The sequence below is a fragment of the Nicotiana tabacum genome, chromosome 11 (assembly GCF_000715075.1).
Source record: "Nicotiana tabacum cultivar K326 chromosome 11, ASM71507v2, whole genome shotgun sequence".
Taxonomy (NCBI): domain Eukaryota; kingdom Viridiplantae; phylum Streptophyta; class Magnoliopsida; order Solanales; family Solanaceae; genus Nicotiana; species Nicotiana tabacum.
In genome coordinates, this window is record NC_134090.1 from 114,751,876 (window position 1) to 114,823,964 (window position 72,089).

Below are 72,089 nucleotides of genomic sequence, written 5' to 3' on the forward strand. Positions count from 1 at the left end.
GGCTGGTCTTTCAACATTATGAGGACAGTCTAGTTTCAGAGTAATATAGGGTTAGGATTGTGCTGGAATTGGAGCATAACAATCAGAGGATACTGTTTTCTAGCATCTGTTTCCCTCCCTGCTTTGCCTGCATTTGTTTGGTATCATTGGGTTGCAAACTGGATTTTCTTGCCTGGGTTATAAAGATCTGTGGCTGGGTTTTGTTGCTGTTGTTTGCTGGTTTCTGTTTGTTGCTGCTGCTATGTATGCTACTGCCTCCACTGATCATTCCTTTTCTTCTGTGCTTTTCTCAATACCAGGTACACCACTGATACATTGTCAATGTGAATTGAAAGTTGAGCATGAATACAAAAGAGAAGAGTTGAAGTTGTTTATTTTCATATGTAACCTGTATATTGAACATTAGGTGGTGTATAATAGTTTACATCTTCTGCTTGGATAGTGGAGGTAGCCCTCATGCATAGTGAACGTCAATGTATGGCAACTTGATATCACATTGTGTATATAGGCCGGTAGATAAAAAGGGTTGACAGTATAGTAAGCTATATCTTAGACTTTAGTTATGTTTGTGGTTAGCATATCCTTTAATGCATGTTAAGTATGAGCTATCCATTGTTAGTTAATCTCATTACCTTTGATAAGCTGCCTCGTTAAAACTTGCAAACCATACCTTTAGAGCAAATAGCACAAGTTTACTTTTCAACCTTATGAATGTCGAACCCAAATCGAATGAACTAACCAGGTCTTCATCGGAAAGGCATTGGCTCGGGTCCAGCCAATACTGTGTGTGCTGGGCTTGGGCCCATAATATCCAAATGGTTGCCCATGTATGCGGTCAGGCTTCGGATTTTGCGAAAGCATTCGGGACCCCACTATAAATAACTTGTAAGTATGTAATTAAGTAGGATCATTTTTTGCTTTCATTAGTAGAGACAAACGCAACAAGAAACGTAGCCACTATAGGATATCCTTTTAAAATAAAAATGAGACGAGCATCTCCAAATAAAGCGCACAAGCTGCGGGGCCCTCGTTAAATGTATATATTAAAATACTTAGTTTGCGTGACGGGCCGTTTAGTGAATTTCACGGCCTTCCCAAAATAACAACGCGATAGTCTCTTTAGGCGCGTGTTTAATAGTTTACCTTCTTAAGCTTGGGTGTGCATTTCATGCGACCCGAATTCAAATCTCAAAACATCAAATAAAATTTGTTCCGGATTGTGGGTGCATTTCATGTGACGCAGTCCAAAGACGTGTTTTAAGCGATGTTCACATTCTTTTAAAAATCATAATAATAAAGTGGTAAAAAGTTAAAATTGGCACATTGGTTCATAATTGTATTAAAATCAGATAAATAAGCTGAATATAACAGTTGAGCGACCGTGCTAGAACCACGGAACTCGGGAATGCCTAACACCTTCTCCCGGGTTACCAGAATTCCTTATCCAGATTTCTGGTACGCAGACTGTAATATGGAGTCATTCTTTTCCTCGATTCGGGATTAAAATTAGTGACTTGGGACACCCTAAATCTCCCAAGTGGCGACTCTGAAATAAATAAATAAATCCCGCTTCGATTGTCCTTTAATTGGAAAAAACTCCCTTGTCCTCTCGTGGGGTACGGAAAAAGGAGGTGTGACAGCTCTGGCAACTCCGCTGGGGACTATTTACTTACCCAGAACCACTGGTTCAGGGTTAAGAATTCGAGCCGCAAAACCTGCATGTTGAACCACTTCATGGCATGTGAGCATGGCAAGTGATAGATTGATCATTTCTCACACGAGCATAATCTTCTGGATTCATTGACCGTGTGTGTATTATTCTCGTGGTTTTGATGCAGACCAGTGCGAACTTCAAAAATATTTCGCTCCCTGCAATACTGCAAAAATGTACGCCATTCTACTCGCTTCTATATTTCCCAAATCGTTTCATTGGTTGTGGCATAAATTCAACACCCCATTCCATCAATGACGATGCACTTCTAGATCTTTCAACAAACATCTATGACATATGCTTGAATGATATCCCCAATATGGCACTAACAGGCAATCCACGTGCAGACTTCAACAGCCCGTTGAAAGACTTTGATACATTTGTAGTCAAAATTCTCCACCTTCTTACCATCCTTATGCAAAGTCCACTTGTCAAGCTCATCTCTCATCAACCAGCGATAGGCTTCTGGGTCTTCCTGCCCAATCAATTCCATTCACTTCCTGAATTTACACTCTTGGCGATCTATTGCAACCATCCATATTAAATCATGCAAGTCCTTGTTCGGGTGAGCCCTCTGGAAGTTGTCCTTCAAGTACCTAACATAGTAACGGTGGTAGGTATACGGTTCCTACCATGCACACAAATTACGTGCAGAACTTAAAAAATCGCCATGGCGATAAGATATTAGACAAATACATGAACGATGTCTGACAACGTGCTCCTACAAGTGATTCAAAAATAATATCCACGTCTCTTGGCTTTCATTGGCACAAATAGAAAATGCTAGGGGAAATATGCTTCCATTAGCATCTACTGCAACAGCGATCAACAACTTAATAGCATACTTTCCATAGACATAAGTGCCGTCTATGGATATTATCGGTTGACAATGTACAAAACCATCAATGGCTGATTTAAATTCCCAAAACACATATCTGAATATGGATTCTGGTATTTCCGGACTCCGCTCAAGCTTCTATTCAACAATAGTTCCGAGGTTAATGTGTTGCAATGGAGCCATTACCTGGGTAGAGCGGCAAAGGACTTATCTCAGTTACCTTAAACAATCTCAAACACACGTTTACGCCCGAGAAATGCCTTTATTTTGGTAATAGTACATTCATATACCTGGTGGACAGATGTTATACACTCTTTAATCCTATACCTTATGGACGTTTCAATGTGTGGAATCAAGACAAGAGAAATCAAGTCAATATTCAAGTTAAAATGATTCCCATTGAATGTTTCCATTTCACAAGTGTGGGTGCTAATGTATTTCCCCACAATCCACAAATTTATTTTCAACTTTCGCGCACGCAGCATCCATTTACAACCTTGAAACCATCTACGACAAATAACTTTGTATACTTTCGGAGATGACTCATGAACCACGATCTCACGACACTCTTTTATGATATACATTCGCACTGCCATGCTTAAACATGCTTTATTAGCAAAAACATATTCTTTGACAGCACCGCTGGTCTAGATTCATCCCATATTTCTGTCCAAATGTCGTTAAGATCCCTTGTGAAGGCATCCACATCCGGCATACTTGACAACTGATCAAAGTGGGGAATCTCCCGTGAATAAAATGACAGATGGGACTCGTACAGTCTCGGTCTAACGGGAGGTGGAGCATGCTTCCTCGTCAAATCAGGTTCATCATTCTGATCCTCATTATCATCACCCTCATCATGGAGGGTGTGTCATCTCCAGACTTATCAACATTGCTGTCATAATCACTATCATCTTCCTGACTCTGCGCATCTGCCAGATCTCGACACACTAAAACTAGGCATATTTCAACTGTCCATTGGTTCATAACTTGTAAAATTCATATCTGGCAGGGGAACGAATATATGAGTGTTAATACAAATACAATACATAAAAAAATATCGTAATACAAAAAAAAATTGAAGTTTACCACTCGGCTTGTGGATTATGTAAACTTGGGGAGAAATTATGCCATCGCTCCTCATTCGCCCGTGGAGATAAGTTTAGATCTGTCCAAACTCTTTCAAATGGAACCTGTTCGGATAAAACTGCTCCAAAAAAACCACCCGATGATTGAGGGTTATCTCTATTTTGCGGAACCTCAATATTAAGAACGTCTTCAGCCTTGACGTATATTTCCAACATTTTTATCACAAGAAGTTCCTGGTGTTCAACCGGAGTTCTCAAAAAACCTATCAGAGTTTCATTGTCTTCGATATTGAACTCAGTATAACAAGCAACCCCTTGCGGAGTAACAGAATACAGATATCTTGTGATTATTTTAATATTAATCGAATGTTTTCTCACACTCATTTTTTTACATAACAACGATATCAATCTATCGTACTCCATTGTAAGTGGCAACTTAACATGACACTGCGGAGAACAACTATAGCGTACTGAGTTATTCTCCACCACAACCTCGCCCCTTCTTCCCTACTCCCCCAATATAATGAAACCCTAATTTGTCGCTCTTCGGACATTATGACAAAATGCAAAATAAATTAAGAAAACAAATACTTTAGAAGACCTGAAGGAACATGAATGAATTTTTACTAAAATTCTGAAACTCCTTAAATAAGCAAAAAATAATAGTCCGGCGTACAATAATTGAAGGTATAACATGCATAAGAGGCGCTATATATAAGGCGTATTATGCATGTACTATACCTTCAATTATTGGTGGGTCAGCAAAGTTCAGATGAATTATTGATAGGTCAGTAAATTTCAAATTTAGCGCATGTAACCCATGCGTTATACCTTAAAGAACAAACGTGTCGTTAAGGTATAGCGCAGTGAAGAAATGTATTATATAAAATAATTCTTAATTGTTTGAATACACCTATTTTTGTGTTTTGAGTCCAAAAAGACAGCACTTTGGTTCGGGACTCCCTCCACCACCACCACCACCCCATACACACACACTCACACAATGTTAGAGTTTGCCCTGATTTTCTATCATAATTTGAATTACTTTTCTTGATTGAAAATATTTTTTTGGTGGAATCCATAAATTGAGAATTTTTTCTTCTCACACAATAATCCAATAGCATCCACAATGTAATATTTTAGGTTTTGAGAGTTTTTTTAAATTTATTTAAGGAGAGTTTTATTTTTATTGAATCGTTCATATGTAAGTTACTTGACCAAATCATATTAAAGTATTATGCCTCTTTTTGTTTTTGTTAATTTTCCCATGACGCCTTGTTAGTTCAACCCAATACACACAATTGTATGCAACCAAAGAAAGGTTGGAATTCTTATTAGTTTCCAAACCATGCCTTTCACTTGCTTGAGCCGGACTCAATCGCTCTATTAGTTTGGAGGATTAATCATCATTCACTCTCTATCTATTACAAACAGGGAGCGCAGCAGTTTGTGCACTAAGCTCTCAGTTGAGGTCCAGTGAAGGATCAAACCATGTTGGATTAGACCTTTGTTTTTTTTTTGTTTTTTTTGCAAGGGGTTGAATTCATGGCTTAAGTTTCTATCCTCTTGATTATTTTCTAGTAGTTAATGGATTGATTAAATCAAAAGCAATCATTTGATTTACGTAAACTTGCATGTGCTCCTAATTCGCAGGATATAAAATTTGTTGGGCGTGCTTCTAGTTCATACGGGATGGAGATTGTCCCTTGGTAACATGCCCAGTGAAACAATTTTACTTGCACTCCATACATGTGTATTGGTTTGGTGTCTGTATTGGATAAATAGGCTTAATGATTGTCGTTAGAGATTGTATTGCTTCCCTACTCCAAAGAAAAACATGAAAACTCAGAATTAACTAGAAGATCAACATTTTCAATATATCAAGCAAGAGAAAATATATGGAACTTTTATTTAAGATGTCACCAAAATTCTTTAAAAATCAAAATATGGTTCAGATTTTTGTTTAAATTCCTTAAATAGAAGAATGTGCGGAGTAACAATATGAAATTTTTCTAACACTGCTCCTCTGATGAAATTTTACATAAAATTTTATGGATGGGTCACGGTGAATAAGGGTCAGTCTCATTTCTTCAACCAACTCCAACTCATGTACCTTAAAAGTGTTTTCATGGTTAAAACAGCATCACCCTATTCTGATAGCCAATTTGCCGGATTTGGGAAATTTATGTTATTACCCGACTGCGTGGTTTCAGAAGAATTGCATAGGAGACCGTGACAAAGAAGCTGACACACCTGCTAAAAAGTTGTGGTTATAGCTGGCGCTACTAGAAGTTATAGAGAAGCAAGAAATGCTACCTTTGTGAAGGACCACAACAACCCTCCCTCACAAGCCCTTTCCTGTGGTCTTTAGTTAAGCCGTTTGCCTCTTCCTTTAGAAGCTTCATCATAAAGTGCAGACTTCGAAAAAATAGGGACATTATCAAACAGAATTCTCCCAGCATACCCCATATATAAAGGACAAAGGGGAAGACAACAAAAGAATCTATACTGCTTTTGGTGCCAGGGGAGGGGGGGGGAGGGGAATCAGTACAAACAGAAAAAGGTAGTCCAAACTTCCTCTATGTGTGAGGCCCAGAAAGGGCCAGACCACATGACCACATTGATCTACTTCGACCAGACTTGATTTGACATCCACATTTAATGAACTCTTTCGGATCAACTATCACCTGCTACTTAGTAATCAAATCGGGCGGCAAAGTTTTCCATCACGATTTTGTCGTTTTGTAGTTCTAAAGAGTGCCACAAATCTATTACTCGCAGAGCCACAATATGCAAAGACTTGACAGATCTTTTTGGCAAAGAAAATAAAATAAAATAAAGCAGAAAATCAATGAATTTGTGAAACAAATGGAGGTCATAGGATCAGTGGTATACAATAAAATGCACGACTTCATTGCTAACACTAAAATAGTATGTATATCAGCTATTTACACTTATCAACTTGAAATATTAAGAAACCTGATTAAGACACCAATTCCACAAAATCAAACTAGAGATTAAAGAATATGAACAATTGCATTACAAATGACGGGGTTGTACAGAGTAGTCCATTGGGGAGTAACACCGTACCAGGAAACAAGTGCCAGAATATTGTTTGCAGATAGATCTATACACACTCTGCATATGGCGACCAGTTTCCGATATATCAAAGAACCATCCGATTGGCGCATAAAAGGAGCTTCATGATGATAAATTGTCCAATCAGTCAACAGCCTTTGCACTCTTGGGCACCTGTCCCCCAGCATAAGAATGCCATCAGGTAAGTGTGAGAATCGCTTTACTGGTTCATGTTTCTATTTATTATCATGAATCATGAGGGCCTTGGATCAGCACAGTAATACACTTAGAACTGTCTGCACGCATGATATCTCCTTTAGATCCAATCTGGGATGAAAAATCATTTTGAAGATACCTCAAAACTCTTAGCTAACCCAAGTATTCCGAGAAAAACCATTAGAAGTGTAGACAGGCTGATAAAACAGAGAGAATCGGCAGTTTTTAAAGGAAGAGCTACCTCATTTGGTATATCAGGGGAAAACCATCTCAGTAGAACACCAAGGTGCACAACAGCAGGAATTAGCTTGAAAAGCAAAGGTGTTGTAACCTGCAGAAATGGTTTGGAATGAGCACAAAATACCAGCAGTTTTTTTTTTAACAAAGTATAACAGTTAAGTATAATTACTATAGTGAACATTCCAAAAAAAAAATAGATTGGGCCATGTAATGCTGATAATTTGTCTTCCCCAAATTATCAATACAGTTTGCATGAGGCTCATTGGTGGTATTTTGAGGTTACCTGATAAAATTCTGGACCAGGCATAAATGACCAACAGTAACTTGATGAGATTAACTCGAGATAATCTCATCAAGAGGGGATTCCAGTTATGTTACAGATGTTATTTTATGTGGTGTTGAGGCAGAGACAATCAGTCATCTCTTTTACATTGTAGAATGACAGATCAATTATGGAAGTTGTTCATTAACTTGAGGGGAATTAGGTGGATCATGCCAAGGAGAATCCAGGAAGCCCTACCATGCTGGAATAGAGATGGTAACCTGTCAGGACACAAGAAGCGATGGAAGATTGTCCCAGTCTGCATCTGATGGACAATTTGGAACGAGAGAAATCAAAGATGTTTTGAAGACAATAGCAGTTCCATCCAAAAGTTGAAGGCGAACTGCTTAGTCCTTTTTTTATTTTTGGTGTAAACAGGAGTATTTACAAGAAGCTGAGTCCATTTTTGAAGTCTTAGACTATTTATGAGGTAGTCAGGGATAGGAAATCAGATTGTACTTCTGTTTGTAATTATGAAGGATGACACTGCTTTGTGTAGTTCCTGTTTATATATATACAGATACGTTACCTTCTCAAGAAAAGGAATTCCTAAACCCTAAACCTTGAACCCTGTGAAACCCTACCCTGATGACTAGCAGATTAAGCATACTAGGAAAACCTGCCTGGACCATGAAATTTCAATAGAATTAGGCTACTCATTGAAACATAAAGCATCCAAAAGGAGAGTTATATATCGAGGCAGATTAATGCTACGCCCTTCCATTAGCGCCTTTTTAGACTTGTGCTCACAACCTAAGGGTGCACTACGTGAAGTTGTCACCATGAATCTCAAAACAGTCTAAAAGTGCAGTTGGCCAAGGCTAAACGGTACGGGGTTCAACTGAATCCCCTTTATCCGGAAATTACACCGTGCAAGTAGGGTAAAAACAAATATTTTTTGTATATCTATACAATATTGAATCCCCTTAAGATAAGAGAAGCTTTTATATATAGCATTTTTGCATTTTTTTGGAATCCTCTTGTTAGGATTCCTGGCTCCGCCATTGGCAGTGGGTACAGAGCCTGCAGTGCACAGAACCATTTAACTAGATTGCCAACAACAAAAACAGATATGAGAATCTTTAAAAGTCAAAAAAGAGAGACATAAGGCACACTCCTATTTGTGTTAAAAATGGAGAAAGCAACATATTACATACCAGGCTAAGTGCAGTTGTGCCCAGAAGCAGCATATACACTTTACCCTGCAGCAGCGACCAAATTTCATTACTCATCACAAGGTCATCAATCCTTAACATCAACCCAGATTGAAATTACATAAAGGAGTGGCAACACGAGCAGAGTATTTTTTTTACTTGATCAATTTTTTATTTCACGACAGTGCAAACAGATGTTCCTCTTTTGATAAGGTAAGTAAATTTGTGGATGTAAAAAAGGAAAACCCATATAATACTCGTATATCAAAAGGTAGAGAACCTACACCAAAAATACGGTTCTCTACAAAAGACAACCAGTCTTCTATGCAAATAGGGACCTCAAGGGTGCACCAAAAGAAAATTAGAAACAAGAGAGTTTTCCTCAAATTTATAAAATCATTTGCAATTCCAGTCTTAACAGATATTCCTCCCAAGTGCTACTTAAAATAGCACGACATCATATTATCAGACAAATATAAGAACATTTTTTCTAGTTCTGCTAGCAAAGTACTTTAACTGAACCACTACCTCAATTAGATGAACATTTGAGGCGCGACTGAGAAGAACAAATGCAAACTCCCCTATTTGAGCCAGAGACATTCCAACCTGGACATACCATTCAAAAAAGACTTCGTGATGCAAAGCTAGAGGTACAAATACATAGTTTAACCAACTGCTTTATTTAGGACAATGGGACATAAAACAGTTTGGAGTACTTTTTTGATTTGGGAATCCTACCCACCAGAACCCTCCTGCTCAGGGGCCACAGTGGTATTCTCCACTTTTTCCCCTTAGTGACTCTTAACCCCCAACCTCATGGTTGGAGGTGAAGGGATCTCTACCACTAGAGCAACCTTTCTGGTCAAACAATTTGGACTACTTACAAGAAGTGCAGCTTTATTGGTGTAACCGAAACCCTTGACTACTGTGGCAACTACAATAGTTTTTATAATGACGACCAATATAACAGCTGCCAGTAAAATATCGATATGATTCCAGAGAAAATGAACATGGATAAGCATGCCAATGCTGGATAGAAAAAGAGCAGCAAAGAAGTTCCGGATTGGTTCAACCTGCAACGAATGAAAACACAACTAAGAGCCAAGACCAATGATACGTTTTGGAAATGACACTTATCGATCTAAACAAAAGCTAAGAACTAGTTAAGACTTACGGGGATCTTAGTAACTCAGTTAGTTGGCTACCTAACTTTCACCTTGTTGGTGAGGGTTTGATTCCTTACCTTGTTGTTACAACGCATATGCACGTACGTTAGTTCATGCTGTAAGGTAGTCGACGTAAATCCATGAATAGACTATCTTTAAGATGATAAGAAGTTAACTCTATTGGTCTTAAATGATACAAGGGTGGTTAACAAGTATTAGAAGTTAAACAAATCAAGAATGTTGTAACCTGTATTTTCGGGTAAACCTAGAGGTGATTAATATACTCAAAAGGTCGTGTTTTAAGGTATTTGAATCATATAATGTCTGTATCATAAGTCTTGAAGTCAAACGAGTTATGAAACAAAAGTCAACAAAAGTTGTCACAACTTAGGTTCATAATTTTACTTAAACTTTAGGTCAAATGTTACTAAGTTTTTCTCCCAATTTACTAGGAATTAAGGGGTGATCTACCCACCAAATTGAATATCTATGAGTCTAGTTTCCAACTAACCGTTTGTCGATACGATCTCAGAGTAGAGAGATATTCGCGTTTAAGCGAGACTGCGCCAAGCAGCTCTCTATGGGGCCCACACAGGCGGTTTAAGACATATGGGTATATATAAGATGCCTCAAACCCGTTTTAAGTCATTATTTTTCAGTGTATTCAGACCTTAGAACCCTAAAAACATTTCTCTCATGATCCAAGACCCAAACAAAGGGCAAACAACACAAATCAAGTGTCGGGAATCCCGTGGCGCTAGTAAGTTTCTTGTTCTTCTTATTGTTGCTCATTTTTGTGTTGTTCCAGCTCGTGTGGAGGTTGTTTTAGGTGGTTTATGTTCTGTAAATACTCCCTCAAGTTTTAATATAAACACTAGGTGATTTCAAGTCTTCTAAAGTGATTCTAGTGCCGAAAAACCCTAATTGATTACTAGTTTCGCTTCATTGTACTTGTTGCAGGATTGGAGGGATATTTCGTGGACAATTAAGGTCATATTGGAGTTGTTCTTTCTGTTTAAAGGTAAGGAACCTCTTACTCTACATGTATGTAAGATTATCCAAGTTGCGGCTAAGTCATTGAAGCTAGAACTTGTGAAATATATGTCGAAAGGCTTGGTAGTAATGTTGTTGGTTGGTGGACTATTTTGAGAGGCTCAATATGATTATTATTGATGTTGTTTGGGTTGTTTGGTGATTGTTTTGACTTGTGGGAGGCTCAATAGGGGAGGTATTGTCCGTTTTATCGTAAAATAGGTTGCGGTCGATAGATAATAGTTACGACCCTAAAACGGTACCGATAGTGTCATTTCTCCTATTATAGACTAAGGAGTCGTGACATTTACATAGCTTGAAGTTGGGCAGTATATACAAGGTATGTGAGGCTATCCCTTTCCTTCTTTTGCACGACTCCGATTTGTACATAATGTAGTGAACGAGCTTCCAAAGATACTCTACTCTTAGAAGCTAGCAGTACTTACATTCAGTGGCGGAGGCAGGATCTCCAGGAAGGGGGTTCAAAAAAAAAAAATTGTAGCTAGTAGGAATTGAACCTATGACCTTATGAAGGTTTTGAACCCCCTTGACCACTAAACTACACTTTTGGGTTGTTTTAAGGGGGTTCAAAACTTAATATATAGAGTTAAAAAACAGATTTTGCCTTATATATATAGTGTAATTTTTCGGCGAAGGGGGTTCGGGTGAACCCCCTTCTGCCCCCCTAAACCCCGCCACTGCTTACATTGTTTCTATTCTTATGGAGCAATTGATGTTGATGTTGCTTCTCTTATTCTTATGTTATCAATGTTGTTGGTACTTCCTGATTCTTATAAGATTCATGATGAAGAGTTAGTCCTAATAACGTGTACAGAGGACCGACCTTACGTCACTCCGAAAGGTTCAGAATATTTTTCCAATGAGTCTAGCATGCATTATATATATGTATCTATTTTACTCTACCGAGTCACGCTATAGACGGCCGAGTACGGCACTTATTGTGCAACCACTGATCAGTTGGGTTTTACCGAGCTCCACGTAGCCAGGTACGATTCTACCGAGCCTATTATGGCCGGGTACGATATGATGATGATGATGCCCATAGAGGCGAATGCTTTAAAGGTTTATGTATTTATATATATGTATCATGCATTTCATGTAAGTAGCCCTCAGAGGTACTAAGATGTTACAGGTTGTATATTCTCTATCCTTGCTTACATTACTGATCGTATTTATGGTTCCCTGCCTTACATACTCAGTACTTTATTCGTACTGACGTCCTTTTATTTGTGGACGGTGCATGCAGCACTGCAGGTCCTGATAAACGGGTAGATGCAACTCCCACACCACAGTAGGCTGCCCAGTTCAGCGGTTATTGGCGAGATCCCTTCTCCGGACTTGCCGTGATCTTGGTATGCATTTTTGTTATAGACATTATGGGTATATCGGGGCCCTGTTCCGGCAATGTTGTAGCACTTATGTTCCTTTAGAGGCTCATAGACAAGTGTCGACTCAGGTATAGTTTGGTATGCTTTGTCGGCTGATTTTTGTTGTATAGTCTCTCATGGTAGCGTGGTAGCTCGTACCTTATACATAGTTTCTTGATTGTCTGGTCATCCCATGTTATGTATGTCCATGCCCTTATCTTTCATTGTTGGTTGCTCATGATCCATGTCTACCATTTATATTGATCTCGTCAACCTTTAAAGATAATAAGGAAGGTTAGATAAAATGTACGTTGGTGCTCGGCAAATATGGCCCGAGTGCTAGTCATGACCCTCCAATTTGGGTCGTGCCACTCCTTACCCATTAAAAAAAAAGTTAAGGCTTACGACCAAAAAGTTCAGCACATCAGAACTTTTGCAAAAAGTGTTGCAGCAATAATTCGCTCAATTTTAAGGTGAATGCTGAGGATTCAGGGTTCAAGACAAAAGATGATAACTCACCCACTCAACTTCCTCTTGTCCCCAATCAAAACTAGGAAGGAGTTCTCAAAACTATACGACTGTTATCTCATGTCATCCTACTCAATCTCAAACTCTACGGAAAAAATAGAAATGTCAAAGGCAAAAAAATAATGATGGAACAATTGAGTTAAGGTAGAGAAAAGATAATTAAATAAAAAGGAAGGTGCCCAATCCCTGGCCACATTTTTTTCTGGTAGAGTGGGTCTATGTAACGACCCGGCCGGTTGTCTTAAGAATTTACGCCCCGATCCCCTGATAACTGCTTTCCCCGTGTTTGTTTCTGCTATTGTGAGTTGCCGGGAGGAATTATTAGGAGTTTCGAAGAGTTTTGGGACACTTAGTCCCTAAATGAGAGCTTAAGTTCTAGAAATTTGACCGTAGTCGGAACAGTGTGAAGACGGACTCGGGATGGAATTCTGATGGTTTCGTTAGCTCCATTGGGTGATTTCGGATTTAGGAGCGTGTTTGGATTGTGTTTTGGAGATCTGTAGCTAATTTAGGCTTGAAATGCCGAAAGTTGAATTTTTGAAGTTTCCGGTTCGATAGTGAGATTTTGATCCGAGGATCGGAATGGAATTCCGGAAGCTGGAGTAGCTCCGTAGTGTCAAATGTGACGTGTGTGCAAAATTTCAGGTCATTCGGACGATGTTTGATAGACTTTTTGATCGAAAGCGTATTTTGAGAGTTTTTGAAGTTCTTAGGCTTGAATCTGATGCTAAATTGGTGTTTTGATGTTGTTTTGAGCGTTCCGAAGATTGGAACAAGTTTGAATGATGTTTTAGGATTGGTTGGCATGTTTAGTTGAGGTCCCGGGGGCCTCGGATGTGTTTCGGATGCTCAACGGGGCATTTTGGAACTTGTTGAAATTGCAGAAAAATTGCAGCAGCCCAGTTCTAGTTTCCTTCTTCGTGTTCGCGAAGAGGAGCTAGGGCTGGGGGAGAATTAATGCTTCGCGTTCGCGGAGCTGGGAGGTTTCATACCTACGCGTTCGCGATGGTGTTCCCGCGTTCGCGTAGGAGGAGGAGGCTTTGCATCGCGTTCGCGTCCTATGTATCGCGTTCGCGACGAAGGAATCTGGGCCCAAGCGAATTTGTGCTTCGCGAACGCGAGGAGCCTTCCGCGTTCGCGAAGAAGGGATATCTGGGCAGTATTTAAAAAGCTCATCCACGACCCTTCTTCATTTTTCCACCATTTTTGAACGGGATTGAAGCTTTTGAGGATGATTTTTTAGGAAACCAAAGGAGAATCACTTGGAGGTAACATTTTTGACTTCATAGCTCGTTTATATGTGATTAAAGGTCTAATTAGTGGAGAAAAACTTGGAAAAAATGGGTAATTAGGGCTTGAGATTAAGAGATCTTAACATGGGTATTTGAGGGGTCAATTGAACTCCGATTGCAGTGTTCTTGTTATGTATAGATTCGTAAGAGTATGAGGATTCTGAAAATATAAATTTCACCCAATTCTGAGATGTGGGCCCGAGGGGCGTTTTGGTCATTTTACCTAATTTCGCGTATTAGCTTAGAATTTAATTGTAGAATCAGTTACTTGAAGTGTTATTTACATTATGCAATTGAATTGAATAGATTTGGGTCATTTGGAGTCGAGTACTCGTGGCAAGAACGCGGTTTTGGGTTGACTTTTGAGCCGGTTCGAGGTAAGTGGTTTGCCTAACCTTGTGTGGAGGACATTCCCCTTAGGATTTGGTATTGTGGTAATTGAAATGCCTTGTACGTGAGGTGACGAGTGCGTACTTGTGCTAATTGTTGAAAATCTTGTTTTCACTTAAGTAGGTTTAATTGTGTTTTCCTTTCATGCTTACTCTACTTGAAATTTAAATCTGCTTTTAGCTTAGAAAGGCATGTTTAATTGCTTTATTGCTTAAACTGTCGTAATTGTATTATGTGAAGCATGTTAGGTTAGAATTACCTGTTTTACTTGGTACGAAATTCAGCTTAATTGAGTATTCTTTGTGTTGTTGCTGTGCGTTTTACCTTGGGACTACGGGACGGCATCCCGGGAGATCCCCTGTACGTATTGAGGATACCAAGAGATCTCTGGCATGTATTGAGGGTACTAAGAGATCCTCGGGATACCAAGAGATCCCTAGCATATATTGAGGATACCAAGAGATCTCTGGCATGTATTGAGGGTACTAAGAGATCCTCGGGATACTGAGAGATCCCCGGTCATTCTCTTTGAGAAGAGTGGTATTCCTAGTGATTGTTCCTGTTTCTGTTTCAGTTATAGTTATCCTTATTATCCTGTATTGATTCTTATTGTTATCTTTTAAATGTACTGCTTTATCTTATATTGTCGCACATTGTTGTAAATAGCGCTTGCTACAGCTAAAAGCGTGTAGCAATGCAAGGCGAGCATGTGTCGCTACAGATGGGTTGTTGCGTTGCGATTCAATATAGCGTTCGCCTCTCTCTGTGTAGCGTGAGGTGACTGTGTCGCGAGAAGCGACTGTTGCGTCGCTATTTTAAAAATAAAAAAAAAAAAGAGAAAGGGCAATACTTAAGTCGGGATTAGGGCTTTTTGACAAAAGTCTTCGAGCTTTTCACCTGCGAACAAAACAACAGACTTTTAGGGCTCAGTCTTATTCTTCATCCTTCGTCTTCTTCAAGCTTCACGGGTATGCTTCTTCTCCTTTCTCCTTTCTCTCCTTTTTCCTTTCTCCTTTCTATTTTTTTCCTCTGTTTTTCGAAAAGAAACAGAGTCAATAGGGTCTGTTTTTGTGCTGTATTTTTCGAGCAAAAACTGAGTTCTTTCTTACTCTCTTAATTATTTTTTTTTGCTCTGTTTGTCTTCTTCTTTATTTGCTGTTTTTCCAGAGGCAATTTCTTCAGTTTTGTTCTTCTTATTTTGCTGTTTCCAGAGGCAGTAGCCTTTTATTTTTTTGCTCTGTTTTTGTTTTCTTCTTTCTTGATGTTTTTCCAGAGGCAGTAGCCTTTTTTTTGTTTGCTCTGTTTTGTTTGCAATGTTATTTCAAGTATAGAATTATAGTATTATAGAGTAGAATTAATTGCATATTGACTTGATAATTTTTTTTTATAAAACAGCGTTGAAAATTGAAATAGTATTATAGAGTAGAACTATTAGTCTTTAATTTATGAATCTACTATGAATTTATGACTATCTATTGAGTCTTTAATTTTTGATGATATATTTATTAATATATTATTGTTATTGAGTTTTTAGTTATATGTATATAACATTTTATGTTTTTGTATAAATTGTCGCTTCACATCAAAAAGGTGAGTGCTTCGCTGCGCCTCTCTCGCCTCAGTGAAGCGGGCTCTCATCGCTATTTGTCGCCGCACGCTATCTAAAACACTGTTGTCGCACCTTATATTTCATTTAATCTCAGTAGGGCCCTGACCTTCCTCGTCACTACCCGACCGAGGTTAGGCTTGGCACTTACTGAGTACCGTTGTGGTGTACTCATGCCCTTTCTATGCATGTTTTTCATGTGCAGATCCAGATACCTCCACTCAGACTCATCATGCTTGACGAGGCGCTTGTAGAGACTCCAAGGTATATCTGTCGCGTCCGCAGACCGAAGAGTCCCTTTCTACTCCCCCTTTTTAATATTAGCCCTTCTGTATTTTCCTTTCCTTTGTTAGATATTCTGGAGTTAGATACTTGTAGCCATTCAAAGGCTTATGATCATAAGATTCCGGGTTTTGGGAAATGTATTCAGATTTCGAGAGTTGTTATTGTGTATGCCGAACGGCACTTTTAAACACTGTTTTATTTCACTATTTCGTTTTTATTATTTCTTCCACAAATTGGTTTATTTTCCGCATTGTTAGGCTTACTTAGTCGTAGAGACTAGGTGTCGTCACGATGATTCATGGAGGGCGAACCGGGGTCGTGACAAGTTGGTATCAGAGCTCTAGGTTCATAGGAGTCATGAATCACAAGCCGGTTTATTAGAGTCTCGTTGATCGATACGGAGACGTCTGTACTTATCTACAAGAGGCTATGTAACTGTTAGGAAAATTCCACTTCATTTGATTTCCTTGTCGTGCGAGATTTTGATATCACAATTCTAAACTTCTGTCTTCTATTCTCTCACAGATGGTGAGGACATGCGCTACCCGAGATGATCAGGCACCCGCGCCCCCTACTGCAACCGTCAGAGGCCGGGGTCGGGGTAGAGGCCGAGGACGCGCACGTGGTGCAGCCACAGCACCTGCGCGAGTTGCCACCGAGGTACCACCAGCAGTTCCAACCGGAGTCTAGGCACCTAACACGCCTACTGCTACTACTACTCCAGCACTTCAGGAGACTCTGGCACAGTTCATGAGCATGTACACCACTTTGGCTCAGGCAGGGTTGCTTCCCCTTGCTGCAGCTACATCTCAGGCCGGGGGAGGAGCACAAACTCCCGACGCCCGCACTCCCGAGCAGCGAGTGCATGTGGATCAGGTTCCCGAGGTTATTCCTGTACCGCCTGCAGCCCCAAGTCAGCCCGAGGATATGGCAGCGGTTTCAGAGGATGAGCAGCGGAGGCTTGAGAGGTTCAAGAAGTATGATCCTCCTGTATTCAGTGGGCTAGCCTCAGATGACGCCCTGGGATTTCTGGAGGAGTGTCACTGTATCCTCCGCACTATGGGTATATCAGGATCGAGTGGGGTGTCTTTCACTGCCTTCCAGCTTCGAGGAGTCGCCTATGAGTGGTGGCGCACCTATGAGTTAGACAGTCCGAATGAAGCAGCTTCACTGACTTGGACTCGGTTTTCAGGTATGTTCCTGAGGGAGTTTGTTCCTCAGAGCCTCAGGGACGCATGGCGCGTAGAGTTTGAGCATTTGCGCCAGGGTGCTATGACTGTCTCGGAGTATGCTGTCTGTTACACCAGTTTGGCTAGACATGCCCCAGCCTTGGTTTCTACTGTTCGCAAGAGGGTTCGCCGGTTTATTGAGGGGCTTATTCCCAGCATCAGGTCTAGCATGGCTCGTGAGTTGGAGATGGATATTTCTTATCAGCAGGTGGTGAGCATTGCTAGGAGGACTAAGGGTATGCATGCTAAGGAGAGAGAGGAGAGGGAGGCCACGAGGTCTCGAGAGTCGGGCCATTATTCTGGTGCCCGTGCCCCAGCTGCAGGTCGTCATGGTAAGGGTTATATGAGTCGCCCTGTTCATTCAGCTCTTCCAGCAGCCAGTGGTACTCCAACTCCTCCTAGGCCTCAGGAGCCTTATTATGCACCTCCGGTATCTAGCGCGCCTCCTGCGCGGGGTGCTTTCAGAGGTCAGTCCAGCAGACCTGGCCCGAGCCAGTCATAGCCGCCACGTCCTCCCAGAGCTTGTTTTGAGTGTGGTGACACACACCATGTGGTGAGGGATTGCCCTAGACTTGGGAGGAGTGCGCCTCCACAGACTTCTCAACCACAACGTGCCCCGCAGAGTTCTCAGGCTATGGTTACAGCTCTAGTTGCTACCCCACCTGCTCAGCCAGCTAGAGGTGGAGGTCGGGGAGGCAGAGGTCGCCCTAGAGGGGGAGGCCAATCCCGATACTATTCCATTCCCGCCCGTACCGAGGCCGTTACCTCCGATTCTGTCATCACAGGTATTATACTGGTTTGTCACAGAGATGCATCGGTTCTATTCGATCCAAGCTCCACTTACTCTTATGTGTCTTCTTATTTTGCTCCGCATTTGGGTGTACCTCGGGATTCTTTGAGTTCCCCTGTTTATGTTTCTACTCCTGTGGGAGATTCTCTTGTTGTGGACCGCGTTTATCAGTCGTGTTTGGTTGCTCTTAGTGGTTTTGAGACCAGAGCCGATTTATTGTTACTCGGCATGGTAGATTTTGATATTATCTTAGGCATGAACTGGTTGTCGCCCTATTATGCTATTCTTGATTGTCACGCCAAAACTGTGACGTTGGCTATGCCAGGTGTACCGTGTGTTGAGTGGAGGGGTACTTTAGATCACACTCCCAGTAGAGTTATTTCTTTCCTTAAGGCTCAGCGAATGGTTGAGAAGGGGTGCGACGTGTATTTAGCTTATGTGAGAGATGTCAGTATTGATACCCCTTCAGTTGATTCAGTCCCAATAGTACGGGATTTTCCTGATGTGTTTCTAGCTGATCTTCCGGGCATGCCGCCTGATAGAGATATTGATTTTGGCATTGATCTGTTGCCGGGCACTCAGCCCATTTCTATTCCTTCGTATCGTATGGCTTGCCTGAGTTGAAGGAGTTGAAGGATCAGCTGCAGGAATTGCTTGATAAGGGTTTTATTAGGCCCAGTGTATCACCTTAGGTGCTCCTATCTTGTTTGTGAAGAAAAAGGATGGTTCTATGCGTATGTGTATTGATTATCGCCAGTTGAACAAAGTTACAGTGAAGAACCGTTATCCTTTGCCTTGTATTGATGATCTGTTTGACCAGCTTCAGGGCGCACGGGTGTTTTCTAAGATTGACTTGCGCTCAGGTTACCATCAGTTGAAGATTCGGGAACCAGATATCCCGAAGACTGCTTTCAAGACTCGATATGGTCATTATGAGTTCCTTGTTACGTTATTTGGGCTGACCAATGCCCCAACAGTCTTTATGCATTTGATGCACAGTGTGTTCCGGCCGTATCATGACTCGTTCGTCATTGTCTTTATTGATGATATTCTGGTGTATTCCCGGAGTCGGAAAGATCATGAGCAGCACCTGAGGACAGTGCTTCAAACCTTGAGAGAAAAGAAGTTATATGCTAAGTTCTCGAAATGTGAGTTTTGGTTGGATTCCGTGGCATTCTTAGGCCATGTGGTGTCGAGTGAGGGTATTCAGGTGGATCCGAAGAAAGTAGAGGCAGTGCAGAGTTGGCCCACACCATCCTCAGCTACAGAGATTCGCAGTTTTCATGGCTTGGCGAGTTATTACCGTCATTTTGTTGAGGGGTTTTCATCGATTGCAGCCCCTATGACCAGGTTGACCCAGAAGGGTGCTCCGTTCTAGTGGACGGAAGAGTGTGAGGCGAGCTTTCAAAAGCTCAAGTCATCTCTGACTACAGCCCCAATTTTGATATTGCCTACAGGTTCGGGGTCTTACACTGTTTATTGTGATGCCTCGAGGATTGGCCTTGGAGCAGTTTTGATGCAGGACGGTAGGGTGATTGCCTAGGCGTCTAGACAGTTGAAGGTGCATGAGAAGAATTACCATGTTCATGATCTCAAGCTAGCTGCCATTGTTCACGCCATGAAGATCTGGCGCCATTATTTGTACGGTATGCCTTGTGAGATTTATACTGATCATCGGAGCTTGCAACACCTGTTCAAGCAAAAGGATCTAAACTTGCGCCAGAGGAGTTGGTTAGAGTTGCTGAAGGACTATGATATCACTATTTTGTATCACCCGGGCAAGGCCAATGTGGTGGTCGATGCCTTGAGTCGTCGGGCAGAGAGTTTGGGGAGTTTGGCTTATTTACCAGCATCGGAGAGGCCTATGGCGATGGATGCTCAGGCCTTAGCCAGCCAGTTTGTGAGATTGGATCTTTCGGAGCCAAGTCGGGTTCTAGCTTGCGTAGTTTCTCGGTCTTCCTTATTTGATCATATCAGGGAGTGTCAGTATGATGACCCTCATTTGCTTGTCCTAAAGGACAAGGTTCAGCATGGTGATGCCAGAGATGTGACCATTGGTGATGACGGGGTATTGAGGATGCAGGGTCGGATTTGTGTACCTAATGTTGATGGGCTTCGGGAGTTGATTCTAGAGGAGGCCCATAGTTCGCGTTATTCCATTCATCCGGGTGCCGCGAAGATGTATCAGGATTTGAGACAACACTACTGGTGGAGGCGGATGAAGAAAGATATAGTTGGATTTGTAGCTCGGTGCCTCAACTGGTGAAGTATGAGCACCAGAGACCGGGTGGGTTGCTTCAGCAATAGAGATCCCGAAGTGGAAGTGGGAGCGGATCACTATGGACTTTGTAGTTGGGCTCCCACGGACTTTGAGAAAATTCGATGCTATTTGGGTGATTGTGGATCGGCTGACCAAGTCCGCGCACTTCATTCCTGTGTGTACTACTTATTCTTTGGAGCAGTTGGCGAAGATTTATATCCGGGAGATTGTTCGTCTGCATGGTATTCCAGTTTCCATCATTTCCGATAGGGGTACTCAGTTCACATCACGATTCTGGAGGGCCATTCAGCATGAGTTGGGTACTCGGGTGGAGTTGAGTACAGCATTTCACCCTCAGACGGACGGACAGTCCGAGCGCACTATTCAGATTCTTGAGGATATGCTCTGTGCGTGTGTGATTGAGTTTGGAAGGTCTTGGGATCAGTTCTTGCCATTGGCGGAGTTTGCCTACAACAACAGCTATTAGTCTAGCATTCAGATGGCACCGTACGAGGCTTTATATGGTAGGCGATGTAGATCCCCGGTAGGTTGGTTTGAGCCGGGTGAGGCCAGATTATTGGGCACAGACTTGGTTCAAGATGCTTTGGAGAAGGTTAAGGTGATTCAGGATAGACTCCGTACAGCCCATTCCAGACAGAAGAGCTACGCAGACCGAAAGGTTCGTGATGTTTCCTATATGGTTGGAGAGCGGGTTCTGCTTCGGGTTTCGCCTATGAAGGGCGTTATGAGATTTGGGAAGAAAGGGAAGTTGAGTCCGAGGTTTATTGGATATTGAGGCGTGTTGGGGATGTTGCTGATGAGCTTGCCTTACCTCCCGACTTGGCAGGAGTTCATCCGGTATTTCATATTTCTATGCTCCAGAAGTATCACGGGGATCCGTCGCACGTGTTGGATTTCAATTCAGTCCAGCTGGACAAGGATCTATCTTATGCTGAGGAGCCAGTAGCAATATTGGACAAGCAGGTTCGAAAGATAAGGTCAAAGAACATTGCATCAGTGAAGGTTCAGTGGCGGGGCCAGCCGGTTAAGAGGCGACCTGGGAGACCGAGCAGGATATGCACAGTCGTTACCCTCATCTTTTCATTACTTCAGATATGTCTTTATGCTCGTTCGAGGACGAACGAATGTTTAAGTATGGGAGGATGTAACGACCCGACCAGTCGTTTTAAGAATTTATGCCCCGATCCCCCATTAACTGCTTTTTCCGTGTTTGCTTATGCTATTGTGAGTTGCCAGGAGGAATTTTTGGGAGTTTCGGAGAGTTTTGGGACACTTAGTCCCTAAATGAGAGCTTAAGTTCTAGAAATTTGACCGTAGTCAGAACAGTGTGAAGACGGCCTCGGGATGGAATTCTGATGGTTCCGTTAGCTCCGTTGGGTGATTTTGGGTTTAGGAGCGTGTTCAGATTGTGTTTTGGAGGTCCATAGCTAATTTAGGCTTGAAATGCCGAAAGTTGAATTTTTGAAGTTTCCGGTTCGATAGTGAGATTTTGATCCGAGGGTCGGAATAAAATTCCGGAAGCTGGAGTAGCTCTATAGTGTCGAATGTGATGTGTGTGCAAAATGTCAGGTCATTCGGACGATGTTTGATAGACTTTTTGATCGAAAGCGTATTTTGAGAGTTTTTGAAGTTCTTAGGCTTGAATCCGATGCTAAATTGGTGTTTTGATGTTGTTTTGAGCGTTCCGAAGATTGAAACAAGTTTGAATGATGTTTTAGGATTGGTTGGCATGTTTGGTTGAGGTCCCGGGGGCCTCGGGTGTGTTTCGGATGCTCAACGAGGCATTTTGGAACTTGTTGAAATTGTAGAAAAATTGCAGCAGCCCAGTTCTGGTTTCCTTCTTCGCGTTCGCGAGTAGGGTCTCGCGTCCGCGAAGAGGAGCTGGGGCTGGGGGAGAATTAATGCCTCACGTTCGCGAAGGTTCTCCCGCATTTGCGAAGCTGGGAGGTTTCACACCTACCCGTTCGCGATGGTGTTCTCGCGTTCGCGTAGGAGGAGGAGGTTTTGCATCGCGTTCGCGTCCTGTGTATCGCGTTCGTGATGAAGGAATCTGGGCCCAAGCGAATTTGTGCTTCGCGAACGCGAGGGGCCTTCCGCGTTCGCGAAAAAGGGATATCTGGGCAGTATTTAAATAGCCCATCAGCGACCCTTCTTCATTTTTCCACCATTTTTGAACGAGATTGAAGCTTTTGAAAGTGATTTTTGAGGAAACCAAAGGAGAATCACTTGGAGGTAACATTTTTGACTTCATAACTCGTTTATATGTGATTAAAGGTCTAATTAGTGGTAAAAAACTTGGGAAAAACACATCCATAAGGGAAAAAAATGTTCTCTCTACTTTTTCTCTCCGACTTGGGAAACGTGCACCTAACCTTTCTCTCTCTCTGATCTGTCACTCTCACCGGCAAGACCTCTCAACGGTTTTAGCCAATTTTATTATGGGAGAAAAGGTCTTTTTCACCTATGAAGACAAATCCTTTGAAATCACTGATATTAGTGAGGGCTAAAGCAGGTGGTTTCTTTTTATTGAACACAATAGGCGTTTCACCGGTAAGTTAAAAATTGATGAAAGCAACTTGAGATGGGTCTGTCATAACCTGAAGCAGGCATCAAGGGGTCAAGGAGATCTTTACAGAAGATGGGGATGAAGCAACAAGATCTTTTGCATAGAGTACCAGAATTACAATATCCATGGGCGCTTCATCAGAATAGAAAAATGGCTGGGAAATAGAAACTCGGCAATTATAATCTCGGAGGTTGATTACAACGTGGGCTGGTGCGAAATCGCCAACAAAATTCTCAGGTTCTTAGGCAAGCCATCCAGCCCAAACCTCCAAAGATTCACCACTCCTGATTTCTCTTACATTGAAGCCGCGAGCATTCAAAAATGGCCAGAAATAGCAGCTCAAATTCAGGTCTCGTCAGATATCTCGTCAGAGGAAACCAGTTTGAAGCTCATCAAATACCTTTCCTGCTGCCTTGTGGGCTTCTTTAACGACCTCTTCTGCTCAAGCCCTAGTGCAAAGATCATTCAACGTTCCTGAAGAGATGGAGGATGACAGCGGGGTTGATAGTTACACCACTTTCGCCCAACTATTTTCTTTTCCAGTTCCCTTCTAGACAAGAAGCAGAGAGAGTTAAAATTGGTGATTGGTTTGGAATGGGCGAAGACTCACTCTTGATTGGTGGTCTCCGGCTACCAGAGCTAAAGCTACAGTGGCAAAATCAAAATCACCGATGGATTAGGGCTTTCGGTATTCCTTTACATGCATGGTCGGAAAGCACTCTGAAGCACATTGGTGACAAGTGTGGCGGCTATATCGATGCAGATGAGGATACGAAGAAGAGAAATCATTTGTTATGGGCTCGCATATGTGTTAGGAATGGTGCACACGAGATTCCAAACAAGATTGATCTGGTTGTAGGGGAATGGGCTTTCGAAATCTCTATCATCACTGATACCATCGTTAAGCACGTCGATGAAGCCGGCGCCGGAGATGGAAAGATGAAGAAGAAGATTGATCTTCGGTCCTGTGACCTTTGGTCTAAAGAAGCATCCACATCAAACTTCACGCCTCATATGTCATCAGATTATAAAATTCAAAAGGATATTAGGGTTGGGCCTACTAATGTTAAGTTAGTGGCCCAACATAAGGCTAAGGGCCCAAAACCCAATCTGTCTCTGGACCAAACTTATTATTCTAAAAGAAAGAAGGGAAAAGGGTTTAGTGACTCTTCAAAAGGGATGCAAAGGCAGGAATGGAGAGCAACTAGGCCAGTTAATGGCCCAATAAAAGCTGCAGGAGAGAGAAATAAATAAGTTATTAATCCCAAGCCCCCCTCTTCGGTGGCCCCTGTATCTGATTCTGAACTTGTAGCTTCAGGCGTTGGAGAAGATGAAGCCGATGATGAAGCAGACCACATTCAATCTCTTCCTCTTCTCAAACTTCCATCATTGCAACGGGAATTAATTATGGCAAATGCTTCAGACACTGCCTTCTCCGACCTTTCCTCTCCTTCTGGCAGTGACACCCTATTCCTTCCCTGGCATGGCAACACTTCCCATGGGAAACAAACGGTTCATACTCCAGCGGTAATTGAGACATCCCAATGGACCAAGATAGTCATGGCCAAGGCATGCAAGGCTTTCGAGGTAAATTCGGCAGGCTTCGAGCATGAGATATTTGATATGATTCTAAGAATGGAGGAAAAAAGACGATCTCAACTCCAACAACAAAGGGGGAATAAAAATGGGGACAAAAAATCAAAGAAGGGTAAAAGTGAAGCTCAGAAACTGGTATGCACTGTGAACTATGACAAAGGTGGAGGTTCAGACAGGGGCAGGTACCACAAGGCATTCTCTGAATGAAAGTCAAGCTTATCAGTTGGAATATTAGGGGGCTCAATGATATGAGCAAAAGAAATACCATCAAGTCACTTATACAAAAATGGAGGCCGGACATTCTTTGCCTTCAGGAAACAAAGACTGAACTTTTTTCTGTGGCTATAGCTAGAGAATTATGGGGCTCTAGATGGGTAGAATGGGTGGAGTTGAAAGTCAGCGGCACTAGAGGAGGTATAGTTGTCTTATGGGATAGAAGACTTTGGAATTGCGTTGATTCAAAGCAAGGGAAACATTCTATCTCGGCTATGCCAAAAGGAATTCAGGTAGACATTAGACTCTGTTTCACTGGAGTCTATGGGCCTCACTCTAATTGGGAGAGGGTGGATTTCTGGAACGAATTAGCTGCAGTAAGAGGGCTCTGGGATGAAAACTGGATTGTAGGGGGAGACTTTAATGTTTGTAGATTCGAGAGTGAAAGATTCAATTGTATTAGAAGATCAAGGGCTATGAAAAGCTTCTCTGGCTTTATTCAAGATATGGGCTTAGTTGATCTTCCATTGCAGGGAGCCTTTTACACGTGGTCGAGGGGGGAAAACTCTTTGCAGGCCTCCAGAATATATAGGTTCTTGATATCCTCAGAATGAAATGATCTCTTTGGCTCTGTAAAGCAATTAGCCCTCCTTATGGTTGTTTCTGATCACAGGCCAATTGTGTTAGAAAGTGGTGACTGGTCTACTGAACCCTCTTATATCAAATTCGAAAATATGAGGTTACACCAAGAAGGGTTTACTGACATGGTAAAACAATGGTGGCACGGCTATGTGATAAATGGTTCTCCTGATTTTATTCTTTCTCAAAAGCTGAAATTCTTGAAAAGAGACCTAGTCATATGGAACAGGGAAGTCTTTGGCAAAATCAGCACCAGAACAAATAAAGCATTGGAAGAACTTCTGATCCTAGAGCAAGCAACTGAAGGAAGGGTGCAGACTCAAACTGAAAAAGAGTAAGATCCTGCAATTGAAAATGGACATACAGCAGTTAGTTAAATCAGAAGAAACATCATGGAAACAAAAATCAAGATATTTATGGTTGAAAGAGGGTGACAGAAATACTAAATACTTTCAAAGGATAGCTAACTCCCATAGGAGATACAATTGCATTGATAGACTACAGGTGGGGAGGATATCATTGAAGATAAAGCGCAGGTGAAAGAGGTGATTCTTGTTTTTTATCAAGAACTCTACTCAGAGAGTGAAAACTGGAGACCTGGTGCAACATTTGAAGGTCTTGGAAGACTAAATGCAGAGGAAAAGGATAGTCTTGAACATATTTTGAGGAAGAGGAAGTGTGGAATGCTATCAGTTCTTGTGCCCCGGACAAGAGCCCTGGACCCGATGGTTTTACAATGGCTTTTTTTTCAAAAGTGTTGGGACACTATAAAACAGGATCTCATGGGAACCTTCAACCACTTTCACAACAATTGTCACATGGTTAAATCATTCAATGCCTGTTTTATTGGTCTTATTCCTAAAAGAAAAGGGGCAATTGAACTCAAAGATTTTAGGCCCATCAGTCTCATTGGTAGAGTCTACAAGATAATGGCAAAGGTCCTAACTACTCGGCTAAAAAAGGTGATCGGGAGGCTGGTCTCGGGGTACCAAAATGCATTTATCAAAGGTAGGCAAATCACTGATGCCGCCCTCATTGCTAATGAAGTGCTAGATTGGAGACAAAAAAGTGGTGAACCTGGTCTTCTATTCAAGCTGGATATTGAGAAAGCTTTTGACAAACTAAATTAGCAATATCTAATTTCAATCCTAAGACAAATGGGATTTGGAGAGAAATTGATCAAATGGATCAGATATAGCTTCACCACAGTGAAGTACTTTGTGCTCATTAACAGAAGCCCTATAGGCTTCTTCTCTCCTAAAATAGGGATCAGGCAAGGAGACCCCCTATCTTCCTTTCTATTCATCCTAGCCATGGAGGGGCTTAGTAGAATGCTAGAAAAGGCCAAGCAGATGCAATGGTTACAAGGTTTTGATGTGGGTAGCAACTCGGGATTGACAGTTTCTGTATCACACCTATTATTCGCAGATGACACTCTTATTTTTTGTGGGGCAGATAAATCTCAAGTTCAGTTTCTTAACCTCACTCTTATGCTTTTTGAAGCCATGTCAGGCTCCACATTAACATGTCTAAAAGCATTATTTTCCCCGTTAATGTGGTTCCTGAGCTGGAAGAGTTGGCAGATATTATGTATTGCAACACTGGTTCCTTCCCTACCTCATATCTTGGTCTTCCTTTGGGTGCCAGTCAGAGATCAACTGAAATATGGAATGCAGTTGTTGAAAAGTTTGAGAAAAGGTTGACTTCTTGGTAGCAACAGTACCTATCTCTAGGTGGCAGATTAACACTAATCAATAGTGTTTTGGATAGCATACCTACCTATTTCATGTCCCTCTTTCCAATGCCAGTCAAAGTGCAAAAACACCTTGACAAGATTAGGAGACCTTTCCTACGGGAAGGTAATAGCTCCAGCCACAAATTCCACCTAGTCAAATGGGCCAAAGTCACACTTCCTAAAACACTAGGAGGTCTTGGGGTCAAAGACCTAGCACTTCACAACAAGAGCATGTTAATGAAATCGCACTGGAGGTATAACCAAGAAGATGCTGGCCTTTGGAAGGAGATAGTTCAAGCAAAGTATGGGGCTAATAGTCACTGGTGTACCAATGCTGTCAGAACACCTTATGGTAGTGGGTTATGGAAGGGTATCAGGAGACTATGGGATGACTTCTCTTGCAACACATCTCTTCAGGTGGGAAACGGGGCACTCATTCAATTCCGGAAAGACAAATGGCTGGGACACACTACTCTAAAGGAGGCCTTTCCAAGACTATTCCTAGTTGCAACCAACCCAGATTCTACAATTGCTCAAAACAGGGAGGACGACACATGGAGACTGAACCAGAGAAGAGACCTAAATGACTGGGAGATTGAGGACCTATTTGCACTTCTTGAAAGCCTCCAAAACAGCTCTTTCAACACCCAGAGCAGAGACAAACTCAAGTGGGCCAATAGCAGGGAAGGCACTTATTCAGTGAAAGCAAGTTATCTTCAGTTAAGCTCCAACAAAGACTTAATTGATCAATGGCTTTGGAAGCTTGTCTGGAGAGCAAAATTACCACCAAAAGTCACATGCTTCAGCTGGATCACTTTAAAGAGAGCATGCTTAACTCACGATAATCTCATTAGGAGGAATTTTCAACTACCTAACAGATGTTACATGTGTCTTTGCAACCCAGAGACAATTAATCACCTGTTTCTTCATTGCCCAGTTGCGACAAGTATATGGAACATGTTTTTGTCACTTTTTGGACTGCACTGGACTATGCCATGCAATGTCAGGGAGGCTTTCTTGAGTTGGAATGCCTGGAGAGTTGGGAAGTCCATCAAAAGTATATGGTCTATGATTCCTGCTTGTATTTTGCGGTGCATATGGACAGAAAGGAATCATAGATGTTTTGATGGCATTTCAACTGCCAACCATGCACTCAAGGCCAAATGTTTAGTTAATCTTTTTAGTTGGGTTAAATTTAGACCTGTATATAACCCTGACTCTTATTTGGAATTTATCAGCGCCTTAGTCTTACAATAGTTTTTTTTTGTCATTTGGGCTAATATTTCCCTTCTTTTGTAACCTATGCATCCCCTGGATGCTTCTTGTTAATGAAATACAACTTATTTCATCAAAGAAAAACTTGGAAAAAATGGGTAATTAGGGCTTGAGATTAAGAGACCTTAACATGGGTATTTGAGGGGTCAATTGAACTCCGATTTCAGTGTTCTTGTTATGTATAGACTCGTGAGAGTATGAGAATTCTGAAAATGTAAATTTCACCCGATTCCGAGACCTGGGCCCGAGGGGCGTTTTGGTCATTTTACCTAATTTCGCGTATTAGCTTAGAATTTATTTGTAGAATCAGTTACTTGAAGTGTTATTTACATTATGCAGTTGAATTGAATAGATTTGGGCCATTTGGAGTCGAGTACTCGTGGCAAGAACGCGGTTTCGAGTTGACTTTTGAGCCGGTTCGAGGTAAGTTGCTTGCCTAACCTTGTGTGGGGGACATTCCCCTTAGAATTTGGTATTGTGTTAACTGAAATGCTTGTACGTGAGGTGACGAGTGCGTACTTGTGCTAATTGTTGAAAATCATGTTTTCACTTAAGTAGATTTAATTGTGTTTTCCTTTCCTGCTTACTCTACTTGAAAGTTAAATCTGTTGTTAGCTTAAAAAGGCATGTTTAATTTACTTAATTGCTTTATTGCTTAAACTGACGTAATTGTATTATGTGAAGCATGTTAGGTTAGAATTACCTGTTTTACTTGGTACGAAATTCAGCTAAATTGAGTATTCCTTGTGTTGTTGTTGTGTGTTTTACCTTGGGACTACGGGACGGCATCCCGGGAGATCCCCTGTACGTATTTATGATTTGAGTTGAGGTGCGGGATACCGAGAGATCCCTAGCACGTATACTGAGGATACCAAGAGATCCTCGGGATACCAAGAGATCCCTAGCATATAATGAGGATACCAAGAGATCCTCGGGATACCAAGAGATCCCTAGCATGTATTGAGGGTAGACTAAGAGATCATCGGGATACTGAGAGATCCCCGGTTATTATCTTTGAGAAGAGTGGTATTCCTTGTGATTGTTCCTGTTTCTGTTTCAGTTATAGTTATCCTTATTATCCTGTATTGATTCTTATTATTATCTTTCAACTGTACTGCTTTATCTTATACTGTCGCACCTTACATTTCATTTAATCTCAGTAGGGCCCTGACCTTCCTCGTCACTACCCGATCGAGGTTAGGCTTGGCACTTACTGAGTACCGTTGTGGTACACTCATGCCCTTTCTGTGCATGTTTTTCATGTGTAGATCCAGGTACCTCCACTCAGACTCATCATGCTTGACGAGGCGCTTGTAGAGACTCCGAGGTATATCTGTCGCGTCCGCAGACCGAAGAGTCCCTTTTTACTCCCCTTTTTTAGTATTAGCCCTTCTGTATTTTCCTTTCCTTTGTTAGATATTCTGGAGTTAGATACTTGTAGACATTCAAATGCTTGTGATCATGAGATTCCGGGTTTTGGGAAATGTATTCAGATTTCGAGAGTTGTTATTGTGTATGCCGAGCGGCACTTTTAAACACTGTTTTATTTCACTATTTCGGTTTTATTATTTCTTCCGCAATTTTTTTTATTTTCCGCATTGTTAGGCTTACCTAGTCGTAGAGACTAGGTGCCGTCACGATGGTTCACGGAGGGGGAACCGGGGTCGTGACAGTCCATTATTGGAAGTTGGAACTGGACGGACAAAGAATATGGTTATCGGCAAGAGCTAGGGGGGAAAAGTCCTGATCTCTGGGGACTTAACAAAGAGGTATAATTTCCAATGACCGAATCTGAATGAAAGAGGGTCAAGGTGTTTTGCAGGCAGTAACAGTCTCGTGGGTTCAAATGAAGAAAACGTTTAAAACTTGATACTGCAAATATTACAAGAAGTGGTTAGAAGGCACTAAGAGAATCAAGGGAAGTACGATCAGAAAAATAGTTCTGAAACTAGGTGGTCCAAAACAATTGAAAATAATATCTACTATACAAATATTATTATGCACAAGGATTGAGTGGACTACTTACTGCTAAGATAGTCCGGCTTAATTGAAGAACAATGTAGCTCTCTCTTTAATAACAGAGACATATCACAGAAAAAGATATAGGTAATAAAAAGAGGACTAACAACCAAACAACGACGATAATCAGATCTGATCAAAAGACTTAACCAAAGTAACACAATCACAGCCTTAGGAATCTTACAAGATAAGTAGATATAGTATTAACACAGAAAAAGCTAGACTTCCTGAGAGATTTCCAGTTTTCCCAAGCCTAACAATGTACTGTGCCCGACTGGAAGTCAGCTTATGGCTCACCATTGCCTTTAAAAGAAAGGCTTAAACAATAATTTTTAGCGTTAGATGGCAATCATCTGATGGAAGGTAATTTTTTCTTTCCAGGAATAGATGGAGGTTCCTATTTCAAGCAAACAGACATTATTTTGGACGACCCAACAAGAAATGGAGAAATTTATTTTGGTAGAAACGGTTAAAGCACACTGGTCAGTAGGACATCAGTCAAAAGCCTAACATTAGGGCTCTCAGAATTCCTCTTTAACTACCATAATATCAAAAAGAAGTTGGGTATCTTTCAATTTGTCACCAAGTATTGTTCACGGGCACGGTCACAAGTACCAGCAGCAGGAGCGATGAGCCAAGGTGTTTTACTTGTTATGGAGAGAAGCATAAGCCTTAAGGGACTCAAGTCCCATTAATTTTATATTTTAACACATTATTTTAGTCTAAGCAGTTAAAGCATACTGGCTAGTAGGACATCAGTCAAAAGCCTAACATACTCTCAGGATTCCTCCTAACTGCCAAACTACCAAGGAAAGATCCTCCGCAATTTCAAAAAGAAGTTGGGCATCTTTCATTTGTCACCAAGTATAGTTCACGGGCATGGTCACAGGTACCGACAGCAGGAGCAATGAGACAAGGTGTTTTACTTGTCATGGAGAAAAGCATAAGCCTTAAGGGGACTTAAGTCCCACGAATTTTATATTTTAAGCAGACATTATTCTGGTCTAAGCGGTTAAAGCATACTGGCATCAATCAAAAACCTAACATTATGGATCTTAGAATTCCTCCTAACAGCCAAACTTCCAAGAAAGATCCTCTACAATTTCAAAAAGAAGCCGGGTATCTTTCAATTTGTCACCAGGTATTATTCACGGGCATGGTCACAGATACCGACAGCAGAAGCGAGGAGACAAGGTGTTTTACTTGTCAGGAAGAGAAGCATAAGCCTTAAGGGAACTTGAGTCCCATGAATTTTATATTTTAAACAAACATTATTTTGGTAGAAACGGTTAAAGCGTACTGGCCGGTAGGACATCAATCAAAAGTCTAACATTAGGGCTCTTAAAATTCCTGCCAAACTTCCAAATAAAAGATCCTCTACAATTTCAAAAAGAAGTTGGCTATCTTTCAATTTGTCACCAAGTATTGTTCACGGGCATGGTTCACTAGTACCGACAGCAGGAGCGATGAGACAAGGTGTTTTACTTGACATGGAGAGAAGCATAAGCCTTAAGGGGACTTGAGTCCCACGAATTTTATATTTTAAACAAACATTATTCTGGTCTAAGCGATTAAAGCATACTGGCTAGTAAGGCATCAGTAAAAAACCTAACATTATGGCTCTCAGAATTCCTCCTAACTGCCAAACTTCCAAGAAAGATCCTCTACAATTTCAAAAAGAAGTCGGGTATCTTTCAATTTGTCACCAAGTATTATTCACGAGCATGGTCACAGGTACCGACAGCAGGAGCGATGAGAAAAGGTGTTTTACTTGTCATGGAGAGAAGCATAAGCCTTGAGGGGACTTAAGTCCCCACGAATTTTATATTTTAAACAAACATTATTATTGAAATTAAATTAAACAAAAAAAAATTTATATATATATATATATATATATATATATGTAGAGAGAGAGGGAGGAGGAACTCAAAATTTGTAGAAAGTTATATTTAAAAAAAAACATACAAATTAATTTAACAATACATGAAAAACTCTTTATAAGTGAATCATTTCCCCTCAGTTTTTAATTATTGTTATCTCATTTTGTTTACATTAAGTACTACGAAACATCAATAATCTTCGGCCATTAGGGAGCCCACGACCAAAGAAGGCCCATAAATTAATGGCTAGAATTTATCAATCGAAATTACTTTTTGATCTAACCCTAGTTCCGCCGCATCCATTACCATATTGTAAAAATTGCTAACCTCGTGCTCCTCTCTCCCTTAACTCCAGATCTACACCAACAATGGCTTCCAAGTCTACCAAGTCAATTACGGCAAGCAGAAGAAGAAGACTAAGTGAAGCAAAAGAAGGAGAAGGTGGCAGTAGGTTCTCATCTTTGTCTTTTCATCTTCTTCAACCAGTTGCATACATCTATTTTAGGCAGTTTGAAGATTTATTTGTACAAAACTTCAGGGTGACGCATAGTCTGAGGCTCGATGTTCACCCAAAAGCATATGCCTCACAGCCTATGTTGCGAGGCATACGCCTCTCACCTCCGCCCCAAGCGGATCTTAATGCACCTTGCACCTGGATGCGCCCTAAAGCGCACCCCAAAAATGCCTTTTAGACCACCGGCCACAGGAAGATTGCTTCAACAGCTAGACCACATGAGAGCATAAAAAAGTGATGCTCATTGAAGCTCGATCTCAAGCTCTTCAAATTCAGATGATGACCATGTGGTGGCCTAAGTTGTCCAATAGTTTTGAACAAATGATGTTTGTAACTTAAATGTCTCTACATTAGGAAGAGGACTCTGAAATTCAATTTCAAAGATTTTATATTTTTTGAGAAGGAAAAGAAATTAAGTAACACCCATTTTAAAGATTTTATATTTCACAGGAAAGTTTTCAGTTTCTAGGCTGAAGCTATCAAGAAGTTGAAAAATTTGAAGTTTGGTGACATTGATGACTGAACTACCAGGATTAAATCTGAATTTTTTGAATCCATATAGATGAAGTTTAATAATGTGATACAGCTAAGTGTCAATTGAGGATCTTAAACCTTCAATAGAAAACGTCCCTTAGTTTGTTGACTACTTGAGAATACTCCAAAGCCAGATATATGTAGCTAGGGAAGAGAGCATGACAAACAACAGCCATTAAATCAAGCAACTACATCTCCAATACCAAAGTAGTAGGGATCAGTTATATAATCATCTATATCTATAGCTTCTATTCGGGTCCGTTCTACACAAAGAACTGACTTCTAAGCCAAGCTAGGAGTTCTTTAAAACTACAGGTTCTCTAAATCTCACACTTCTTATACACTGACATACGAGTCATCCAACTGAAAAGGACTCCTGGCAAACAACAAAAGATTTAAGGCTAAATGCAGTGTGCATATGAAATGTACAAAAGATTGTACCTGTTCAAGAGTATGCTGAGCCAGATCAGTAGTTGATATCATCACTCCAGCAGCAAAAGAACCCAGTTCAAGACTTAAACCCAGCTTATCACTACACTGACAAGATGCAACAACCCATTTTATCCAGTAGGCTATATGTGCTCATTGTCATATGATTGAGAAGTGATTAACTGAAAAACTATCAGGATGAACAGTTAAAGGAAAAAGATAGTCAGATTGCACTGATATGCTACTCAGGATAGTAAAGGGAGACAAACCCCAGCAACAAGCAAGCAGAAAGCCACGGATGCAAGTTGGTACAATTCATTAGTCTGCAGAATAATTCCAGTAAATCAAATATTCATAGTCACCTGAGGAAACAAAAATGATAGTAAAATTATGCATTATTCAAGCAGATGCAAACTCGCCTGTGATGATAGGCCTATCATCAATCTAAGAAACCAAGGAACGCAACTGCGGCATAGGATCGACAAAATGGTCAAGAACATCAACAAAATCACCAACCTGTAATCCAAGGAAAAGTAGCAAATTAAGGGCATGACGGACTGCTAAAACGTTCAATAAATTTACTAGTGTCGGAAAATTTTAGAAAAAAACAGAACTTTTTTTTGAGAGGAGTATCAAAACTAGAATTCAGATTGTATGTACAACAAAATGAAATGCGCCCAAGAATATTCAGGTTGTTTCTCTTTGTATGACACGTACACCTTGGGCACCCACAAAAAAATGCTAATGGCCCTAGGCTGATAAGTTCAGAAATAAAAGCTGCATGAGAATATCAGGTCCAAACCAAGGTGAAATGACTCTATCAGCTGACTTTTATTTGGTCACACAATTCAACCTGATGCAGGACAGTAGTTGACCAACACTTGTCCAAAATTATGCTTAGAATATTAGAAATTAAATAAAGCTACCAACAATAACTTGAGAATTCTTTTACTTGGCACCATAATTGCCATACCTACCGATTACAACAACAAACCCAGTATATTCCCACATGTGGGGTCTGAGGAGGGTAGTGTGTATGCAGACTTACCCCTATGACTCTATCAGCTGACTATTATTTGGTCACACAATTCAACCTGATGCAGGACAATAGTTGACCGACACTTGTCCAAAATTATGCTTAGAATATTAGAAATTACATAAAGCTAACAACAATAACTTGAGAATTCTTTTACTTGGCACCATAATCGCCATACCCACCGATTACAACAGCAGCAACAACAAATCCAGTATATTACCACATGTGGGGTCTGGGAATGGTAGTGTGTACACAGACTTAACCCTACCTAGTGAAGATAGAGAGGCTACATACCCAAGGATTATGTATGATAAATCATTAGCAACACCAAAGACTACATTAGAGCAATATATTATGGACATTCAACGATTTCGATATTATGCATGTAATAGCATAAACGTGTCACAATGATTTGAGCTTGCATTCCAATTTTAGAACTTTTCAACCACTGTTGCTTACACTTTTGCCATGGAAGCCATTCCTTGAAAAACACCAGAAGTACCACCCAGAATAGGAAGCAGTGCAAATAGCAAACCGACTGTACAATCCTGTCAGTGAAACATCTCAAAAGTTCAATAAGGGAAGTATTCTTAATGAAAAAGAACTAGCAAAATAATAAGCATTGAAAATTGTTAGAGCAACTATAGCCCATCCATGTGAAAAATAACGCACCATAAAACTTTTAGTAATAGCAATATCACAAACAACAAAGATGGGAAGCTAAAACACCTGCAGAATAAGGGTTCCAACTGTGACTTGCCCATAGAGAGTGTTAACACTATTTCTTTCCATCAAAAATTTCAACACCTGCAATTTAGCAAGATGTATTATTTCTTCAGTATGTTAAATATGATTTTACTAGGTACAGCACAATGTATCTAATTCAATATTCAAGATAGTATGACTTCCCGAATATGAAATATGCTTATATAGACTGCCCATTTATTCCTTTCGCACTCTTCCCGTTATATCTATCCAGTTAATCGCAATTTTAGGCTGCAAATACGTTGGGAGAAAGAAATCCATAGAGGATTGAGATAGCCTAAGGTCTTAGAGAATATCCAAGAAATATTGCTTGTCTAAATTGTAAAAAGGAATTCCTAAACAACATTTGAAATTACATCTTTAGCAGCAAGTTAAGCACAAAACAGGATGCACGAAGAACTGGTAAGCTTTTGTCATCTTTCTTGTGATTGTAAAAGAATTAAAGTAAATCCTCTTCCACAATTTTCTGTAATACACTTGTTTTAAAGATTATTCAGTCAATACATTTCTCCAAAAATTGATGATCAATTCCAGTCTTCCAACACCCAACCGAGCTCCTAACATTTTGTAGAAACAAGTAAACAACTGATATAGGGTTGAAACTAATGAAACCCAATATAAAAGGTGATCCGTGCATTCACAGCGACATTTCCCTACTTCTCCCCTAAATTATACCATAGTGAATTATATTATTACTGGTAAACTATCCCATTTTTCTCTCCTAAAGTACACCTTGTGTGAACTTAAATTATTTGGAATATTCCCAATCCTCGCCCCTCGTGCAAAAGATGCTATAAGAGTCCATGACAAGATACTTGGCGGTCCAATAAATTCAATAGGAAAGATAAAGTCAAAATCCACAAGGACTTGCCACTGCTGTTGAAGACATTGACAAGAAGACACCCACAAAAACACCCTCAGATGCTTTCCCACCGCATAACTGCAAGTATCAACAAATCACGGTTAAGATAAGGTGATATCAAAGAGCTCAAATTTGCATAGCTGGAGCCTCAAACATTTAGATAAAAGCTTGCCCAGACTGCAGATAACTAAAATTGAACTAGTCATAACAATAGCTCTGAAATAGGTGATGATAAAAGTTGCACACCGAGGCTGTTATTCCACACAAACACATGAAGAGAATTATCTGAAGTGACCCTCCTAACACTGCAACAGCACGAACAATGCGAAGCTGCAATTACAAGTTAAATTGCACATCCTCTTTCAATTTATAAGATGAGACGACAAAATGTTTTCATTTAATAACCAAAAGCCAACCTTTGCAGTGGAAAATTCTAAGCCCAACGCAAAAAGAAGAAAGATAACACCAAATTGAGCAACTGTTTCAACCTGCAAAATTGTACCACAGGAATTCAGGAAACATAAATTTAAAAAGACTGAAAGAATACTAGAACATAGTAGCAATACCATTAACACCACAGGATACATGACCGTCAAACAACAAACACAGTTGATATAAGCCATAAAGCATTGAAACCCAAAACACTTTAAACTGCTGGAAAGTGCTAATAGTATGAAGCAGAACAGAATGTATAACTTCTACACATCTCAATACTCTCAAATGTACAAAATGACTCATTAACACTTAATGGAACACAAACCGCAAAAGCAAAACAGCACGCATAAACATATATAAGTCAAATAAATTCAAGAGAGAAATTTCTGTACACCACATGAATTTTTTTTCTTAGTTACTTGATTGAAGATAACTTGGGAATGAGTTAATTGATTAATTGAATGGTTGATTGAGTTACTTAACTGAAAAAGACATGAAATCAACATACCTGCACCATTTCACTGATAATGTTAAAACCACCAGGTCCAATAATTGATCCTGCCAGCAAATATCCAGTGACAACCTGCAAGACATTAGTAGCATATGCTATAAAACAAGATTCATAAAAGAAGTCAAATAAACATAATCCGCAAGTCAAACAGACCATATGCAGAAGACAGTGAAAGGAGCTATTGCAGTTATCATCAGAACAAGCAAAAGGAGAAGTTATCAGACCGGTTGTCCAGCACACGCGAAGGCAATGCCACCACAAGTTGCAGAAACAATGACAACAACCAGATCAGATATCAATCTGCGAATGGAGTTACATAAAATCAGATCGATTAACAAACTACCCTGATAAATTTGTCTTTCTATTAGTTATTAAGTTTTACAGTAACCAGGATGTGGCAAAGAGGGAGTAAGCTAACCTTAAATCTAGCTGCAGCACTGGAAACTTTGACTTCGGATTAGACATGATAAAAACATTATCCTGATTTATTTTTATTTTTTTGGGAGGGGGGGACCAGTTAGTAAATCGTGTTGTCAGGAATCCATAATCATCTTTCTAGCGGAGCACAGAGGTGATCTTCTCAAAAGAACTTTTGAAGATGTAAGAAGTACCTTTCGATCTATCAATGTAGGCGTATCTTCTGCTCCATTGTCATTATCCAGGTTGAAAACACTCTGCAACTGGAATGACCTAGTACAAAACTCAAAAGAATACCAACAGCATTGAGTCTTTCCATCTTGTGACAACAGGGAGACCTTTAAAGAAGTAGCATAGTATGTAATGAATCTTAAGATAGCATGGCATACTTTTCCTCATTTGTCTCGTTCTTCTTAAACTTGACCCTACCAACCCTAGCAACGGTTTCCAGAACTGCCTGAGAATTGACATGCTTCATAAATGCATATATATATGTTCCCCAGTACTTGGAAATAGGCCATAATCAAAAAAATCAAACTTAAAAAAGCATAATAAGATTCTCTCTTGTATTGCTTTTCTAAATTGCAAGTTCTACAGTAAGATAAGCAAATTGACTAATGGACTAGGAAAAACTGCAATACTCTAAAAATATGTTTTTGGCAATACCTCAAAATGACATACTATGACTACTTTGGAGAATTCGTTTGTAACTCATTTTACTAAAGCAACTAATATTGAAATCCTTCCAGAATTAATGATGACTAATGTATGATCAGAATGTGATAAAAGGAACAGAAATGACGGAGCCAGAATGTCGAGAAGTCCTAGGGACGACTCATTCACAGCTTCCACTGTTGTGGCCTCTTATGTGGCTGAAAATTAACCACTGACTGCCCTTGTTTCATTGGTTTTATGTTTCTTTTTAAGAAAGCAAAGTAATCCATTGATTTCACATCAAGCTGGTATTATCGTTACAAAGTACGGAATCAATGTACTAAACCTCCCAAATTTTAACCATCTGTACAAGCAGGTATTCCCATTTTCCATGGAAAATGCAAAAGAAACATGACGATGCAAGTGTTGGGCCTGGCTATGGAACTTCTAACGACGTGACCGCGCATTGTTGTCTGTATCTGGACATGGTATTGATGATCGTTTTGTCTTGTCGAGACCAAACTCTAGATATCATTTGACTATTAGATGGAACACGAATGTCGAGATAACAAGCTCACCACGACTTGGACAATGGCGAAAAAGTTTTCTGGTCAAACAACTACCTAAACAGAAAGTTATCTATCTACAGCTAGCAACTATGATGCCAAGCGCGAAAAGGAGAGAGAAGAGAGAGAATTAGTTTGAAATTATGAGTAACTACATTCAAGATGGTTCCTTAAATAGAGTTTTAGGGTACGTAAAATAAAGGAAGGTTCCATAATTAATACACAACTATTAGATATGTATTACACAAAATGAAAGCAAACATATAAAATAAATCTTTGCCCACAATTTTGACATAAAAACATCTTCACATACTTCCCCTTTAGAGCTAAACTAAAACTACAAAGAATCTAGCAAATAAATACATAGTAAACCCATTAAACAAGATATCAACATGTCACGGATCAACATCAGTCCAACAAACTCCAATCCATCCAGCTACTCATAGGAGTAAATTACCTAAAGATTATTGCAATTAATTTCAGATAAAGCATGACTCCATGAGAAGTTCAAACCAATATCATTTACTAACATATGGCAACCAATTATTCTTATTATCTCCTTAAGACAATAACTTAAAGGAACATCGCGCAAACCTCCTGCTCCGAGACACTATTGTTGAAGCTCCCGTGATCTATTGCTGAAACAAGAAACAGTAATAGTATGAGATAGACGGACAGCAAAGAGAAAGACACATATGTGAGCTTATAATAGACAAATCAATCAATCAGCTATATCAATAATATATTAATCCTCTATCCATTCAGCTCTATTCAAGTCCACTTCATTTAGATACTAAATAATTTCCCTTTCAAAGCAAATTAGGGGTTCTAAGTTCTAACAAGCAAAAGATAGCCTAGTGGACGGGCATTCCTCCTCCATCTTTGAGGTTGGGGGTTCGAGTTATCGGAGAGAAGTGATAACGAACCACGTTGACTCCTGAGATTTAGGGGCAAGTTGGGGTTCTGAAGTTATTAAAGACCATTTCACAAAATCAAAACAGAATCTTATGCATCGAACATAAACAGTAAATACCTCAAGTTTCTAAAAACATCTCCGAGAACAACCAACCAAATCTGGAAACACAATTACATTGCCCCATGTGTGTGAAAAATAGCCTTTAGAAGCACAAAATTGCCACGCAAGCAAGTAATTATATTAAAACTGCTTCTTAAAAAGAATTAATAGCGAAAAACTGCAACTTTTAGACGTGCAATTTAAGCCCCACATTGTGCTTTACTAAATAGCTTTGGTCCAATCCCGTGTCTTAACAAAACCACTAAATATGTACAAATGTTAAATTTTGAACCCAGTTACAAGCACTCGAGCTTGCTGTCCTAGAATCCCGAATGCATAAAGTTCAAATCCTGAATCCACCTCTGAATGTACCTAGTGTTGCAACTTACCCATGATTGGAAGAATGTAATTCAGCAAAGACAAAACCTAGAAGAAAATCAAATGGTAGATGTGACTAACCACCGGGCTGCTCTTCGGTCTCATTGAACTCTTTTTCCAGAGCTCGATCGATCATGTTGGCGAAACTACCTTCCTCAGATCTCGCAACGGCAGACGCATTCAATTCAGCAGCAACATTGACACCGACGACGACGACGCCATTTTCTGAATCTCCACCAGGTATCGGATCAGCAGAAGAAAAGGAGGAGGACAGGAGGAGGAGAAGGTAGAGCCCTCTTCGCATTGGCATTGCGGTGTTAGAGGGTTAGAGAGGGAAAATGTGGTTAGTTAGGGTTTTAGAGAGAGAAATTAAAGGTGCGCAGAGTGCACCCCTCTTGGTGGAAGTTCGCCAACCGACGTTGAGGTCCTTTACAGTTACGTTTTCCCCAAACGGGCAATAAGAGAAAGGGATGGCGGTAGGGGTTGAGTGTGGAGTTAATGTAACCAATAGCATACTAGTATTTCTTCTTTTTCTTAACATTTATAATTATAATTATAATTTATAATGTTGAAATGGTTACAGGTTTTTACGTATTTATATTATTTTTAAAATCTATTAGTTTTTCGGCCACGTTGTATGCGGCGAATCCGGGGGCCCGAATTCCCCATCGTAAGGTCATCTCGCGGTCATGCCCCTCGAAGCTCGGAGCCAAGGTCGAGACTCATCCTCGGTGTTCGTCTAGAGCTGATCCGAAGGGTATAGCATTCCGACTAATGCAGCGTGCTGCATCAAGCAAGGAGGAAGTTCCCAAGTCACGCGACTCGACCTGACAAGGCCGGCCTATCTAAGGCCGGCCTATCTAAGGCCTATTTTCGAGGTGTCACATCTAGCCGTCCTATCTCTGTACTTTCACGGTTAACATGTTTTGTATTACAAGAAATTCCCCTCCTATATAAAGGGGATCCCCACCTCTTTGCAGGGGGCGGATGTTGCTCCATTTCTCCACAAGTGCAACAATATCTCTCTCTCTTTTCTTCTAAGTTGTTGTTCTCACTAACCCGAGGCCGCTTTAGCATTTATCATTCTCTTATTTATTCTTCACTACTTTGTTCAATATTGGTAACATAGAGCCTTGCTCGATCATATCTCTGCCTGTTATCCCATTTTCGACTGCCCCCGATAGTTCGAGATCGATATTAATGTCGGCCCCGAGGTCCCATCGACCATCTATGCACTCGGGCAACGGCCCCCTTTCGGTTTGGTTACTGCCTCTTTTTAACTCGAATTTCATCATTAAACTTAACATTCTTAGCATTAAGTGCTTTAACAACTAGCTCGAGAATAGATCACGTATTTTTAGAATCTCATTTGCAAATTTAATTATTGTTACCATTTTCACTGTAAACAGTTTGGCGCCCACCGTGGAGCTAAAAATAATAGTGATTATTTTCTTGCTGGTTTCGCTGCAAAAACGCGAGTTATCTTTCACACTTCTTCTTGCCCAGAATCTTCACTTTCAGGGCAAGACGCCTGGCTCGGCTAGTGAAATGAGAAGCCGAAACCCCAAAAGCGGCGGAGAAGAGGACACGACCAACTAGAGTCTGGTGTACCCCCGGGTTCAATCCGAGCGAAATGGAGGGGTCCCCAACATAGTGTCCACATGATTAACGGAGGAACTAATGATCACCAAGGACCCAAGTCCAAACGAACAAAAACATCCGCTACAGAAGAGGGACCGGCCCGAAAATGCTTATCCAAAGAAACCCTCATATTCAGCGAAGATGATCTCGAGGCCATGGGGGGAACCGCATAACGATGCGTTGGTGATCTCGTTTCTCTTAAACAACACAAGGATAAAGCGCGTGTTTGTGGACCCGGGCAGTGCGGCCAACATAATCAGGTCAGAAGTAGTAGAACAGCTGGGGTTGCTCGATCAAGTTGTTCCCATCCCTCAAATCCTCCACGGTTTCAACATGATCGGAGAAGCAACGAAAGGAGAAATCACCCTCCCGATCCACACGTTTGGCACAACCCAGAACACCGAGTTTCAGGTCATCGACGGCGACACAAGATACAACGCCTTGCTTGGCAGGCCTTGGATACATAATATATGGGCAGTGCCCTCGACCTTGCACCAGGTGATAAGGTTCCCCACAAGGGACAGCATCACGATGATACATGGAGAACAGCGTGCAGCAAGGGAAATGTTTGCGATCCACCATGAAACACCAATCCCCATACACTCGACCTCAAACGAGGAGAGAAGCATGCAAACTCTTGGACATGACGAGGAAGATTTCATTGCCCCCGAAGAATCGAATGTGACCAAGTCAACAGTCAAAGAGCTGGAGCAGACCGTTCCGATCGAGAACCTCCCGGATTGCAAGGTATACCTGGGAACGGGGCTGACCCCCGAACTCAGGATAGGGTTTATTCAATTTCTTAGTAACAATATTGACTGTTTTGCCTGGTCCCACCTAGATTTGACAGGTATCCCACCAGAAATAACCTCCTACTGGCTGAGCGTCAATCCCAAATTCAAACCCGTGAAGTAGAAGAGGAGACCGTAGTCCGAGGTAAAACACGCCTTCATCAAAGAAGAGGTGGCAAAACTTCTTAAAATCAGATCCATTAGGGAGGTAAAGTATCCTGAATGGCTAGCTAAGGTAGTGGTAGTGCCAAAAAGGGGAATAAGCTAAGGATGTGCGTAGATTATAAAGATTTAAACAAAGCATGCCCCAAAGATTCCTTCCCGCTGCCTAATATCGATTGTCTAATCGGTGCCACTGCCAGCCACAAGACCCTCACCTTCCTCGATACCTACTTGGGGTACAATTATATCATATGAACCCCGAGGATAGGGAAAAGACCTTGTTCATCACGAAATATGGTACATATTGCTATAACGTGATGCCCGTCGGGCTAAAAAACGCAGGAGCAACATACCAATGCCTAGTTAATAAAATGTTCGAGCATCAAATAGGTAAATCGATGGAAGTATACATTGATGATATGCTAGTTAAATCCATGCGCACAGAGGACCATCTGACCCATTTGCAGGAAACTTTTAGCATCCTCAGAAGCTACAACATGAAGCTCAATCCCGAAAAGTGTGCCTTCGGAGTAGGCTCGGGCAAATTCCTGGGCTTCATGGTCTCAAACAGGGGAATCGAGATCAATCCCGACAAAATAAGGGCCATCGAAGAAATCACAGTGGTGAACAACGTGAAAGTCATCCAACGGCTGACTAGGTGGATCGCGGCCTTGGGTAGATTCATATCAAGGTCGTCAGACAAGAGCCACCACTTCTTCGCCCTACTCAAAAGAAAGAGCAACTTCGAATGGACTCCGGAATGCCAACACGCTCTGGAAGAACTGAAACGGTACCTGTCTAGCCCGCCTTTGCTGCACACACCCAAGGAGGATGAAACGTTGTACCTATACCTGGCCGTGTCCGAAATAGCAGTGAGCGGTGTATTAGTCCAAAAAGAGCAAGGTACGCAATTTCCTGTGTATTATGTAAGTTGAACCTTGGGGGACGCCGAAACCCAGTACTCCCATCTAGAAAAATTGGCGCTCGCACTAATAAGCGCCTCGCGCAAGCTGAAGCCTTACTTTTAGTGCCACCGCATTTGTGTCCTATCAACTTATCCTCTCCGGAGCATATTGCACAAACCCGAGTTGTCAGGTCGACTGGCCAAATGGGCCATTGAACTCGGAGGGTATGATATCAAGTATCAACCTCGGAAGGCCATTAAATCCCAAATCCTGGTGGATTTTGTGGCCGATTTTTCACCATCCCTCGTCCCCGAGGTAGAGAAGGAACTTTTACTAAAATTATGCACGTACTTCGGGGTATGGACGCTGTTCACGAATGGTGCCACAAACGTCAGAGGATCCGGACTCGGTATAGTCCTAAAGCCGACCGTCGACGGCATAATCCGACAGTCCATAAAAACCACAAAGCTAACTAACAATGAAGCCGAGTATGAGGCTATGATTGCAGGTTTGGAGTTGGTCAAGGGCTTGGGAGTTGAGGTTATCGAGGCAAAATGCGATTCGCTCCTCGTGGTAAGTCAAGTGAACGGGAGCTACGAAGCCCGGGAAGACAGGATGCAAAGGTATCTGGATAAGATCCAAATCACTTTGTGCCACTTTAAAGAATGGACCTTAGTCCATGTACCCCAAGAGTAGAACAGCGAGGCCGATGTCCTGGCGAACCTGGGATTATCTGCTGAAGAGGAAGACCTGCTCCCCGGAGCTGTTGTCCAATTAATCAAGTCCGTGGTCGAGGAAGGTCACACTGAAATTAACTCCACCAGCCTGGCATGGGATTGGAGAAACAAATACATCGTTTATCTGAAGGACGAGAAACTGCTCGCTGATCCAAAAAAATCAAGGGCCTTGCGAACCAAAGTGGCCCGGTTCTCGCTCGACGAAAATGGGGCCCTGTACAGGAGAACTTTCGATGGCCCCCTGGCAGTATGCTTGGGACTGGGCGACATGGATTATGTGCTCCGAGAGATCCGTGAGGGCACTTGCGGAAACCACTCCGGGGCAGACTCCCTAGTCCGAAAAGTAATCAGAGCAGGCTACTACTGGGATAGCATGGAAAGGGACGCCAAGGATTTCGTCCGAAGGTGCGACAAGTGTCAGAGATTCGCCCCCATGATCCACCAACCCGGCGAATGGCTACATTCCATTTTATCACCATGGCCATTTATGAAATGGGGAATAGACATTGTCGGCCCATCGCCAACGGCACCAGGTAAAGCTAAATTCATTTTGTTTATGACTGATTACTTTTCGGAATGGGTGGAAGCGCAGGCCTTCAAAAAAATAAGAGAGAAGGAAGTCATCAACTTTATATGGGAACACATCATATGCCAGTTCGGGATCCCATCCAAAATAACATGCGACAACGGGAGGCAATTCATCGGGAGCAAGGTAACACAGTTCCTTGAGGACAACAAAATCAAAAGGATCCTTTCGACGCCATACCACCCGTGTGCGAATGGCCAGGCCGAATCCACGAATAAAACCATCATTCAAAACTTGAAGAAGAAATTAGAAAGCACCAAAGGAAAATGGCGAGAAACGCTGCCCGAGGTGCTGTGGATGTATCAGACGACTCCAAAATCAAGCAAAGGGGAGACACCTTTCTCTCTACTATATGGTGCTAATGCACTAATATCAGTAGAGGTCGGGGAACCAAGCGCCAGATTCTGGCACACCAGCGAAGAGTCAAACCACGAGGCCATGGCAACGGCCCTCGAGCTGCTCGATGAAAGATGGGAGGCCTTGCTGGTTTGGATGGCCGCCCAGAAGCAGAAAATCAAAAGATACTACAACAGGAGAACGAACCTCCGATATTTCGGAATCGGAGACTTCGTCCTAAGGAAGGTTACTCTCAACACCCGAAACCCCAATGAAGGGAAGCTAGGCCAGAATTGGGAAGGGTCGTACCATGTCCTCGGGATGGTTGGCAAAGGCTCTTATAAGCTTGGCACCATGGAAGGCGAGCAGCTCCCGAGCAACTGGAATGTGTCGATGCTCAGGTGGTATTACTGTTAAGGCATCCGATCATGAAACCCCACAGGAGCCCTCGAGCGAACGTCGCACTCTTTTTCCCTCAATCGGATTTTTTTTCCCGAAATAGGTTTCTTGCCGGCAAGATTCTCCAACGAGGCGACGTCTGCACACTCCCTAAAGAAGAATTTGAAGGGCCTACGAGACTCCTTTTACAGTCAGCCCAGCCTTGAAAAAATAACGAATGAGGCTCCGATAAGAGGCAATGCACCGGGCCAAGTAGCCCGAGGAGCTGCACCCACGCGGGCCGAGCCCGCATTAACGGGACAATATGTATTTACAAACTATGTTTACGCCAAGCAATAAAGGATATCTTTTCGGCATTTCACACTTCGAAAAAGGCTATTTTGGCATATTCACAGCAAAGTCCTCTCCGCCAAATACGTCCCGAGATACTCGAAGACTTAAACGGTTCAAACGCCTACACGACCCCAGGGTCGGAACCCCGGGCTCACAAAGCCCTCACAATGCAACTCCGAGTTCCCGAGAAGCGGTCTTCAAGCTTAAACAAACTCGATGACTCGGAGACTGTCGCCAATCGCCATGCACTCGAAAATCCGAAACTGTAAGACCCTAGCGGGCAGACTCGGCATAACCAAATCTATTCTACACAAACTGTAAGACCTCAATAGGCATGACAAACTATAAGACCTCAATAGGCATGACAAACTATAAGACCTCAATAGGCATGACAAACTGTAAGACCTCAATAGGCATGACAAACTGTAAGACCTCAACAGACATGAAAATCCCGAAGTTTATGCTATACATTGCATTTGTAAGAATCCCTAAAGGGCATACCCTCGATGTAGACGCCTAAACTATCACTTGGGATAAAAAAAGGCTACGGCCAAATGCATATGACTACGGTTAAAACGGCTGATACAGCCAAAATAACGTGACTCGGGGACGATCGACTGTCGCTAAAAATTGCAGGCCACTACTCTGAATATACTTCGAAAATAACCGATTAAAACAGGCTTCCCTCAACAAGCAAAAACGAGCTCCAACCATGTCAGCTCCAAAATGCAAGAGCGTCGATCTACTCGACCTATGAGCTATGAACCTTACGAGGTGCTCGAAACATCGCCGACAACAACTTGAAATCGAGGCTCCTCTAGAACCGACAATGGGTCAAGCAAAAATACTCTGAAAAGACCTTAATGAGCGGAAACAAAGCCTACAAAAAAAAGCCCACGGGCAAAAACAACATAAGAGCCATTGTCGCCAGCTAAGCAAGCCTACGGGTCTCATATTCAAAGGTCTCTATGACCAAACAACGTAAGAGCCATTGTCGCCAGCTAAAAAATCTTGACAACTTGAGGATTAAAATGAGCTCGAATCGTAACCCGATTCGGAGACCGGATCCAAAATAGTTAACTATGCAAGCCTCTGGGCCACATACTAAAAGGTCTCAACGACCAAACGGCATAAGTGCCACTGTCGCCGGCCAGAAACCCAAGGAAATTTAAGGATCGATTATAGCTCGAATCACAACGCGACTCAGAGACTGGACCCGAAAATTGCAATATGCCTAAGGGCACGACATAAGTGTCAATATCACTGGCCAGAAAGCCGAGGAAATTTAAGGGTCGATTACAGCTCGAATCGCAACGCGACTCGGAAACTGGACCCGGAGTAGTTAAACTACAAAATGCCTAAGGGCACGGCATAAATGTCATCACCGCCAGCCGAGCGAGCCTCCATGCCACGTTCCTGTAAGGTCATCTAGACTCAAAGAACGGAAGGCCATCATCATCCGCTCATGTAGGCAGGAAAGAACTTGAGGGTTAATTATAGCCCGAGTCGCAACGCGACCTAGAGACTGGACCCAAAATAGTTAAAAATAGCGAATGCCCAAGGGCACGGGACAAAAAACTGCCATCATCTGATCTCAGAGGAAAGCAGAAGTCAGTAAAGCTCAGGATAAACCCGACCTGGAGACTCAACGCAAAATGGTTGAGCAAAGGCGCGAAACCCCCCACGGCAATTCACATCAGAGGTCGTATCAACCAGCCTAAACGGGCCACAGAGCTGCGTTGTGGGTTCAAAGTTCTTTCACCAACAAAGGGAATAGAGAAAATTTCTCCTTATACATATGCCAAAATAAAAGCGCTATATACAGACAGGGAGATCAACAGGAAAAAACAACACAACCTAAATTTATTATCAAATTAGCAGCCTCAAAGGTTGCATGCAGGCGGTTACGAATCCCATGACAGACCCTTCTCGATGGTGTCCCCTCTCTCCAGGGAGCCATCCCCATTTTTAACACCGCTTGAGTTGCTTTCCAATATGCCCTTGATGGTTAACTTTCGAAGGTCCAGCCAAGCGCGGTCCGCGGCTCGAGGTAAAGCTGGGTCTACCCCCTCGAAGGTCCTCTCAACACGAGAATCTTCAGCGACCGCTCCTTCCCCGTGTAAAGATACAAGCGCCTCGGCCTCGGCTCTGATCCGAAGCAGTGCGACCACCAGCTCGGAACAAAGACTCTTGTACTTCCCACTATCCTCCGTCATGTCTTGAAGCTGACGCTCAATCGAGGTGACTCTCCTCCTAATGTTATCCCTTTCAGAAACCACCTCGTCCACATGACGACTAAGCTCGAAGGTTTTAGCGTCCTTGTCCCGAAGCTCCCCTCTCAGTAAAATTTTCTCCTTCTCGAACTGCATGAATCAGGGCCCAAGGGGTTAAAAACAACAGAATCCCATAGAAGCTCAAATAATAGTGAGAACAGGGGATGAATAACCTGTTCGGTTAAAAGGGCTTTCTCGTGTTCGCGACGGCTCACCTCGTCCTGATTCAGGGCGAGGGCCTAATGTCATGCCCCCTTTTTCTCGCAAAATCGGGTTTATGACATTTGGGAGGACAACTCATTCCCTTTTGGGAATTTGGGTTTGCATTTGAAAGAGTCGCCATCTAATGATTAAGGTGCATTAGGACACCAAGAAGGTTTGATTTGAGTAACCAGATATAGGGTAAGGGCTTGAAATTATTATTCCAAGAGGAAGGTGTTAGGCACCCCTCAGAATCCACTAGTGTGGTTCTAGGCCAGACTATTATTGTGAATTTAGGTGCAAATAATATGTAGGCAAATAAAACTTCAAATAAGAGGGAATTTTCACATAATGGTTACAAACAAAATTGGCATGATACTCGTTATTACTGATTTTATATCTGACATTAAGTGAGGCGAATCAGATTCAATTAGAAACTCCTATAGGCATGCTTTCTAAGCGTTACTGATTTAAAACCTTGAAGATAGAAGACTCGTTTTAAACCTATGAACATGATATCTAGATGTTGAATTCTGTTCAAGACATGATGCCCAAGTGCAATTGAATGTTTAAGTCCCATGAGCATGGTATTTAGGTACAGAAATTTATTTAAGACCTATGAACATGATTTCTATATGAGAAAATGGATATACAGGATTCAGAAAGACCTATAGGCATATTGTCTATATGCATATGCAGAATTCAGATTGACTTATAGGCATGATTTCTAGACGAGAGTAGCAGACCTATGATCATGATTTCTATATGAAAAAATGGACATTCAGAATTCCCTATAGACATGCTTTCTATATGCATTTGAATGTGCAGAATTCGAAAACCTATAGACGTGGTATCTATGCAGAACTTAGAATTCCTATGGACGTAGTATCTATGTGAGAATATAGAATTCAGAAAGACCTATAGGCATGGCATCTATGTGAGAGTGCAGAATTCAGAAATACCTATAGGCATGGCATCTACCCTTTGCATACATAGTTACCCGCCCTTTCACTAACCAACCCCAAATGTTTAGTACAAAATTATTACAGCCCAGAATAAAGTAAAATACATCAAAAAAAAATAAAAGTACAACCAAAGGAGAGCCTGATTCAGACTTCATGTCTGAAATATGAGGTAAACCAACTCCATAAGATCAAGATCCAAACCCTTTCTCCTATTCAAGTGTGTCAAAGTTCCCTAAGAGCCTCAAAAGGACTCCGGGCAATGCTCACACCTAAATGTATTATCATATTAGGACAAGTGTAGTGTGGAAGGGCCAACCCTCAAGTGTCCAAATTCAGAGGGAACTCAAGGTCCCAAGGCAAGGCTCACAAGAGGGAGGCAGAACTTAAAGACTAAGAGGGAGTGCAAGTGCAGAAAAGAATTCTGAGAGAGGGAAAGGGGAAGGGAAACAACTACAAATAAGTACACACAGGGGTACAGGGGAACGAGGAGGTTGTAAAGAGCCAAGGGCAGGCTGTGGGCATACCCAGTAATGGTGAATGCTAGCACACCCATAAGCCTGTTAGAACATACTATTGGAGACTAGGATCCCAAGGGATCAAGCTTAATTCATGGACAATAATTTGCATATTGCCATGACTTAAGCCATAACTCAAACTCATAGGGGGCAGGGGTTTGGGATTCATAATAGAAACAGGCAGAAAGAAATCAGCATGCTAATTTAAGTGTTGAACTGTACATAAATAGTAAGTAGGCATGGATACAAAAACAGTAAATAAACACATTGTCGTGGTGCTAAAGTTTAAATCAGAACATACCAGTTTAAAAGAAACAAATAGAGAAAAGCATTAGGTCTTGTAAACAGGCCACGATGCGAGCAAATAAGAGAGAATACTATTGTGTGTAAGTGTAGTTTCAGAAGAAAACTATGAGTGAGTGATCCATTTTTTTTGCTAATGAAAGAGTAGTGTATTTATAGTGTGAAAAATAGGCAGAAATAAGGTAAGAAAACAATTAAGGGACTGGGGTATCAATTAAAAATCAATCAATACAAGATTTCCCTTAATTAAGGAACTCAGATTCAAACGGGAAAACTATTTAAGGGAAGAAATCAACTAAACATCTTGTGCAAAACATGCAATTAGGGGTAAATACTTAAGGGCAGAATTCTGAAATACACAGTTACATAAATAAGGTAAGAAAAATCAATTAGTAGCCAATAGATCAAGGATCAGAGATTCTGTAATCACTGGTCCATGAATGAACCAAGTCAGAAAAGCTGAGAAAAGTTTTAACTTAAGTCGAGTCACAGGGAAATCAGCCAACAAGGAAAGAATTCAATCAAGCCTATACAGAAGGAAGTCTGAACTAATCACAAATTTGAAAGTCATTTCAGAGGGATGTTCAGCACATATAAAGAGCATACAAACATGATAAGCTGAAAGAAAATGACGTGTCATTGCAAAATCAGTAGATAATAGACTACAGGAGCATGGTAGTCACATGGGTTAGCGATGTAGAAGAGAAGTAGCATCAAATAGCATAAAACAGGTCCAGTGTAAAAGACCTTAGAAGAGTTCAGTGGAAAATCAGAATTGCTTAAAGAGACAAAGGTTGAAAGATTTCGAGATTCAGTTGAGGAACAAATTCAGAAACTAGAAATAGTTAGGGTTTCTGAAATCAGACAGTTTTAAAGATGAAGAACAAACATATGACATAGCCAATGTTCTCAAACTCGGATGAACCCCAAATTCTAGGGTTTTACCATCAATCGAGTGCCGAGATGAGAGGACAAGTAAGAAGAAGAGACTAGTCGAAAACAAGTTCAAAGATCTCAGAAGGGAACTGGGGCCTTCGACATGCTTTTTTCAGTAACGGAAACTCATGAGAGACATAGTAAAAGAGTAACATGCGAATTACAGTAGAAGAGCTCAAAGAAACATAGTAGAAGAAGCTAATAAGAAACATAGTAGAAGAAGACTAATCAGAACACGGTAGGAGAAACAAATAAAGAAACATAGTAGAAGAAACTAATTAAGAACACAGAGGAAGAAACTTAATAAGAAACTCACAGAGAACACAGTACAGGAAACGTAGTAAAAAAAATACACAAAAGAAAAAGAAAATCAGAGAATCCTCTAAATAACTCAGAAACCCTAGGTCGGAAAAAAACAAAGGGTTTTGAAAACATAGCTTTGAAAGAAATATCAAGAAAACGTTTAAAAACTTAGGGAAAACACGGATCTGGAACAGATCTAAAGAGATTAGAAAAACCTCAAAATCTAGGGTTTCAGAGGAACCCAAACGGTGAGAAAGGCCTGGATCAAAGAAGGAGGAATCAAAGCCAGGCTCGAAACAGACATAGCTAGTCGGAGCAAGGCTGGAGATGGCCATAAAACTTGAATCAACGAGGCCTGGATGAAGGTTCTTTATGGTCAGGCCGTGAAATATCAACAAACGAGCATGTATGCACCATGGAAGGTTGGTAGGTGGTGAGACCACCATAGATTCAGGCCAGGAGATGGCCGGAGAAGATGGATGAGACTCATCGGAGAGGAGGGGGAAGGGGAAAGTTCTAGAGTGAACCAGAGATAGAGAGATAGAGAGAGAGTTAGTTGAGTGAAGGAAATGAGAGAGGTTTGGGGAGGGGGTCGTTTTGTTTAATTTAGGAAGGGTGAATGGTGGCCGTTGATCATTTTGATCAACGGCTGGATTAAATAGGGATCCGAGCGGGTTATTCAAATGGGTTGTGGGTCGGGTATATTTAGGATTTGGGCTGGGTAATTGGGTTTGAGATTGGGTTTAATTAGGGGATCAAATCTGGCCAAAATTGAAATACAAATGGGCTATCATTTAAATAACCATTTTCCCATTATTTATTTTATAAAAAATAGTAAAATGATTTCCAGAAATAAATTAAAAGCACTAAAATGATTAATAATACATAATTATCCAATTAAAATACTGAAGTTAATTTTATAAATATAAACACCATTAAATCTTTAAAAAGGCTAATGTTGCAATTACGTGTAATTTAGCTTTAAAAATACTAAATAAATTTATAAAAAATATGCAAAAATTATGTTAGCTATATTTAATGCAAATAAAAGAATCCAATGGATGAATCACCAAAATGATAATTTTGGGAACAATTATTGGATTTTTCTTGCTAAAATAAGGCAATAAATTGATTTAAAAATCCTTAAAATTAAGAGAAAAAATATTAAAACCTTGGGACATACTTATATATGCATGTTCATGCTATTTTGAAAGTATTTTGCATATTAAAAATATACAGAGAAAAATTGGGTATCAACAACTGTCCCTCTTTACCCGGGAAAGATAAAAGAGTTGTCGGGTAAAGATATGATGGCCAATTTTGACCGAACGAATGGGTTCGAGGAGACTTAGGCCGTACTCTGGTTTTTGAGCTGCCTACATATCCCTGGTTTCACAAGAATCAGCCCATATGTAGTTCAGGATCTGTCGGCGGAGTAGGCCTAATGGAAACTTTCAAGAACGAACACAATATTCAGGTTGGGGTGGATGGCTGAAATCTGATAGGGATACGAGATCGCTCTTGCTGAGATGACCGTTGCTCGCCGGTTTACCTGCAAATAAACACTACAAGCATATATTGTGCGTAAAATTAAACATGATACAAATTCCCGTCGGACCATGACTGTTTGTCCTTGGACGGTTAGGATGACATCCTTAGACCATGGTGTCCTGGGCCATGAAGCGTATAATAAAGGATTCGCAGGCCATGAAATGATGCTCTTGGGCTATGAGAATGACGCCTTCGAACCATGATGCCTTTGAATAATGATATGCAAGAGATTAAAAAGGAAAAGGGAGGGGGGGTCCTTAGGCCATGACATGGTGTTCTCGGGCTATGAAAATGGTGCCTCCGAACAATGATACCTTTGGACAATTTGGCAATCTTTCAGCCCATGAATGCAACAGGTGGCGATCTTTCAGCCCATGAGATGCAAATGTAGAGGTGGCGATCTTTCAGCCGATGCAAACGTAAATAAGGTGGCGATCTTTCAGCCGATGCAAATATAAATAAGGTGGCGATCTTTCAGCCAGTGCAAATGTAAAAGTGGCTATCTTTCAACCATGTAAATAAGGTAGCGATCTTTCAGCCGATGCGAATGTAAATGTGGCGATATTTTAGCCGATGCGAATGTAAAGATGGCGATCTTTCAGCTGATGTGAATGTAAAGGTGGCGATCTTTCAGCCATGCAAATGTAAAGGTGGCGATCTTTCAGCCATGCAAATAAGGTGGCGATCTTTCAGCCGATGCGAATGTAAAGGTGGCGATATTTCAGCCATGCAAATAATAAAGTGGCGATCTTTCAGCCATGTAGATGGAGGTAAAGCTTAACCTCGGAAGGCAGAATGGTAGCCTTATGCAATGCAGAAATGCAGATGGAGGTAGAGCTTAACCTCGGAAGGCAGAATGGTAGTCTTATGCAATGCAGAAATGCAGATGGAGACAGAGTTTAGTCTCGGAAGGCAGAATGGTAGCCTTATGCAATGCAGAAATGCAGATGGAGGTAGAGCTTAACCTCGGAAGGCAGAATGGTAGCCTTATGCAATGCAGAAATACAGATGGAGACAAAGTTTAGCCTCAGAAGGCAGAATGGTAGCCTTATGCAATGTAGAAATGCAGATGGAGGTAGAGCTTAACCTCGGAAGGCAAAATGGTAGCCTTATGGAAGAAAAAGGGCAAATGATAATAGAATTTTCTTAGCTGATAGCGGATTGAGATATTGCGACTGCTGGGGATACTGTGTCTGCTAGGGACACTACGGGCGAATAGCAGCTATGAGTAAGTGCAACAGTTCTGAGAGTTGTATTTCTGAGCAATGTGAGTCTCGTGAGTGTATAGTATATTTGATGATTTTGCAACTCAAGTGCCTGCATCCCAAGAAAAATCGTGAGTTTTGTAAAGAGGGGAGGTTAGTTCGTATCCCCGTTGGCTCTGCTTGACCTGCTCGGCTTGGATCCGGCGATACTATACGTATCATTGGGGTAGCGTTGCTAAACAAAGCGATTTCAGAAATAAACATGCATGATTTTGTAAAAAATATGACATAAGTGTATAATCAAGAACAACTTTTAGATGAACCAGCGACTGTGACGTAGTCCGAGATATTGCAACCTTCCTTGTTATGGAATTTTGAGGGTCCTCAAAATTCTGCCCCAGTTTACTGGGTTGCTACTTCTGACTGCTGCTAGCGATGATTGGCTGAAATTAACTTCGGAATTTTGAGGGTCCTCCTCAGAATTCTGCCCCAGTTTCCAATTGCGGGGGAAATGAAAGTTTTGTTAAATTGTGACCGAACCCATAGGGTTGTCTACGTATCCCCTCTTAAACGGGAATCAGGTCAGGCGTAGTTCAAATTACATAAAAAAGGAAAGCATAAAGATTACACATAGTAGTGCTTGACTGTATCTGAATTGATCGGCTTTGGCCAGACTTTTTCGTCTATTCTCGCAAGTATGAGGGCTCCTCCTATTAGAACCCGGTGAACCATGTACGGACCCTGCCAGTTGGGAGAGAATTTTCCTTTGGCTTCATCTTGATGCGGGAAAATTGTTTTAATACCAGCTGCCCCGGTGTGAACTGTCTTGGCTTGACTCTTTTGTTGAAGGCTCTGGACATCCTATTCTGATAAAGTTGACCGTGGCAAACTGCATTCATTCTCTTTCCATCTATAAGAGCTAGCTGCTTGTAACGATTCTTTACCCATTCTGCATCGTCTAGATTTGCTTCCTGTATGATTCTTAATAAGGTAATTTCCACCTCGGCAGGAACAACGACTTCTGTACCATAAACCAGCACATAGGGGGTTGCCTCGGTTAATGTGCGGACTGTGGTGCGGTATCCCAATAAAGCAAATGGTAGCTTCTCGTGCCACTCCTTATACTTCTCTATCATTTTCCTTAGTATCTTCTTGATATTCTTATTGGCGGCTTCTACTGCTCCGTTCATCTGATGTCTGTAGGCTGTAGAATTCTTGTGTTTGATCTTGAAGGTTTCACACATGACTTTCATCAGGTCACTGTTGAGATTGGAACCATTATCAGTGATGATTGATTTCGGAATCCCGAACCGACAAACGATATGGTCGCGGATGAAGTCTGCCACGACTTTCTTAGTCACTGCTTTGTAAGATGCTGCTTTGACCCATTTGGTGAAATAGTCGATTGCTACTAGGATAAACTTGTGCCCGTTGGAGGCGGCAGGCTCGATTGGTCCAATAACATCCATTCCCCAAGCAGCGAACGGCCACGGTGAGCTTGTTGCAGTAAGCTCGCTTAGAGGTACCTTTATCATGTCTGCATGTATCTGACAGCGGTGGCATTTCCGGACATACTGGATGTAGTCCGTCTCCATAGTCATCCAAAAGTAACTAGCACGGAGTATCTTTTTTGCTAAGACAAAACCATTCATATGTGGGTCGCAGGTCCCAGCATGGATTTCTTCAAGTAGTTTAGATGCTTCGTTCGCGTCGACACACCTTAGTAATCCCAAATCAGGAGTCCTCCTATATAGGATTCCTCCGCTGTGAAAGAAATTGTTAGAGAACCTTCGAAGTGTGTGCTTCTGAGTAGTGTTCGCAAGTTCTGGGTATTCTCCGTTTGCCAAATATTCCTTGATATCATGGAACCAAGGCTTTCCATCTGCTTCTTCTTTGACATGAGCACAGTAAGCTGGCTGATCATAGATCTTTACCGGATTAGGATCAATGAAGTTCTTGTCTGGATGTTGTATCATGGATGATAGGGTGGCCAATGCATCAGCGAACTCATTCTGGATTCTGGGAACATGTTGAAATTTCGTCTTTGTGAACCTCTTTCTCTATTCCTGTATATGATGCAGATAAGAGAGTATCTTGGAGTTCTTGGTCGCCCGTTCTTCTCGAACCTGATGTATGAGCAAGTCTGAATCCCCCATTACTAGCAACTCTTAAATGTTCATGTTGATGGCCATTTTGAGACCTAAGATGCAGGCTTCATATTCAGCAATATTGTTGGTGCACGGGAATCTGAGTTTGGCGGACACCGGATAATGCTGATCGATTTCCGATACGAGGACTACTCCTATGCTAACTCCCTTGAAGTTTGCTGCTCCGTCAAAAAATATTCTCCAACCAACATGGGATTCTACAATATCTTCTCCTATGAACTATACCTTTTCGTCAGGAAAATACATTTTTAGTGGTTCGTATTCTTCATCCACAGGGTTTTCAGCAAGGTGATCTGCTAGTGCATGTCCCTTGATTGCCTTCTGAGTTACGTAGACAATGTCAAATTCACTCAACAAGATTTTCCACTTGGCTAGCTTTCCAGTGGGCATGGGCTTTTGGAAGATGTATTTCAAAGGATCTATCCTTGATATGAGATATGTAGTATAGGCACAGAAGTAGTGCCTCAGCTTCTGAGCTACCCAAGTTAAATCACAACAGGTGCGCTCTAAAAGAGAATACCAGTCCTCGTACAGGGTGAACTTCTTACTGAGGTAATAGATGGTCTGTTCCTTCCTCCCCGTTTCATCATGTTGCCCCTGAACACAACCGAATGCTCCATCCAATACTGAGAGGTAGAGTAATAGAGGTCTACCTGGCTCGGGCGGGACCAAGACTGGTGGTGTTGACAGGTACTCCTTGATTCTATCGAAGGCCTTTTGGCAGTCATCAGTCTATTTGGTAGCGGCGTCCTTCTTCAACATCTTAAATATTGGCTCACAAATAACTATAGACTCTGCTACGAATCGGCTGATGTAGTTGAGCCTTCCCAAGAAACTCATCACATCCTTCTTGTTCTTTGGCGGTAGTAGTTCTTGAATGGCTTTGACTTTTGATGGATCCAGTTCTATTCCTCGGCGACTCACAATAAACCCAAGCAATTTCCCAATAGAAACCCCAAATGCGCACTTCGCAGGATTCAATTTTAGGTTGTACCTTCTCAGTCTATTGAGGAACTTCCTCAAATCTTCCATGTGATCAGTGGCTTTCTTGAACTTGATGATAATATTGTTTGTATATACTTCGATCTCCTTGTGTATCATATCGTGGAAAATGGTGGTCATGGCCCTCATGTAGGTGGCCCCAATATTTTTTAATCCAAACGACATCATATTGTAGCAGTACATCCCCCACGGCGTAATGAAAGCCATTTTCTCAGCATCTTCTTCATCCATCCAGATCTGATGATACCCTGCAAAACAATCTACAAATGACTGCAATTCATGCTTGGCGTAATTGTCGATCAGGATGTGTATGTTCGGCAAGGGGAAGTCATCTTTTGGACTAGCCCAATTGAGATCCCGGTAGCCGACACAGACTCTGACCTTCCCGTCCTTCTTTGGTACCAGCACAATGTTGGCTAACCACGTCGGATATTCTACTACCTTGAGAACCTTGGATTTGACCTGCTTAGTGACTTCTTCTTTGATTTTCAAACTCATATCAGTCTTGAACTTTCTGAGTTTTTTCTTTACCGGCGGACATGTCGGATCAGTTGGCAGTTTGTGTGCCACAATAGATGTACTCAGACCAATCATGTCACCATATGACCAAGCGAATATGTGATTATATTCCCTTAGAAATTCTGTTTACTCTTCCTTTTCTGATGGCGATAAGTGGACACTAATTCTCGTTTCTTTGACGTTCTCTGCATCTCCCAGGTTAACAATCTCGGTATCGTCCAGGTTGGACTTAGGTCTGTTCTCAAAACTCTCAACTTCCTTAACAATCTCTTCTGGTATTTCATTTTCCTCGGAATCTGTGTTCGTTTGTTGCGTTGTCTCATTGCATGTCGCAGTCATTGGTTCATCAAGATAAGTAATAGTAATGCTCGAGGCTTTCTGGGCTCTGGTGGTTCTGATGGTCCAGTTATTGAGGCATGCTCCTTTGCTCACTGCCTGTATGGAAGGGCCTTCCTCCCCTCCTCCTCGAAAACAACACAACAATCCATATCATTGTCTTCCAGGAACAAATTCCTTACTGCTACAAGTGTTTCCTCTTTTTCTGACCCATAGATAACATTGGTCGGCTGGAAAGTCTGCTTCAAATGTGGTATCAGTTGCTCCAGTGGATAGTAAGGACCACGCCATGGTGGCGACCAGTTGTTGAATTCCTCCCAAGTGTACTCATATCCTAGACCGAAGGTGGTGCCATGTTTCTTTAGTTTGATAGGCTTAGTGATTCCTTGGAGGTTCTTGCCAAGTCCCTTGCCAGGTTCGTATCCGCTCCAGTTCAATATGCTTTCAATTTTATTGTCCCACCATTTGTCCTTGTCGACGAGTTGACTCGCTCGATGTGGTGATAGGTCTCCCCGCCTATCTTTCTTCTACCTCCGATTGCTGGGATAGTCTGGCGACTGTATATGGGATTGCTACCGCCGCCGTGAATAATCACCTCTTTGTGATTCCACTCAAACTTCACCGCCTGATGTAATGTTGATGTTGTGGCCCCAGTAGCATAGATCCATGGCCGTCTCAATAGTAGATTGTAAGATGCTGGCACGTCTATCACTTGGAAATCAACATCGAACCAAGTTGGCCCCATCTGTAAGCACAGACTAATTTCCCCAATGGTGGACCTTTGGGAACCGTCGAAAGCTTTCACGTTGATGGCTCCATCCTTTATCTTGTGCAGTCCCCTACCCAACTTCTTGAGTGTTACCAATGGACAAATGTTGAGACTGGAACCCCCGTCGATTAGATCCTGATGATGAAGTAGTCCTCGCATTGCACAGTGATGTGTAGTGCTTTGTTGTGTCCCAACCCTTCAGGTGGCTGCTCATCCTCATGAAAAGTGATCTTATGGCTCTCCAACACCTGTCCTACCATATTAGCCGTCTCTCCTCCAGTGACGTTGCTTGGTACATATGCCTCACTTAGTAACTTTAACAGAGCATTCTTGTATGCCTCAGAATTTTGTAGCAAAGCAAGTATGGAGATCTGCGCCGGTGTTTTGTTTAGCTGGTCGATGACCGAGTATTCCTTGGCTTGTATCTTTCTCCAAAGATCGTTTGGACCCTTCTCAATGATGGGCAACCGATTGGAGGCCTGCTTGCTTGACTCAGCTACGTGTTCCAGGGTATAGACCCTACCAGTTCTTGTCATACCCTGTGCGGCAACAGTTTTCTCGAACCTAACCTTGCCTTTCCTCATTGCCTCAGCTGTATAGTCCCATGGTATAGCCTTTGTGTGGAATGGCGTCACGGCTAACATTGCTACTGGGATCGGCGTGGTTATCTTCACCTCGAACGGAGCATGTTCCTTGGGTGGTAAAACTGCAACTTCGAATGGTGTAGGTGCGTTTGCTGGTGACATAAATTTGACCTCAATTGGCGTTGGCGTCTTTGTAGAGGATAGTGCTTCAAACTCAAGTGTCATGGACATATCTACCTCGGCGTCCCCAGAAGGCTGAATCTTGACTACAATCGGATTAAGGGTGACTATTGGCTCCTTTGGATCGTCGCCTTCTGTGATCAAACCGATCGATCCCTTGGGGTCCCAATCATCCTCTATTTCAATCATGTGAATGACTCCACTCTTATGGTCTGGCAGAGGGTTATTGCGGATATTTGGAGCAGGTTCCTTCGCCACAATAATTTTGTTGTCAATCAGAGCCTGGATCTTGTCTTTCAGGGAGCGACATTCGTCGATGGTGTGTCCTTTCATGCCGGAATGGTATGCACAAGATTTGTTTGGAATAACCCACTGAGAAGGGTTCTCGGGGGTTATAGCAGGGATATGGGTGACATAACCAACAACTTTGAGCCTCTCGTACAACTGGTCAATGGGTTCGGCAATGGCTGTATACTGTTTAGGAGGTCTGTGGTCAAAATTTGGCCGAGATCTAGGGAAGTTTTTGGCGTGTAGGAGGTGATTGATGGTGGGATGGTTGAGCATTGTAGGCTTGATATACATGTGTAGGTTGGGAATATCTTGGTGAGGTAGGTTGATATGTGGGAGGTGGAGGTGATTGATAAGTGGGTGGTGGAGTTTGGTAAAAGGGTGAGGGTGCCTGGTAGTTCGGAGTAGGTTGATATGTGAGTGGAGGCATTGGATAGGTTTGGTATTTGATAGGGGATTTGGTTCTCTATTCCACCATTACGGCACCTACGTCCCTTTTCTTGGATGTACCACCAGACTGTAAAGCCTTATTGGTAGCTTGCAAGGCTTCAAAGTTTGTAACCATACCACTTTTGATGTCTTCTTCGATCCTTTCTCCCAGCTTGATAATGTCAGAAAAGTTATGGTTCTCAATCAACATTAGCCTTTCATAATATTGCGGGTCCTGAGCTCGGACGAAAAACTTGTTCATTTGTTCCTCCTCTAAAGCAGGCCTGACCTTAGCAGCTTCTGATCTCCAGCAAGTGGCATACACGAGAAACATTTTTGTAGGCTTCTTCTTTAGATTCTGAATGTAGAACACATCCGGCACATTCTCCGTGTTGAACCTGAACCGGTCCATAAAGTCGGACGCCATGCTTACCTAGTTTGACCATTTCTTTGGATCCTAGCTGATGTACCAAGACAAAGCATCTCCTTTCAAGCTTTTCATGAAAAGCTTCATGCGGATTATCTCGTCTTTCCCTACTCCAACCAGCTTGTCACAGTACGTTCTCAAATAGACCCTTGGATCTCCTGTGCCATCAAACATTTCGAACTTCGGAGGTTTGTACCCCTCGGGCAGTTCAACATCAGGCTGTATGCAGAGATCTTCATAGTTCAACCCTTTAATCCCCTTACTTCCTTTGACGCCCTGAATCTTGCTGGTCAATTTCTTAAGTTCTTCAGCCAGATTCCTGATGAGTGAGTCTTTATCATCAGACTCAGGTGTGCTTGAGATGGGTTGGGTGGAGTGTGGCACGGTCTCCACGTAGATGGGGGTGTTATATGGGTGTGAAAGTGGTCATTTGTGGAGTTCAAAGGTTCTGGGATGAGCTGTGGAGTATTGTTGGAGGTGTGGCAAGTGTTGCAGTGGTGGTGAGGAGCGGGATGGTTTTGTGGCTTTGGGATATTTTGGGGAGGTGTGGGGTTCTGAGCATTTGGGAAATTAATGTCGGGATTGGTGAGGGAAAATGACAGATTCGCCAGATTCCGAACCTGATCAAGTTCTTCTTAGAATTTCAGCAGCTTTTGTTCAAGCTGGGATGCACCTTCTTTGGAAACCTGAGTACCATGAGTGACCTCTACCTGTTCAGTTGAATTTTCCTTTCTGGCGTTGTTCGAATCTTCCATCTTCCCTTTGTTCTTACTTCTGATAGGACTAAGAGGAGGAGTGGATGGAGGCCCCCTGGATCTCGTTGAATAAGATGATGTTGCTAGAGTGCACGAACTAACCTTAGGGGAGGGGAATAAATAAACAAAAAGTAAAAACAAAGAGGTAACAAGTCAGTGAGGATTATAAGAAAATGTTGCGATATTTAAACACATAGTGCAAGAATGTAAATCGTGTCCTATTTGGGAACTTCTTTGTGCCCGAGGTAGGCCTAGCGGCAAATTGATTTGGAGAACTTAGAATGCTAAATGCCTCATTTTATTGATACAAAGTAGATGAATCCCAAATCGACCCTAAATAGAAGGAAATAAAAATATCACTAGTGGCCATTGGCCTTATTACATTTCTTAAAGCAAAAGTAAAACTCCTATCTATTTGGTCCTAGAAGGACCTTCCTCAGGTTGAATGCTCTCGTTGATCAAATCCTCTAGTTCCCGTAGGTTCACCAGTAAAAATGCCTTTGCCATGTGTTCTCCTTCGTTTCCCTCGGCGTTCTGGCAGTCGGTGACTCTCTTCCTCACTTTCCCTTCCAATTCCAGCAAAATGTACTCCAGATATTCCAACTTTTCGCTAGCTTTAGCGGCCCTCTCTTTCCACTCGTTGATTTGATCATTTGATGGAAGACTCCTCCACCAGTCTAGCAAGAGCGGGGGCATGCTAATCATGCCAAAACTAGGGACCTCGTGCCTCATTTTATGCAAAACAAAAGGGTTAGGCCCTTACCCCCACCAAACTCGACTATTTAATATCAACAATTAGCATAAACGTATCTAGTTCTGCAAATAAATGCACAGAACGAGATAATGTCCATTTGGGTTTTAGGGAACCCAGTGGACTTTGGACAAGGCTATTTTAAAGGATCATTATGTGGACAACATAACTGACCAACCCGGCTAGGTTTGACCATGATGCATGCATAGTTAAATAGAGTAAGGTTTCTATGGGGTTTTAGACTGGTACCCTTGAGCGGACAACTCAAGGAGAAAAGGCATGGAACCATCGACTACACTGTTGATCGACTGGTTTTAACACAAATACGCCTTTTCCGAATTTAAAGGGGTGATAATATCGGAAGAGTGCAACCACTCATTATAATCGTTGCTATAGGATTTGTTTGGCACGAGTGGAATATGATGTTGAGCATGATTATGCAATAATTAAAAGCATGTTGTCACATATCTGCACGTTTAAGAAAGCAGTAAATACAACAGTTTCATATTTAAAGCGGTAATTGAGGAAATCAGTAAAGGAAAAGAAACAAAAGATGAGTCAGTTTTGCAATTGAAAAAAAATTGAATGCTTAAAATAAATAAATAAATAATTGCGCATAAAGAAGCATAAATTCACAATAATAGTCTGAAATGGTAAAAGCCTAAGAACCCCCAGCAGAGTCGCCATGCTGTCGCGCCCCCTTTTTCTCATGAAATTAGGTTTATGACATTTGGGAGGACAACTCATTCCCTTTTGGGAATTTGGGTTTGCATTTGAAGAGTCGCCACCTAATGATTAAGGTGCATTAGGACACCAAGAAGGTTTGATTTGAGTAACCAGAGATTGGGTAAGGGCTTGAAATTATTCCAAAGGAAAGGTGTTAGACACCCCTTAGAATCCACTAGTGTGGTTTCCGGCTAGACTATTGTTGTGAATTTAGGTGTAAATAACATGTAGGCAAATAAAACTTCAAATAAGAGGGGATTTTCACATAATGGTTACAAACAAAATTGGAAAGAATTAAAAGGAAGCTGATTTTCTTAAAAGAAATAGTTTGAAATCTTTAGAAGAAACAAAGAAACAAAAGGGAAAAGGGAGGTCCTAGGTTTATTAATAATATGGATCACCCCACACAACATCCGGTAATCACTCCTTAGTGAGGGGCTACACGAGATGTTATCGCGTGGTTATCATATCCATATCTACCCTTTCCCAGCCCGTTGAAGTATTAAAGTGCGGAATGGTCTCGTTTACTCATTACATGCTATTACCCATCCCAATCCTATCAGTCCAGAGGCATTTAGGACTACTGATCCTAAGAGCGAGGGATATTAGGCTTATTTGTAGTTTCAAAGGCAAAAATTCTAAGGCGACATACAAAAACATGTATAGCAAGTTGGGGAAAGCACATAACAAGTAAAAGGGTCAAATATAGCTCCTTGAACAAAGAAAGCACATAATTAGCATGACTTCCACATACTGTTTAGGGTCTAATTAAATACTGAATGTGAAAGAACTTAGAGGTTGAGGCAGACTGATTTATTATATATTTTAGATAAAAAGCCCGAATCAGGCCTGCCTGTTGGTTGTAGCTAATAACACAGATTCAGTTTATAACTTTTATCATAAGGCTTGCCTAAGTGTCGGACAAGGATCCTATAGGCATGGTATCTATTGAATTCAGGAAAGCCATGAAATAATAAGGTCTCAAAAAAAAATTGAGTACATGCTGGTAAAAAGGGGAAGTCAGGTTATGAAAAGAAAGCGCATTTTAACGAAAGTTATAGGCTCTGAAACTGATGATACTCGTTATTACTGATTTTATATCTAACATTAAGTGAGGCGAATCAGATTCAATTAGAAACTCCTATAGGCATGCTTTCTAGGCGTTACTGATTAAAAACTTGAAGACGTAGTATATAAATGCAGAAGACTCGTTTTAAACCTATGAACATGATATCTAGATGCTGAATTCTGTTCAAGACATGATGCCCAAGTGCAATTGAATGTTTAAGTCCTATGAGCATGGTATTTAGGTGCAGAAATTTGTTTAAGACCTATGAACATGATTTCTATATGAGAAAAAGGATATATAGGATTCAAAAAGACCTATAGGCATTTTTCTATATGCATATGCAGAATTCAGATTGACTTATAGGCATGATTTCTAGACGAGAGTTGCAGACCAATGATCATGATTTCTATATGAAAAAATGGACATTCAGAATTCCCTATAGACATGCTTTCTATATGCATTTGAATGTGCAGAATTCGAAACCTATAGACGTGGTATCTATGCAGAATTCAGAATTCCTATGGACGTGGTATCTATGTGAGAATACAGAATTTAGAAAGACCTATAGGCATGGCATCTATGTGAGAGTGCAGAATTAAGAAATACCTATAGACATGACATCTACCCTTTGCATACATAGTTACCCGCCCTTTCACTAACCAGCCCCAAATGTTTATTACAAAATTATTACAGCCCAGAATAAAGTAAAATACATCAGAAAAAAATAAAAGTACAACCAAAGGAGAGCCTGATTCAGACTTCATGTCTGAAATATGAGGTAAACCAACTCCATAAGATCAAGATCCAAAGCCTTTCTTCCATTCGAGTGTGTCAAAGTTCCATAAGAGCCTCAAAAGGACTCCGGGCAATGCTCACACCTAAATGTATTATCATATTAGGACAAGTACAGTGTGGAAGGGCCAGCCCTCAAGTGTCCAAGTTCAGAGGGAACTGAAGGTCCCAAGGCAAGGCTCACAAGAGAGGGGGGCAGAACTTAAAGAGTAAGAGGGAGTGCAAGTGCAGAAAAGAATTCTGAGAGAGGGAAAGGGGAAGGGAAGCAACTACAAATAAGTACACACAGGGATACAGGGGAACAAGGAGGTTGTAAAGAGCCAAGGGCAGGCTGTGGCATACCCAGCAATGGTGAATGCTAGCACACCCATAAGCCTGTTAGAACACACTATTAGAGGCTAGGATCCCAAGGGATCAAGCTTAATTCATGGACAATAATTTGCATATTGCCATGCCTTAAGCCATAGCTCAAACACATAGGGGACAGAGGTTTGGGATTCATAATAGAAACAGGCAGAAAGAAATCAGCATGTTAATTTAACTGTTGAACTGTACAGAAACAGTAAGTAGGCATGGATACAAAAGCAGCAAATAAACACATTGTCGTGGTGCTAAAGATTAAATCAGAACATACCAGTTTAAAAGAAACAAATAGAGAAAAGCAGTAGGTCTTGTAAACAGGCCACGATGCGAGCAAATAAGAGAGAATACTATTGTGTGTAAGTGTAGTTTCAGAAGAAAACTATGAGTGAGTGATCCATTTTTTGTGCTAATGAAAGAGTAGTGTATTTATAGTGTGAAAAATAGGCAGAAATAAGGTAAAAAAACAATTAAGGGACTGGGGTATCAATTAAAAATCAATCAATACAAGATTTTCCGTAATTAAGGAACTCAAATTCAAACGGGAAAACTATTTAAGGGAAGAAATCAAATAAACATCTTGTGCAAAGCATGCAATTAGGGGTAAATAATTTAGGGCAGAATTCTGAAATACACGATTACATAAAAAAGGTAAGAAAAATCAATTAGTAGCCAATAAATCAAGGATCAGAGATTTTGTAATCACTGGTCCATGAATGAACCAAGTCAGAAAAGCTGAGAAAAGTTTTAACTTAAGTCGAGTCACATGGAAATCAGCCAACAAGGAAAGAAATCAATCAAGCCTATACAGAAGGAAGTGTGAACTAATCACAAATTTGAAAGCCATTTTAGAGGGAGGTTCAACACATATAAAGAGCATAAAAACATGCTAAGCTAAAAGAAAATGACGTGTCATTGCAAAATCAGTAGATAATAGACTACAGGAGCATGGTAGTCACATGGGTTAGCGATGTAGAAGAGAAGTAGCATCAAATAGCATACAAAAGGTCCAGTGTAAAAGATCTTAGAAGAGTTCAGTGGAAAATCAGAATTGCTTAAAGAGACAAAGGTTGAAAGATTTCGAGACTCAGTTGAGGAACAAATTCAAAAACTAGAAATAGTTAGGGTTTCTAAAATCAGACGGTTTTAAAGATGAAGAACAAACATATCACATAGCAAATGTTCTCAAACTCGGATGAACCCCAAATTCTAGGGTTTTACCATCAATCGAGTGCCGAGATGAGAGGACAAGTAAGAAGAAGATACTAGTCGAAAACAAGTTCAAAGATCTCAGAAGGGAACTGGGGCCTTCGACATGCTTTTTTCAGTAACGGAAACTCATGAGAGACATAGTAAAAGAGTAACATGCGAATTACAGTAGAAGGGCTCAAAGAAACATTGTAGAAGAAGCTAATAAGAAACATAGTAGAAAAAGACTAATCAGAACACGGTAGGAGAAACATATAAAGAAACATGGTAGAAGAAACTAATTAAGAACACATTGGAAGAAACTTAATAAGAAACTCACAGAGAACACAGTACAGGAAACATAGTAAAAAAATACACAAAAGAAATAGGAAATCAGAGAAGCCTCTAAATAACTCAGAAACCCTAGGTCGGAAAAAAATAAAGGGTTTTGAAAACATAACTTTGAAAGAAATATCAAGAAATTGCTTAAAAACTTAGGGAAAACACAGATCTGGAACAGATCTAAAGAGATCAGAAAAACCTCAAAAGCTAGGGTTTCAGAGGAACCCAAACGGTGAAAAAGTCCTTGATAAAAGAAGGAGGAATCGAAGCCAGGCTCGAAACAGACATAGCTTGCCGGAGCAAGGCCGGAGATGGCCATAAAACTTGAATCAACAAGGCCTGGACGAAGCTTCTTCGTGGTCAGGCCATGAAACCTCAACAAACGAGTGTGTATGCACCATGGAAGGTTGGTAGGTGGTGAGACCACCATAGATTCAGGCCAGGAGATGGCCGGAGAAGATGGATGAGACTAATCGGAGAGAAGGGGGAAGGGTAAGGTTCTAGAGAGAACCAAATATAGAGAGATAGAGAGAGAGAGTCGGTTGGGGGGGGGGTCGTTTGGTTTAATTTAGGAAGGGTGAATGGTGGTCGTTGATCATTTTGATCAACGGCCTGGATTAAATGGGGATCCGGGCAGGTTATTCAAATGGGTTGTGGGTCGGGTAGATTTAGGATTTGGGCTGGGTAATTGGGTTTAATTAGGGGTTCAAATCTGGCCAAAATTGAAATACAAATGGGCTATCATTTAAATAACCATTGTTTCCTTATTTATTTTATAAAAAATAGTAAAATGATTTCCAAAAATAAATTAAAAGTACTAAAATGATTAATAATACATAATTATCCAATTAAAATACTGAAGTTAATTTTATAAATATAAACACCATTAAATCTTTAAAAAGGCTAATGTTGCAATTACGTGTAATTTAGCTTTAAAAATACTAAATAAATTTATAAGAAATATGAAAAAATTATGTTAGCTATATTTAATGAAAATATGAGAATCCAATAGATGAATCACCAAAATGATAATTTTGGAAACAATTATTGGGTTTTTCTTGCTAAAATAAGGCAATAAATTCATTTAAAATTCCTTAAAATTAAGAGAAAAAATATTAAAACCTTGGGACATACTTATATATGCATATTCATTCTATTTTAAAAGTATTTTGCATATTAAAAATATATAGGAAAAAATTGGGTATCAACATCTTATTATAAAGTGCTTCGGCCTGAAATCACGTAAAAAAGTTAAGGGAATAAAGATCAGATCGGCCCAAAGCAACAAATGGGGATGGATGAAGTTACCCACTCACAAAGCCTACCCATCTCACCGAAAATAGAGGAAGCGTTGATTCCGGAACTACCCTCAAGAGTGATCGCCGACCTCCCAAGTACGTCTCCGCCTTCGTTTAGTGCTCCCGCCTTGGAAAGATCCTTGTGAAGCTCGTATTGCATTCCGGGATATGGAAGTGTTCCCCCTTTTGAGGAATCAACAATAACTAACGGGCCAATAGGGTCGGCCGGAATGTCCGCCCCCCATTCATCCCGGGTCCCCGATCGAGGCTCCTTCAGATTGCCTGCTAAGGGCGTCCTGGCTCGAGAAGGACTCCGGCCACCTGCTGAGTCAAAACCAGTACTCGATATCCCATCCATTGCCTCGCCATCATAAAGACGGGCCGCACCAGCATCAGACTCCTGTCCGGAAGCATTTATCTCCTCGGCCCGAGGAGCAATCGATCCCAAACGATCTTCGGAGGGTGCCAAAAAGCTGCTTTCTCCCTCGCCTTCAGCACGAGGATTTCCTACCACGCCATAAGCCGGAACTGATGAATCGACCTTGGACTCCTCCACTTTGGTCCTTTTGAGCTTCGGTGGCTCAGCAAATGCGCCCTTTTACCTTTTCTTCTCCTCATCAAGCACCGGGATGTTCTCTCCGACGGGCGACACCTCCCTTATCAGTAGGACTCCTCCCAGACCTACATAGATGCAGGGATCAAATGCACATAAAGGGAAGAGCCGCTAGTAGCAAGGTGTGCTAAAATGCGCGGATACAACAAAACTTGGAATTTACCATGATCTTTTGCTTCCCACCTAGCTCGGGATAAATCCCGCCACGCATGATCATTATACGGACAGATCGAGTATAAAAGGCCAACCCAACCCTGAAGATCCGGCACTGCTCCAGGGTAGACCGTTGCGGCTGAAAAGACAAAGAAGAAACAACAGAGTCAGGGACGTAATGAGAAATCATCAAAGGGAAGCAGAGGCTCTGCATTCACTTACGTGCGACATTCCACTTTTCAGGGAGTGGCATCCCTTCCATTGGGATTAGATCAGATGTCCTCACTCGGACAAACCGACTCAACCACCCGTCGTCCCCAAATTCCTCGGTACAGGCGAAAAGGGATCTTAGGGCTCAACAACGAAACTTGATTAATCCCCCGCGAAGGAGACGAGGGTTGTACATCCAGATCAGATGATTCAGAGTAAAGGGCATTCCCTCTATCATGCTCGAGTAATGCCTGATCTATAAACCACTCGCCAGAATGAAGGATGGACTTGACCCAGAGTCACCTGGTAACTCTGGCAGAAATCGAGAATCACAGGGTCGATCGGGGGCGAAGACGGTCCCGCCGGTCCCAAAGTAAATGGGTAAGTGTACACGCTCAGAAAGCCGGCCCGGTGAGCCGTAATGTCTTCATCCTGAGCGAGAATCTCCACAAGCACAACATCCCCTAAACAACAGTCGGCCCTCACTCTCCCGATATCCATTATAGAATTGAGATATCGAGTTACTGTTTCACGGCGTCCTGACTTCGAGGAGGGTCTCTCGACCCTGAAATCTGAAGTCATCGCAAAAGGTCCTGGGACACACTCCTCAACACGGGGTGGAGCGGCTACTTCTCCTTGGGAGAAGAACGAAGAAGACGAGCCCGCAACCTCCTGAGAAGCAGCAGTGGAAATATTCACCATCCTTGAGAAAGTCCAAGAGAAGAAGAAAAATAGGGGAGGGTCGCGCTCCTAAAAAGAAAAACAAGGAGCAAAGGAAAAACAGACTTCACTAAAAGTTTCTGAATAGGATCCGAAAGGGAAGAAGCAAATATTTATAAGAGCAACGTGGGTACATTAAAGGAGGCCAACCGCCACAGCCAATACTGGAATCCGTGGTAACGGCGCGCATAGCACGCCTTTACAGCCCGCAACTGTTCTTAGGGACGCCGGAGGAAGTATGAGTTTAGAACCATTTCTCATCGCTTCTCATCGCCTTCACTCTAAGAAATGCGGAGACTATCTGTATACGGCGAATCTGGGGGCCCGAATTCCCCATCGAAAGGTCATCTCGCGGTCATGCCCATCGAAGCTCGGAGCCAAGGTCGAGACTCTTCATTGGGGTTTGTCTAGAACTGATCCGAAGGGTATAACATTCCGACTAATACAGCGGGCCGCAACAAGCAAGGGGGAAGTTCCCAAGTCACATGACTCAACCTGACAAGGCCGTCCTATCTGAGGCCTATTTTCGAGGTGTCACATCTAGCCGTACTATCTTTGTAATTTCACGGTTAACATGTTTTGTATTACAAGAAATTTCCCTCCTATATAAAGGGGATCCCCACCTCTTTGCAGGGGGACGGATGTTGCTCCATTTCTCCACAAGTGCAATAATATCTCTCTCTCTCTTTTCTTCTAAGTTGTTCGCTCTCACTGGCCCGAGGACGCTTTATCATTCTCTTATTTGTTCTTCACTACTTTGCTCAATATTGGTAACATAGAGCCTTGCTCGATCATATCTCTGCCTGTTATCCTATTTCCGACTGCCCCCGATAGTTCGAGATCGATATTAACGCCGGCCCCGAGGTCCCATCGACCATCTATGCACCCGGGCAACGGCCCCCCTTCGGTTTGATTACTGCCTTGTTTTAGCTCGTTTTTCATCATTACTATGTATTTTTATATACAAAATACTTTCAAAATAATATATATATATATGCATACATAAGCATACCCAAGTGTTTTAGTATTTTTCCAATCTTTTGAAGATTTTTAAATCGTTTTACTATCCATTTTAGCAGTACAAAATCCGTAATTATTCCCAAAAGCATCAATTTTGGTGAATAATTTATTTTATTCCTATATTTATACCAAAATATAGTTAAGATAATTTTTGTGTATTTTTATAAATTTATTTGGTATTTAAAAGACTAAACTGCATACAATTGCAATTATAGCCTATTTTATATGCATACATAAGCATACCCAAGTGTTTTAGTATTTTTCCAATCTTTTGAAGATTTTTAAATCGTTTTACTATCCATTTTAGCAGTACAAAATCCGTAATTATTCCCAAAAGCATCAATTTTGGTGAATAATTTATTTTATTCCTATATTTATACCAAAATATAGTTAAGATAATTTTTGTGTATTTTTATAAATTTATTTGGTATTTAAAAGACTAAACTGCATACAATTGCAATTATAGCCTATTTTAAGATTAATAGCATTTTATAATTGTAAAATTTGTTCTAGTATTTTTAAATTGATATTTATATATTATTGGTTGGCTCAGTACTTTTAATTTACTTTTAAAA

General features: G+C 41.5%; 1 protein-coding gene across 6 annotated transcripts; it reads right to left on the reverse strand.

Moving 5' to 3' along the window:
* Positions 1 to 6,529: 6,529 nt before the first annotated feature.
* On the reverse strand, positions 6,530 to 41,189 carry LOC107791888 (K(+) efflux antiporter 6-like). 6 transcript variants are annotated; one of them, XM_075225414.1, is made up of 20 exons: positions 40,755 to 41,189; positions 39,875 to 39,918; positions 38,450 to 38,517; positions 38,255 to 38,333; positions 38,062 to 38,123; positions 37,868 to 37,943; positions 37,641 to 37,715; positions 37,114 to 37,185; positions 36,944 to 37,027; positions 36,707 to 36,775; positions 35,800 to 35,877; positions 35,530 to 35,618; positions 34,454 to 34,550; positions 34,304 to 34,357; positions 34,047 to 34,142; positions 9,532 to 9,720; positions 9,176 to 9,253; positions 8,651 to 8,695; positions 7,173 to 7,262; positions 6,530 to 6,889 (listed from the first exon to the last, which is right to left on the reverse strand). In XM_075225414.1, the coding sequence occupies exons 1-20, from the start codon at positions 40,981 to 40,983 to the stop codon at positions 6,860 to 6,862; spliced, it is 1,704 nt and encodes a 567-aa protein (XP_075081515.1). In that variant the 5' UTR covers positions 40,984 to 41,189; the 3' UTR covers positions 6,530 to 6,859. The 6 variants fall into 6 exon arrangements, with proteins under 6 accessions (XP_075081515.1, XP_075081514.1, XP_075081513.1 ...); XM_075225413.1 differs by having other exon boundaries at positions 6,530 to 7,042; XM_075225412.1 differs by having other exon boundaries at positions 6,530 to 7,084.
* Between the last annotated feature and the right edge of the window lie 30,900 nt (positions 41,190 to 72,089).

What these genes read in the sequence shown, in the direction of transcription:
- LOC107791888 (XM_075225412.1), bottom strand. Translation starts at nt 40,983, where the DNA reads ATGCCAATGCGAAGAGGGCTCTACCTTCTCCTCCTCCTGTCCTCCTCC. An exon ending in TGATAGGCCTATCATCACAG is followed by an intron (nt 34,358 to 34,453) that starts GCGAGTTTGCAT and finishes ATTATTCTGCAG; the next exon opens with ACTAATGAATTGTACCAACT. An exon ending in TCTGCTTGCTTGTTGCTGGG is followed by an intron (nt 34,143 to 34,303) that starts GTTTGTCTCCCT and finishes GCATCTTGTCAG; the next exon opens with TGTAGTGATAAGCTGGGTTT.